This window comes from Periplaneta americana, chromosome 17 (genome assembly GCF_040183065.1).
Source record: "Periplaneta americana isolate PAMFEO1 chromosome 17, P.americana_PAMFEO1_priV1, whole genome shotgun sequence".
NCBI lineage: Eukaryota > Metazoa > Arthropoda > Insecta > Blattodea > Blattidae > Periplaneta > Periplaneta americana.
In genome coordinates, this window is record NC_091133.1 from 57,481,848 (window position 1) to 57,553,936 (window position 72,089).

A 72,089-nucleotide genomic window follows, 5' to 3' on the forward strand; every position below is an offset into this window, starting at 1 on the left:
CTGTTTTCACAAGTCAGGGTGGACCGTACCTAATGTAGTTAATTTCTGGAGGTTAATATTTTTAAATATCTCAAACAAAAAGTTAACACAATTTTACTCGTTCCTTTTCGAGATAAATTATTTCATATCGAACATCGCATAACGTATTTTGGGGAAGTCATTGACTTAATTCCCAATATGCTTAGTCAATTTATTTATTTTTTTACTTGGTTATTTAACGACGCTGTATCAACTAGAGGTTATTTAGCTTCGATGGGATTGGTGACAGCGAGATGATATTTGGCGAGATGAGGCCGAGGATTCGCCATAGATTACCTGACATTTGACTTATGTTTGGGGAAAACCTCGGAAAAAAACCAACCATGTAATCATCCCAAGCTGGAATCGAACCCGCGCCCGAACGCAACTCCGGATCGGCAGGCAAGCGCCTTAGTCGACTAAGCTACGCCGGTGACTCTCAGTCAATTTAAGAGAGTTGCGTATTGCGTATTATGATAAATTATTGAAAGAATTTTAGTTTTATTCTTTAAATGTGCAGAAATTTGATCCGAGCAAATGTAACTCTTCGTTTTACAAATTAATTTTGGGCAGCCCTATATTGCACACACGGAAAAAGGTCAGTAAAAAGGTATAGCCATATTACGCACACGTGAAATATTTGTACCTGTCACGACTTGAGTCACTAATTTACTAATAAAATTTATAGATTCATCCCTGTTATCAGTTATTAGACACGAAAAACAATTTTCACAAATACTATACGGCTTATTTTATTTTGAACAGAACTGATCCCAGCAAGTAGTAAACAGCTGATTGTTTACTCAAGTCAGTATTTCTATTTTAAGTTAAATTACAATTTACATACATCAATAGCTCCCTGAGGTACCAGTAGCAGAAACAATCTGACATTTTTTTCTAACCTTTGAGAGCAGTTACCTGCAGAACAACAAGGCATTCTTCAAGATAACAATGAAATATCACACTATAAACCTGTGTACCTATGCAAGTCTTGCGTTGTATTGAGCCTCCTCTGGAGTAAATATGGCCGCCTCGTCAGCATTTGTCAGATCAAAAGAATGCGGTACTCTCCAATATACACTGACTCTGGTCGGAGTGCGACAGGTATACTATCTAGTGACAGTGTGCTCAATATGACTATGCGACCGCGATGTTTAAAATAACCATGTGCGCAATGTGACAATTCGAAAGCGTAATTGTGCGCAATATGTCCCCTCTCAGAATTTTACCGAGTTACATTTGTGCTAGTGCCCATAATGAACCTCTTATTATTAATCTATATTCGCCAAAACTCTCTCTTCCGCGTATTTTTCTCTATAATATCGTTAAATTACTGTTTTAGACGCTGAGGCTTAGATTTTATTCAGAAACTCGGATAACTCATAGATAGTTTTACAAATTATTTGAAATTCCTTTATGGTAGTTTAATTAGGCTTGTAATTAATTACAAATGGCTTTTAGAGAAGCTGGAGGTTCATTGCCGTCATCGGTCTCTATCCTGGCAAGATTAATGCAGTCCCTACCTTCATATCCCACTTCCCTCAAATCCATTTTAATATTATCTTCCCATCTCCGCCTCAGCCTCTCCAAAGGTCTTTTTCCTTCCGGCCTCCCTCTATATGCATTTCTGGGTTTACTCATACGTACTACATACCCTGCTCATCTCAAACATCAGCATTTAATGTGCCTAATTGTGCTAGGTGAAGAATACAATGCATGCAGTTCTGCGTCATGTAACTTTCTCTATTCTCCTGTAACTTCATCCCTCTTGGCCCCAAATATTTTCCTAAGCGCCTTATTCTCAAACATCCTTAGCCTATGTTCTTCTCCCAAATTCAGAGGCCAAATTTCACAACCATACAGAACAACCGGTAATATAACTGTTTTATAAATTCTAACTTTCAGCTTTTTTGAGAGTAGACTGAATGGCAACAGCTTTACAATCGAATAATAACAGGCATTTTCCATATTTATTCAGCGTTTAATTTGCTGTTGCTCCAAGATATTTGAATTTTTCCATCATTTCAAACGATAAATTTCCAATTTTTATATTTCCATTTCGTACTATGTTCTGGTCACGGAGATATAATCATATACTTCGTCTTTTCGAGATTTACTTCCAAACCTATCTCTTTACTTGCTTCCCGTGTTTTCCCGAATCGTTTGTGAATTTTCTCGTAACATATTCACGTCATCCGCATAGACAAGCAGCTGACTTGTAACTTAATTAGTTCGACAAATTAGTTTACTTCAAGTATTTATGTTTACTTCACACAATAAACTTTTTCACTTATCTTATCGTTATTATTTTTCTTGCTTTATTATTCTCGTGTTGTATTATTGCTTCTGTTGTGAAAGTCTTTTGTACTATATATTATGTGATAATGTCCATATTTCTCTTCTCATAATATATACGAAATGCAGGAACTCTCTTCACAATCCTCTATGCAAAAAGGAAAAACCAGTGGAATAAGAGATAATTTACATTATTAATTAGTTAATGATTTTCATAAATATTCAGTCCGTCATAGTACCGATATATTCGCGCAGGTAATTTATTTCCTTGAAATATTATTAAAAAATTAATGATAACTGAAACATTTACTATGCACACAGTAGATAATATTTATCTCTTAGCACTGTACTAAACAGATATTTTTAAGCCCCAAAGGTAAGATATCTTAACTACAGTAATTTGTTTACTAATGGCGGGTACGCGACTATTCGTAATTCACCCATTTGAAGCCAGTTGTGTCCAGAGTGCGTCATAGTAGGCTGGTCTACCCTACGTCCGTAATGAGTTGAGAGGTTGATGGAGATTTGGTGGGGCACCACAGGGTAACTGGAGCTTTCAGTCCGCCAAGACGACATTCGCTGCTTTCGTAGCTAATATTAGCGCGCGTTATTCAAACCTACCTATAGCACATGGGACCACTGACCGATTGGGGATAATGCCATTTTTACCAGGAACTTTCTAGCTGAACTGTGAAATATATCCAAAGATACTTGACGTAGTTTAATCACGATTCTAACGCGTCTGTTTACAAAGAGAATGTCTTACGCAAGAGAACGTATTTGTCGTACTCCAGGGGCTCAAGGTTTCGGAGGCCTAAGCAGTTTGAACGAGTGCATCATCTCAACAGCGAAACTTGGCTAATTTCGTAACACGGATAATTTCGTGATATTTTTATTTTATCACGAAATTATACCAGGGACAAGTGTAATTATGTTAGTATAGCATAAATGGCAGAAGATATATTATAACATAGTTTTTATTCACAGCGCTCTGCAGTGCATGAGAGAATTTTTTTGAAAACTACTTGAAGCGTTGTGAGATCTATAGCTTTGACTTTGAGTGAATGCACTTTCCGACTTCCTTTGTTAAAAGAAGAGTTTTTTGCTGTGTTTTGTGGTCCAAATTGTTTTCGTTCGTGAGTACTAATATTGCATAAGCCTATTTCTTGGTGAAAAATATAAACTTATTAATGCAGTGATTATGAAACACATCCTTGACATTATTTTCTTAGCGTTTTTCTCATTCCACGAAGCCATTCTTTTCTCTTTAAATTTTCTATGGTATAACAACATTCTCTGGCGGAAGAAATATCAAATGCATGAAACATAAACTATTTGTGTGTATATATTCATAGCATTTCTGATAATATTGTGCATATTACTAATATCAGATAATCACAGAGTCAAATGTGAAAAGAAATGCAATACAAGTGATATGAAAGAGGCAATTGATTGTGTCTAAAATAAAGGAAAACTGTCGCAGAGAAATCTCGACCTTTTCCTTGGTAAGTTCAACGAGGACCAGAAGGGACCAAAACAGCTGTCAAGGAGAATGAAGTTTCCAGTCTCAAGTGAGTTAAAAGAGGTAGACAACGAAACAGCATCATCCTCAGGAGTCAAATAAAGAAGATCTGTACTTAAAGAGAAACATAATGCTAGTCTAAGCCTAATTATTTTTGTGCGAATCTTGCTCAGGAAATTTCGAGGATGACAAGCATGGTGAAAGATGCATTCAGTGTGTCACTTGTGATCAATGATTTCATGATACATATCAATAACTTTCAAAATGCGGAGAGAACTTGAACTGTTTGGGTTGTCGGTATGAATCTGGCAGAGGAATTTAAAATTTCACTGATTATGCTTAAATATTTTGAATTTAAGGACTATCACGAAAATATCCTTGTACTGTCACGAAATTATACAAATCCTTCTAGAGTGCTAATTTTTTTGTTTATTTGAATTGCTTGTTTGTAATTATTGTAGCTATAAATTTATTTGAGGTATAAATGCCGACATGTAATTTCCTGAAACCTAATAATGTACGTAGGCTTACATTAAATGCAAGTTCAGCACCATTGCACTATTATTTGATCCTTCCCGCTGGATCCAGAAGGGATACATTTATAACAGCAATAAAATCTTCAAAATGACTTCCAGCAGAATATAAATACAGGGTTCCGTACAGTAGATTTAAAGAACATGGCGAATCTCCATTCAATGAGAGAGCTTTACATAATTTCCTAGCTCCTCGTCCGACCTCCCTGTTTCGCGAGCAAATGTATCTGCAGATCCTTGAAATTGTAACATCCTCTGTTGCGCAAGTCAAGAAAATACAAATACGAGAGATTTCCGGAAAATAGGTTAGGACGATCATTAAACAGAAACAAATAGTGAAGCAAATGGTTTGTTATAACTCAATCTTAATTACTGTCTGTTTTTGAAATCGCAATGATCACGGATGGGCAACTCGTGCTCACAAAGTGCTAAAAACCCTTCAAAGAGAGAAAGACAGACGGAGCCAGCCGCAGCAGTTACAAGTTGTTTGTAGTTTCGCTGCATAAGCAGTGCACTGCCACCGTGCGCTTTGGCGGCTCATGCAGGTGGTCGTGATATCTAATAGTAATAGTTTTATTTTCCCAGGGAATTGAGATTTGAAAATGAAAAAATTCCTCCCTCATCCGGGATTTAACTTGGACCTTCCAGTATAGCCCCTAATAGTTCTTAAATTCATTTCTGTTAGTCATTTTGACTGATGTATTTACTGATTAACTGTTAAGTTATTTATTAATTGAAAGAATCAAGATGATTAATTCAATCATAATGTGGAATTATTCATACCTAAGACTGACAGAGAGCAAAAATTTCTTACTGGTAGAAGTGACAGAAATAAACAAACCGCCATAAAATAAGCATCCTTCTTATTAATGGATTCAAAACCACGATTCCCAGCAGCATACCACTGTAGCCTATTCTATTATACAAAATAAACAACTACTAAATTAGAGAATTTTTCTTTTGGCTTTTTCGACAGCATATTGGTTCTACGTACTCACGCTACGTCCAGGCACCGATCTTTGTAAACGGGAACGAAAGACGCACAGTCGAGCGATCATTCTTATCAGGCACATATTGGTGACGTCACACACCGGCGCATGCGAGATGTTTGCGCTGCGACTTTGTTTCAAAGAGTCATTCTTGCTTCAATTTTATTTCTATCTTGCATTCTTGGAGTTATCGAAGGTTCACGAAGTGCAACACTGAGGACAAGTAAAACAGATTTAGAAGAGGTTCTTCCTTTATTCTGTAGCTCTCCAAAGACAAGTTAATTACTCTTTTCATACGCTATTTTTCAGTAGTCTTCCTCGATCTCGTCTTCCTCTTGCAAATTTCAGATCCTCTTCGAAAGCATATAATCTGTCATTTGTCTAAGGGGATTTTTTTGTGCTTTCATTTGTATTGTATACTGTAAATGTCTTTAGTATCCTTAAAAGTTTTTTTTTCCTCTCCGTCCACCGATAAGAACCAAAGGATAGAGCATGCGCTTCCCATGGTTCGATTCCCGGGGTGGGCAGATATTTGCCTTCATTTCACGGAACTGGATATTTGTCTCTTGTCTATACTTGTCCTGTAGTGTCTTCGCGATGACCCTACATCATGCTAACTACAGAGCTACGGAAACCCGCCATATAAGAGCATCTAATATTAATTTGTCTTTGTCCTCTATCTTAATGATGATGTGCCTCAACAAGAGGAAGAAATGTCATTCTTGAGATGGTAAATTCCTCTTCTTCTCTTATTGTAGCTTAAATTTCTAGATTTTATAAAATAAATGAGAAACTGCAATATTTTTTTAAAATTGTACATTTTTTAATTCCTTTTTTTTTTTATAGTTTCATATGCATTATTATACAAATCAATCTAATAACCTACTCTGAATTTCTTATTCGTACCTAAGATAACTGAAATGGAAAATTTAAAATTGATAAATAATTGTAATTAGATACTTGTCAAAGAATACTACTTGTTTGCAATCTCGATATACAGATATACGTGTATAAAGGTCAGTCACTAAGGAATTCTGTGGGAATTGTGGAAGCAGCCTGAAGCGTTGATGACTACTTCTACTTACTAGTGCTGCGGGATGCATGTGAGTCAGGTGAAATAACTTCAAGAACTAATAAAGTCTCTGATCTATGTAAAGTAGTTGATAGTTTTTAAGTACTTTACATAGATCAGAGATTCACTACGTTTAATTTTGAAATCTTATATTCAACATAACATATAACAACGCATACTATATGTATTAAAATATGAATTTACATTCATACGCTTTGAGTTACGTACCTAATATATTTAAATACATAATTCATGATTCAAGTTGAATACAAACATGTACAAACATATTTTAAATTTCAATTCGCGTATGTGATATAGTAAAACAGGGCACATTACATCCAATAATTGCTAGAAATGTTCAAAAATGTTTAAGTATTTACACATGTATTCAATAGATTTAATTTGAAATTTTGCATTTAGTATAATAATAAAGTACACTACGTTAAAACAGTAACTGACAATTATATCATTCGAGTTACGCATACATTCAAACACATAATTTGTGATTCATTAAATTAATTCGCAATAAATAATAACACAATCAGTACACTTGAACAAACTTTAATCTATATGTATACAGTAGACACATCGTAGTTTAACGAAAGAGTTTGATATGTTAATTTAATTTTAATTTTTTTAACTTGTTTCTTGTAAGATATACATATCGTCGTCATTCCTGCAATAACTCCTATGTGCAAATTACAAATTTTTCAGTAGGAAGAAAAAACACATTTTTTCATTCTATGGCAGTGGTACATAGGAGATTGTGAATTCTTACATTTTCGAAAGACAGAAATATAATTACATATACGATATTTTATTATTTGCTGTATCACTATTTAAGTTATTTAATAGAGCAAAAATCTGAAAAACGATAAATATCTCAACAGGTTTAATGGAGCTCTGTACAATGATATTACTTTTGTTGACACTTTTAGGATCACGGAGAGGCAGACACCAATGTGTACCTAAACTTTATTGGAAGAAGAAACGCCGGAAGTTGTATGTCTGCAAATTGAAAGGTACTGTCTTTTCGCAGTGCTAATGGAGAGTCGAGTAAATTCACTTAAGTAACAGGGGTAATATCACCATTAAATAGAGAAAAATTCGTTCCGGCACCGGGAATCGAACCCGGGACCTCTCAGCTCTGCGAGCTGAGGGCTCTTTCCAACTGAGCTATGACGGGACACGATCCACGGTGCCGGTCGAACTCCTCTCATTGTACTGTTTTACGGCCTACTGCCTGCATTTAAACCTATGTAAGTCAATATGCAGGAGCGCATATTTAAATGACTTTTATGGCCATATTCAACAACAGTTTGTGATAACTGTAAACATTTAATACATCAAATATTCATTATATGAGGTCTCGCCATCCTCGTTGAATAGGTTTAAATGCAGGTAGTAGGCCGTAAAACAGTACAATGAGAGGAGTCCGACTGGCACCGTGGATCGTGTCCCGGCATAGCTCAGTTGGAAAGAGTCCTCAGCGCGCAGAGCTCAGAGGTCCCGGGTTCGATTCCCGGTGCCGGAACGAATTTTTCTCGATGTAATGGTGATAATACACATTGACTACTTCATAGTAGTCGTGTTAATATTCAATGAGGATGGCGAGACCTCATATAATGAATATTTGATGTAACAAGGGTAATATTTGAAAGCTAAGCTAAGACCGCCGGAAGTTGCACATTGAAAGGTACAGTGTCCTTTGGCACTGCAAGTGGGAGTCGAGTAAACTCGTTTCTGTAACAGAGTAATGTGCGAGAACTAAGACAGGGCACCTATGTCTAATATTTATGTTTAAAAAAACACCTGAATCTTTATGGGGAAAGGGATGTAGGTCCGTGGACCATTTCCTTTAGGAGCTAATCTTCATCCCATTTCCTTGCCTATATCCTACAATATTAATTTGGACATATATAGGAAGATTTTAATGTGATGCAAATTTTGGATATCCCGAGACCACAAAGTCTATTGTTTCTACAGAAGTTTGGCAATTGTCAAATACTGGTTACAATATGTATTATCATTAACATTACTAGTTATACCATTGAGTTGTAAACTATAAAAATACTCGCTATTCAGTTTGAAATGTACTTACAGACGATTTTTTCATAAAGTCCTAAATTGTTAATTTGGAAATATTTTTAAATACTATCTAATTCACTAGTGGAAGTCTGCTCAAATGTCTTTCCTCCTTGTTGAAGAGTCTTCATACGCTTTTTTATTTTTTTCTCTTCTGAAGCTTTATTACGATGACTAATTCTTGTTACAGAATGTCTTTCTTCCTATTAAGTTTGGTGATTATGATGTAGGCCTATAGGACATACAGGGTGATTCACGAGGATTTACCGTCCTTTACGGAGGTTATTTCCGAAGACATTCTGAGAAAAAAATGTCATATAAACATGGGTCTTATTCTCAATATTCACAGAGTTACGTTTCGTTATTGGAACGCATTGCTGTGAACGCGTGATCTTGGTCAGCGTGCAGTCAGCAGCCAGTGGGAGCGCTACGAAAGTCAAAGATAGCCGTATGCAGTTACGTAGAGCGTATTCCGAATCTCACCGGTGAGCAATCCGATGGCATCACGGTGTTCCTAATTCTACCGATGACGTCATTGATGCTCCACCGGTTTCGCACCGGTGCCATCTACTTGCAGAGGTAGTGGTAGTCTCCATCAGCCGCCATCAGTGAATCTGATTGGTTCTTGTATAGGGGGGGGGGGGAATTAGCAGACGAATAACATCGTGCACTGTTGTGTCGTGGCGGTGTGTTCTGCTTTAGTTCTGCTGTATTGTTTATAATGAGCACAACGTAAAAACAATATGTTAATGGCTTATGAGCGAACATGTCAACGGACCCGTTATTACTACCGGTTCAAGAAATAAATTGTTTATTCTATCTTTTCTTTGAACGAGATGGGAGTACGAAAATTTCGCAAAATTTTGCAAGCGTAGCACAGACAACAACTTGTACAGTCGCCATGACAGTCATCGATCCTTCCAACAGTTTTTTTCCTTATTTCGCTGCAACGTGACGTCATTGATGCCACCGGACCGGTGAGATTCGGAATACTCTGGTAGCGGTACGAGTGACGTTCATAAGCGTGCGGCCAAGTGTACTCAAGTGGACGGCGACATTTTTAAAATGTGTTGTAAACTCTCCAAGACTGTAAATTAGGATTCGAATTTCAACTGCAAATAATTAAGTCGGTGGAAGTGGTATGATTCGTAATAACTGTTGTGATAAGTGCGTAAGAATAATGTAAGTTTCTAGTTAAAAATAGAAAAAGATGTCTGTATGAAGCAACAAGGAGTTCACAGCACATTGTTAGCTTCATAATACTTGCCAATTAAAGGAATGACACTTCTGAATGGTTCATTCTCTATTTGTCTTATTCTTTCACCTTCGAACTAAAGAAAAAAACGTATTTTACAACTTTAAATTAGTGTAACTCTGAAAATATTGAGAATAGGAACTATGTTTATATGACAAAAGTCTTCAGAAATAAGCTCCGTAAAGGACGGTAAATCCTCGTGAATCGCCCTGTTTATTGCACAGTTATCATATATGTATTTTGTTTTTACATTTTAATCCAACACTTCGAGGAGAATATTTGGAGTCCTTCATGATTCAAAGACGTCAAAACATAAAATTCTGTTTTATTAAAGTAATCATATTTACTACGAAAAATGAGGGTTCTCTATTTTCAAGAGAGGATTGTCGTCATAGAAACAGAACGTTTTAATAAATTCATATTTAGTGCGGTCGTCATAGAAGAAATGTAATGGTAATACACGCATATTTAACATAAATCAGGCGTAATTATGCGTGTCGTTACAGAAACTAAGTCTAGAGGCGTACATGAATGCGGTGAACCGCAGGAATGATACGGAGTGACACCGCTTTGTGAGATGCGCGAGGAATTTGCATAGCAATAAGAACAGGAATCTGCCTTTCATCCTCAATTGTGAGCTGATAAATAATAACCAGGTGGGAACAGCTGCTGCAGCACGGATCAAAGGCCCGCATCACATAACACAGTCACGCAACTAGACTTCAATTCCGGCACACGGTTTAATATCATTATTTTTACCACCACTTCACTGCTACTGCCACTGCCACTGCCACCACCACCACCACCAAATTTCTCACAAGAAAACATTCTCATGGGGGAGATAAAGATTTAATTTTTTCTTCCACCATGTTAATAATGTCAAAACAATTAGTGCTTATACAAAATTTGGCCACTCGAGCGCAATTACGAAGGCCGTAAAAGTATTAGTTCGCCTGGGACCTTTTTACAGAAGGAAATACAATTTCATTGGAAACATTTATCGGAACAGATGGGCTACAACAACTGTTGAACTATGTTCCAACATATCCCCCACTGGAATTGAGGCATTTGATGTACCACGAGATCGACAGAGAATTGCAGTTGGCTGTCACACACTGGTTCCGATCCCAGGCGCTAGACTTCTACTACACAGGGATACAAAATTTGATCAATTTAGATAGGAAATATATTGAAAAAAATAGCTCAAAAATAGCTGTATCTGTTCAAATAAATTTTTTCATGAAATTGTATATTCTTTCTGTTAACGGTCCCAGAACAACTTACTTTTGTGCGAGATCGTGCGTATTTGCTTGGTTTCCGCACAAAACCAATCCGCGGAAAGTCTAAAATTCCACATTCAGTATTCCCAACCTAACATACATAACAATTTCCCTCTTCTTACCGCTTAAGTGACATATTATTGATTTTACTGCTTTAGGCTTTTAACGTATTATTTTTAGAGACGTTCAATATAGTAATAATTATAAATTGGAAACTTACCACTGCAATTTCACCTAAATTGCACTGTTAATTATTGTTTTTAAATATTTGCAAAAATTAAGTAAAATCTACAACTCCACTAAAGTTACTGCATTCGTGATGCAAGTAACATTAAGGAAGCCGTGAAAAAATCAACAAAATTCCAGACTCATCATAGACTGGAGGAAAAAAAAGACAGACGTATATCACGGCCTGCTGGAGTATAGTAAACACAGAAAACATTTTAAAGCAACACTGTTGAAGATAGATTTTTTTTGTTTTGCAAATTTGCCGTCATTGAACAGAAACCAAGATGGAGATTTCATTGCAACTAATTACAAATTCCTGTTTCAGGTATATAATAAACGATCTTCGCACAAAATAATGTACGATACACGAGCGGTATATTTTCTTTCAATTCTCGGAAATTTAAAAAGCTCAACTACGTTTCGCTTTTTCAAAATTTTCCTCGAACATGAAAACTTCAACATACCGCTCTTGTAACGCACATTACTATTTTATCTGTCACCCCTCCCACGAGAATGTTTGCTTGTCAGCATTATATTCAATCTACGCCATTGTATAACACACGTAAGTTTAAATTCATGTGTACAAAAATAATAATGAATTCAATTCGGGTTGTGTCTATTCCAATAGCTGAAGAATTTCCAGGACTACTTAGGCCTTAGACCGTTTTAAGAGAGATTTTCTCTGCCTCTATTGCTAACCCAGCTGTTTAAAACATCGATGAAGGACTTTAGGGAACGGAATCTGTTGCTGAAATAATCATGGTAATTATAGATGCATGATGTTGATTCCAAGGTAGTTCCACTGCGAATAAATAGCCTGTTTCATAATAATTCTGTATTCAGTAGTATTAGCGGCAATAATGGTGTTGATAGTGTTAGCGATGGCAGTGGCAGCAGCATTTTATTTGTCGACGTTTTAAACTACTGAGATTATTCAGCATCGAAGTGAGAGTACAAGTGTCCACCGCTGTGGTGTAACATTTAACTGAGAGGATTCAATCCGCATCGGCACTGGAATTCGGTGTGGCTTAGAGTCAGCACGTAGAGCTGAAAATCCGGGTTCGAATCCTGGTGCCGGAGAGAATTTTTCTCCGCCCCATCCATCCTCCATCTGTACTTTTGATTAAATATTAGGCCTATAATAATAATAATAATAATAATAATAATAATAATAATATAACAATATGGCACACATTACTTGTTCCAATACACCTACAGAGGAAACTTGCTTGTAATATAGGCTATGAATTGGTTTTTCTGGCATTGTATAATTTAGATATCAAATTGAATCTTACCTATTATTTAATCTTATATAATATCATAAATAAAATCCGTATTTTAACTTATCTTTGTGATTAAAATAATCTTCAGTGTTGTTTGCGATTTTACAGTAGTGCTCTCCACATTTCTGTAGCCAAATATCAGGTCGAACAAAACTCGTTAAGTAACACTAGCTCGCCTGCAATGCTATTTGAAGCATGTGCATCCAGTTTTTCTATTCACCTCTAAAACCAGGCCAATGCAGTGCTGCCAATTCACCGTAGTGAAATATGACCCGCATGTGCCCTTTAATTACACGGACGGGCGCGTCCCGACTGCGCGATGCACCCACCAATGGGCAATCGCTTCCATATGAATGTCATAGAAAATGCAGATAATCGCGTCACAATATCAAATGATCGATAGTTATTTACTTTAAAACTCGTACTACTCCTGCTACTACGAAAACGAATAACAATAAGAGTACTAGATTAACATTTTGATATTAGAACAAATAACGTGTTCTCAAAAATCAGTAGCTTATTAAAATAGCAAAAAAGAAAAAAACTAAAATTCCAAAATATTTATCTTTGTTACTATCAGAACATATATCAGTGTATTATTGTGAGCTGAAACATTATGAACACTCTATTCACAATTAGCCTAGGTCATATATACCCAGATTGCTCTGCGTTATAGGCTTTGACGGTAACAACTTTGTCAAGTTTACTATATTGCCATCTAGTTGTTACATAAGGAGTCACGTCATAACTCCCATTTGAATTGCATTAGCGATTGTAATGCCATCTCGTGTTCGTTTACGGCGGACGGGTGGCGATCCTGGCGGTTGTTCTCTTCAAAGTGCAACCGATTTTAACATAGAAATGATCAATCTATATGTGATCTGGGGAATTAGCTAATAGGGCTATTTTTAAAATAAGGAACGTTTTACAATAAAAAATGAACTGCAAAACATTTTGAGCACTTTATTTTTTCTCAGTTACTACATATACTTAACTAATTTCCTAAGTAATGGCCGTTGTTATTGAAGAATTTGTGGTAGCCAGGTCTGGACTGTCATCAAGTTGATAACTCCTATTCAATCCACACCTGTCGCCGACAGATTACCACGTCTTCCTCCATCTGAAGAGATTTCTCGCCGGCAACACTAACGATAAAGTGAAAACAGCGATCCAGGAATGCTTGCCGTCTCAGGTGGCGTACTTCTTTGAGGAGGATCTACAGAAATTTGTGTCACGCTACGACAAATGTATTAATAATAACGGCAACTACATAGAAAGGTATCTAAATATATGTAGCATCTGAGAAAAAATAAAGTACCCAAAATGTTTCGTAGTACAAGTTTCATTACAAAACGGTCCTTACATTAAAAACAGATCTCGTGCAAATATTGAGTACACTTACTTACATACAAATGGCTTTTAAGGAACCCTGAGGTTCATTGATGTCCCCACATAAGCTCACAATCCTGAGCAAGATTAATTCAGTCCCTACCATCATATCTCACCTCCCTCAAATCTATTTTAATATTATCCTCGCATCTACGTCTCTTATTGAATTTGGTATTCCCAAGAAACTAGTTCGATTATTTAAAATGTGTCTCAGTGAAACGTACAGCAGAGACCGTATAGATCAGTTTCTGTCAGATGCGTTTCCAATTTAGTGTGGGCTAAAGCAAGGAGATGCACTATCACTTTTACTTTTTAACTTTGCTCTAGAATATGCCATTAGGAAAGTCTAGGATTATAGAGAGGATTTGGAATTGAACGGGTTACATCAGCTGCTTGTCTATGCGGATGACGTGAATATGTTAGGAGAAAATCCACAGACGATTAGGGAAAATGCGGGAATTTTACTTGAAGTAAGTAAAGAGATAGGTTTGGAAGTAAATCCCGAAAAGACAAAGTATATGATTATGTCTCGTGACGAGAATATTGTACAAAATGGAAATAAAAAAATTGGAAATTTATCCTTTGAAGAGGTGGAAAAATTCAAATACTTGGGAGCAACAGTAACAAATATAAATGATACTCGGGAGGAAATTAAACATAGTCCTTGCGTTCACGTACACGTTCTCTTAAAGGAACAATATATCTATATTACAATTATATCTGCAAATTTATAAACTATGTCGGAAAATGTTTGCTTCCACGATGTGTGCCGAGAACAATTTCTGTAAAGTACCTTTCTTAGAAGATGAGTAATGGGAACGAAGGAAGGTTTTATGACATAAATCAAAGAAACAGTGATTTCTGTCCCACATCTCTTTGAAGTCGCTAAATTTACAAAGGGAATACGAACGTTGCCGCCCACATTAATATTAAAATTTCACTAAAGGCCTTCCTCCGAGGTATTTTGAGTTTCTATGAGTTCACTGAAGTTCTCTTCACTACTCTGTTAACCGAGGAACTGGAAACATATAAAATACCGACTGAGATTCTTCTTTCCTGAGTTCCACTTAGGTGAGGGCAAGAGAGGAGCCAATCTCAATTTCGCAGTTTTATAAAACATCAGCTTTCAGGACAAAGTATAAAATTTTAATAGCTTGTATGGAATCGTATATTAGCCTCACAGCTAGAGAATTATGCTTCCACAATGGAAATACGAGTTAAAATAGTTGTGAATCGAGGAGTTAACGAAAATAAGGACGTATGAACATCATACGCCCTCATAATGGACATCACTCCAAAAGAATATTTTGAAGTTATGTGACCTTACCTCAAGTTTCATTTCTTTTCATCAAATATTAATATTGCCAGGATGGTTGGAAATTTGTGATCCTAGATATTACTACCGGTCGTATGTATTTATCCTTCTTGGAGAAGACCTGAGCTGTTTACATAGTGTGACGTAGGTAATTCGTTTCTGAACTCGCCACCAGTGGCGGTATATCGGACAGGTGTACTATAGTAGTGGCAAAAAAACCAGACCGACCCTTGTAGCTGATTTCAGAGCCTTGTTTACTCCACAGCACGATAGACTGGTAACTAAGACTTTCGTGGTTCGAATCCTGCCTGGGAAGGAAACCTTTTTTTTGTTCCTTATTCAAATTTATTCTCAATACTTTTTGATTGTAGCGATATTTTACTACTTAATTAACTTATTATTCCTAGATCACGAATTTTACCAGCAATGGAAAAGTATTGGGAATAAATTTGAATAAGGAACAAAAAAAAAGTTTCCTTCTCAGGCAGGATTCGAACCACGAAAGTCTTAGTTATCAGTCTACCGTGCTCTGGAGTGAACAAGGCTCTGAAATCAGCTACAAGGGTCAGTCCGGTTTTTTTTTGCCACTACTGTATAACGAGAGAAACATACACTTTTCCGTCTGTATTCGTTTTCTCCCACCACTTTTCACCTTCCATTTTCAGCGAGTAAAACGAACTGAATAAGTAATGAATGATGAAAACTGAACAAAGGCTTTACTTCAAAAAGAGAAACAGTTTGGAAATACAGTTTTGATTAACATATACCTAAAGCCAAAGAGATGGATTATTTTACTTGACTATGTTTTATTTTTATTGGATTCTGTGTGAACGCTTAGTGTGTATTACTTTTCTTTCTTTAAGGCACAATACTTGAATACTTGTCTTACATTAGTTGTTATACGAAAGACAAATTAAAATTTAGCCAATTTTTCTTATAAAATATAATCCACTTTGCCTGAATTTTCTGTATTAGAAATACGTTATTTACTGTTTCCACATAATATATTATATTCCCCCCCTTTTGTACGGAGGAGGAATCCGAAGGCTTACACTGCAGCCTGAGGTTTATTGTGCTTACCATTCCTATTCTGTGAATGATTGCGTAGCCGAACGGTCGCGCTCTTGTACAAGTACAGCACGCCGCACCGTGAACTTAACCCGGGCTATGGTATAATGAAAAAAGAGAGAGAGAGAGAAAGTGAGTGAGTGTGTGTGTGTGTCTAATGCCTACTCACTTCACTTGCGTGATTCAGGTTCCGCATATTGAGGATAAATGGCAGGACTGTGACCCATTTTCACGTTGCACACCACTTCGGCGGGCCACGTTATGCATGTGTATCTGTGAAGAGTTATGTCGTGTACTGGGGTGAGTGTATGTGTAAGTGTTTTTGTAAGTGTAGTGTAGGGAATTGGTGAGGATGATTATGGAAGAGAAGGGAGAAGAAGAAACCCGGTGCCGGCACGTAGTCTACTCCCGTATAAGAGCACTAAGAGGTCCTCCAGGCTTAACGTCCCCATCCGACGGACGAATCACTATCAATAGTGACATATGCCTTCTCTTCATATGCACTGTGGAGAGATTTAGAATTTAACCCAGGCATATTGGTGCACAATTTAGTGATTAGAAGTTCTACACCGCCATCTGTCCCAGTCACGAGGTAGAAATTTTACATGGAAATGTGTGACCCCGCCGGGACTCGAACCCGGTTGGCTAGTCTGGAGGTAGACGTGATATCACAGAGCTAACACGGCGGACTGGTACGGATGATGATATGTGAATTAATGATGGCGAAATGAGTCCGTGGTCCAACGCCGAAAGTTACCCAGCAATATTGCTTCAGTTGGTTGAGGGAAAATCCCGGAACAAAGCCCAACCAGATAACTTGTCCCACCCATGATTCGAACCCGCTCAGATGCGCTGATCGTTACTCCACAGCGGTGTACCAGATATCCTTACCGGTTGTTCCAAATTTCTCAATAATATGGTTTTTGAAACCTTTAGATAAAAGAAGGGCGCATAACAGAGCAACAAATATGTTCATATATTAATTAGTAGTTACAGACATTTGTTGCAAAAAGAAATAGTATGTTACTTTAGCTTATTTTACGTACTTTACAATTACTTACTTACTTACAAATGGCTTTTAAGGAACCCGCAGGTTCATTGCCGCCCTCACATAAGCCCGCCATCGGTCCCTCTCTTGTGCAAGATTAATCCAGTCTCTATCATCATATCCCACCTCCCTCAAATCCATTTTAATATTACACGACTCGGCCTCCCCAAAAGTCTTTTTCCCTCCGGCCTCCCAACTAACACTCTATATGCATTTCTGGATTCGTTCATACCTGCTACATGCCTTGCCCATCTCAAAACGTCTGGATTTAATGTTCCTAATTATGTCAGGTGAAGAATACAATGTGTGCAGTTCTGCGTTGTGTAACTTTCTCCATTCTCCTGTAACTTCATCCTTTTCAGCTCCAAATATTTTCCTAAGAACCTTATTCTCAAACACCCTTAATCTCTGTTTCTCTCTCAAAGTGAGAGTCCAAGTTTCGCAACCATACAGAACAACCGATAATATAACTGTTTTATAAATTCTAACTTTGAGATTTGTTGACAGCAGACTAGATGACAAAAGCTTTTCAACCGAATAATAACAGGCATTTCCCATATTTATTCTGTGTTTAATTTCCTCCCGAGTGTCATTTATATTGTTACTGTTGCTCCAAGATATTTGAATTTTTCCACCTCATCGAAGAATAAATCTTCAATTTTTATATTTCCACCTCGTACAATAATCTGATCACGAGACATAATCATATACTTTGTCTTTTCGGGGTTCACTTCCAAGCCTATCGCTTTACTTGCTTCAAGTAAAATTTCCGTGACTTTACAATTGCACCTCTTCAAAACTTTAAAATTAAATTTCCCACAAACTGCATATTCTGGTATATGCCTCTTCTTAATTTATGATGGAAAAAATACGCAAATACGGATTTCTGCTTCTCCTGCAAGCATATTACTATTGTTAACAATTCAAAATCATCCTTGGGTCACTTGAAGAGAATGATAAAAACTACTGAACAGTATCATATTCACAGGAGGCAAATTCCGTGGGTTTCCATGGCAATCTATAGGATTAGCGTAGGCATCTGAGCATTAATTTAGACATTACACAATACTGAATATTCTGAAAATGTAAGACCTTTGGCAGTATCAGAAGTGACTATATTACTACTTCAACAGTGAAAAAGTGACATATCGGAGCATTCTAATAGAAGTTTTTTTCTCTCACTTCGCATGTAATATATGTAGCTCATCCACTCACTGAATCATTGCATTTTTCACGTTCTATAAATTTCGAAGGCTAATCCTGGGGTACATATTTATTTTTCCGCATGAAGAAAGATTTAACTGGGATAGACTCATCGCACACTGATTCTCTAATTTCAAGTCCATCTAGAGACACAGAGTACTAGAAGCAGAGAACGTGCAAATTCTCCGATGCCAGATGTTCGATTTCAGAGTAAAGCAGGATCAATTCTATCCTCTGAGGAGGAGCCGTCTCTCTCGAGAAGCAGCGAATCGATGACAAGCAATTCTACCAACTTCAACACAACTTGTTTCGTCTTTGCTAATAAAAGATTCCCCTCCCTCTCCCTTGCCTCGAAGAGTTGCCGGCTAGTATAGGAAAAGCAGAGAGAGGGATTTATGTTGGTGTGTTTGTACCAACATTCTCTTGCCATCTTTCAATGTGCTGATAACATGCCATGAAAATTCACACCAAGCTCATAGTTCACTCTGAATAAATTAAGTAGTACGCCAATACTATCTACTAGATTTAACGTTGTTGAATTCAAATTAATTTTTACTTGTCAGAAAGTAATTTAACAATAACAATAACAATAACAACAGCAATAAAAATAATACCGTTACTCTCATTATTCGCCAATGGAGATAAGTCGTAACGTAGTGGTTGTAGTGGAAGGGGTAGCTACGATAAAATTTATAATATAGATTAAATTTTTGTACTTAAGAATTTCATTTACACTGAAAAGTTTTCCGTGTTATTCGGTATAGTCTGAAATTATTATATAAATCATTCTCGTTTATTTATGTTATTATTTAAATTATATTAAAATTAATTTATTGTTTTTGTGTATGTAGCAGAATCATCAGTGTGGTTTTAGGCGTAATAGATCAACTATTCATCAGATAATGGAGAAAAAAGGGGATATAAGGATACAGTGCATCAGTTATTCATAGATTTCAAAAAGGTATATGACTCGGTTAAGAGAGAAGTTTTATATGATATTCTTATTGAATTTGGTATTCCCAAGAAACTAGTTCGATTAATTAAAATGTGTCTCAGTGAAACGTACAGCAGAGTCCGTATAGATCAGTTTCTGTCAGATGCGTTTCCAGTTCACTGTGGATTAAAGAAAGGAGATGCACTATCACCTTTACTTTTTAACTTTGCTCTAGAGTATGCCATTAGGAAAGTCCAGGATAACAGAGAGGGTTTGGAATTGAACGATTCACATCAGCTTCTTGTCTATGCGGATGACGTGAATATGTTAGGAGAAAATTCACAAACGATTAGGGAAAACACGGAAATTTTAATTGAAGCAAGTAAAGAGATAGGTTTGGAAGTAAATCCCGAAAAGACAAAGTATATGATTATATCTCGTGACGAGAATATTGTACGAAATGGGAATATAAAAATAGAAAATTTATCCTTTGAGGAGGTGGAAAAATTCAAATATCTGGGAGCAACAGTAACAAATATAAATGATACTCGGGAGAAAATTAAACACAGAATAAATATGGGAAATGCCTATTATTATTCGATGAGAAGCTTTTATAATCCAGTCTGCTGTCAAAAAATCAGAAAGTTAGGCTTTATAAAACAGTTATATTACCGGTTGTTCTGTATGGTTGTGAAACTTGGACTCTCACTTTGAGAGAGGAACATAGGTTAAGGGTGTTTGAGAATAAGGTGCTTATGAAAATATTGGGGCCAAGAGGGATGAAGTGACAGGGGAATGGAGAAAGTTACACAACACAGAACTGCACGTATTGTATTCTTCACCTGACATAATTAGGAACATTAAATCCAGACGTTTGAGATGGGCAGGGCATGTAGCGCATATGGGCGAATCTAGAAATGCATATAGAGTGTTAGTTGGGAGGCCGGAGGAAAAAAGATCTTTGGGGAGGCCGAGACGTAGATGGGAGGATAATATTAAAATGGATTTGAGGAAGATGGGATATGATGATAGAGACTGGATTAATCTTGCTCAGGACAGGGCAGCAATGAACCTCCGGGTTCCTTAAAAGCCAGTAAGTAAGTAAGTGTAGCCTATGTATCAGAAAGCAAGAATATATTTGCAATTATTGATTGTAAATTATGAATATAATGGCAATGTTAAGGTACCTGAGAGGCGAATAAACAAAGATCAAGACAAAAATTAAATAATAAATATAGCATCAAACGAGTATTATAAATTTAAAAGTGATTTTCATTAGAAGCAGAAATTAATTAAACTCCGTTATAAAACGAGGAAGTGGAGTGGGGCATGTTACTTGTGTGCAATTATTTATTCACTGCATTGTTTAGACAGCGACATAAAACGCTGACACATGTAAACAAGTCCGCGTTGTAATGAAATGGCCGCCATTTGTTTGCTGTGAGCAAACGCTTCACAAAATACACGACCTGTCCACAGCGCCAAATTACGAATAAGTTCACTCCACTCCATCAGCTATCATCGCCGCATCGCTGTTTATTATTATTATTATTATTATTATTATTATTATTATTATTATTATTATTATTATTATTATTATTATTCACACTCACATTATTCACTATATTGAAATGATATACAAGAACCTCCACAGTACACATTGCAGTACGCTTATTTTCTGTGTTTAAGAACTTGACACTATCTTGCATAGCCTACTACAGTATAATACAGTGTGATTCACGATGATTTACTGTCACTTACGGAGCTTATCTCCAAAGACATTCTGAGCAAAAAATCTCATAGACATGTGTCCTAATCTCAATGTTTTCCGAATTACACTAATTTGAATTTGTTTGTAAAATACTTTCATTCTTTAGTTTTAAGGGTAAAAGAATATTACAAATAGAGAATGAACTATTCAGGAGTATCATTCCTTTAATTAATAAGAATTGTGAAGCTAAAAAGGTGTTGCGAATTCCATAGTTGCTCCGCACATTTTTTTTTTTTCGATTTTTAACTATAAAATGACACAATTATTACAAATTATACCACTCAACATTCTTGTAAATTATGCAAGACTGTACATTAGGATACATAATTAAACTGTAAAGAATCAAGTTCCTAAAGTCGTATGATTTGTAACAATTATTGTGATAAGTGCGTAAGAATAATGTAATTTTTAGTTAAAAATTGAAAAACAAAATCTGTACAAAGCAATTAACAACACATTTTTAGCTTCAGAACACTAGCCAATTAAAGAAATTATACTTCTGAATCGATAATTCTCTATCAGTAATATTCTTTTACCCTTAAAACTAAAGAAAAAGGTATTTTACTAACAACTTCAAATTAGTGCAACTATGAAAATATTGAGATTAGTACACATGTTTATATGACATTTTTGCTCAGAATGTCTTCGGAAATAAGCTCCGTAAGTGACGGTAAATCCTCGTCAGTCACCTTGTATATACTATCTTGCACTATATACACACACACATAGAGTGATTCTAAGTAATGTCATTAATTTCACGGGTTTTATTCTTTGAGATATTTCAAACAAAAAAGTTTAATACAATTTTGTTCGTATTTGCTTCCTTCTCGAGATAAACACTGTTTTACATTAAACATTTCATTGCGTGTTTTTGGAAAGCCATTGATTGAATTCCCAACATGCTCACTCAGTCAATTTAAGAGATCAGTGTATTATGATAATAAATGATTGAAAGAATTGTAGTTCTATCCTTTAAATGTACAGAAAATTTATCCGAACAAATGTAACTTTTCGTTCGGAAAAGGAATTTTAAAATGTTACCTTTGTTCGGATCTACATATTTGAAGGATAAAACTAAAATTATTTAAATCATTTAGTAATAGTAATTTTTGTGATGTTATTTGTAATAAAATGATATACTCCATTCAATCAGCAAGGTAATATTAGTACTTCAAAGACTGACCATCGGTCGCTATAGGGGCCCGACAGCATAAACAATTTTACATTATATAATTTCAAGAAAAAAATTGTTCCGGGGCCGGGCATCGATCCCGGGACCCTTCGCTTAGCGCACGAATGCTCCACCGCCTGAGCTATCCCAGGAACTATACGCGACACCGTCACAATTCTTCCCTTTATATTCACACTACTCAAATGGTCTGACAAGACGCCAGAACCCAACTTTGAGTGCACACAATTCTGTGTGACTTAAATTATGACTTAAAAATGCTTCACAGGGAGCTTCTACCTGAAAACTAGATTTGCATAATTTTACATTAAGCTATATTCTTCCCAAAGATTATAATACTAAGTCAAAATCATCAAGATTAGTAATATAAGACGAATCAGAGGCAAAATAATTAAAAATCAACATAGAAACAAAGATATTATCTTATCTTTTTTGCATTATAACTTCCAGTTTGGAGCGATGAAGTATATAAATGGTTTGTCTTCGAATCTTCAATTAAACCATTAAATGTTTACTTTTAAATTTACACTTTACTCTAGCAGCGTCCTCAGACACTTCTGAAAGCCAGTTTTTGACAAAAGAGAGGACGACCAGACGTCCTGTTTTTAACGGGACTCCTTTTATGTGATATGTCCCGTTGTCCGGACAAATTTGTTAACGGGACCCCCAAATGTCTCGTTTTCTCCAGACTAGAAATAAGTCAACGATTTTATTTACGTAACTTCATTTTTAAGTTTCGTTTTGGCTCAGTGTTGTGATGTATTTTATGTAGTACTTTAAAATGTAGACATTGAGTGTAAAAATGTGGAGGTATTAGTGATCTTTGCATTGGTTGTACGACGCACAAATGCTGCTGTTGAACCAACCTTCTCAATAATACTGTAAGCACTCTTTATCGGTAAAGGAACCGTCTTATAATAGAAGCGATACAAACAATGTTGTGAAGACTTTATTCTCAGGATCTTAGCTGTAAACAATTTCATAATCTGTTGTTAAGTAATCCCAAACTCTTGAAAGAAATTCACTCATCAGAAAAATAGACTACAATGTTTCTCAGTCTGAAGCCGCAGCTCACATTCTGTAGATTGTTAAAATGTTCATGTGTGTTATTGATACTTTTCCTAGTAATTGTGGAATGATAAACATTGTTGTTCAGTCCGTAATCCTTCGTAATTTAAGCGTCTTGTTTTTTTTATTAAATCTGCTCACCCTAAAGTAACATCTCCCAACTACTCTTTTTCATATTTCTGAACGAACAGCACTTCATGTTCTATTGTTTCATGATTAAGGATACCTTAATCACCAAGAACCGTATTTTTTCCCAGAGCGTACGAAGATAAGGTTAGTTGTTCACAGACTACATTGGCGTGACGTCATATTCTAAGGCACAAGTACTCTCAGAAAGCATTTTCATCTTGTTTGTGCTCCAGTTGACGTTCTATTCATGATTCAAAACTAGATCTCAGAGACTGTTGAAAATGAATTCTAGTGATAAAGATTGTTACTACGATTGTTATTCGTTCATTTATTTATTTTATTTATTTTTCTGTTATTGGCACAGTTAAGACCATAAGCCATTCTCTTCTACTAAACCAGTATAAAAAATGCATACAAATATAAATAACATTAATACAGAAAACAATGTAATAATAAAAGTAGTAGTAGTAGTAGTAGTAGTAGTAGTAGTAGTAGTAGTAGCAGTAGCAGTAGCAGCAGCAGCATCAGCAGCAGCAGCATCAGCAGCAGCAGCAGTAGTAGTAGTAGCAAAATGTAGGCTAGACATGCAATTCTAAGAGTTAAACAATTACAATCTGGCTTAAATTTGACAATATGGATCGAAAGAATGATTAACATAATGAAGGAAAATTGATGATGTATTAAAAATAAATATTCTACAAAAGTAATATTTGAAGAAAGACCATATTCTGGAGACGAAAATCAGTCTTTCTGACAATCGGCTTTTGAAAGTAGTCAATGACTGAAGTTCTACAATATGTACACTAAAATACAATATTTTCACTATTACACTATTATAAAGAATGAAAGTTTACAATGTTGAAACATTATTTACACTATTATAAACATTTTTTTAAAGTAGGCTATAGTATTACGAAATAAAATACCTTGCATTACAATACACAACACTGTACATAAGCTTGATAGTGTAAATAACGTTTGATCAATGTAGGCCTACGATCTTTATTATAGTGTAAATAGTAAAAATAGTGTGTCCTAGTGTACATAGTTTAAATAATTTAAATTGTAAATCTCAGTGTAATTGTTAAAGTGGCCCATGTTTTTATTCTTCCTCATTTTACGAAACGAGAGTCAAATGAGCCGTCAGTCGAGTATAACTCATGCATTTTGTCAAGACACTCACGATGTGCAGTAAGGGAACAACGTTTCTGTGGAGGAGATAGGAGTAGAAGAGAAGATCGGGCGTGTGTCCACCGAGTTCAAGGCAATGGCTAACCCATTCCCCTATAATTCGTAAGTAGACTCATCCGATCTCGTGCGCAGCTCTGTAGGAAGAGTGGGGAAGTGTCTGGACATAATGCATGAGCTGTACTTCGCTTGCTAGATGGACGTGCGTCGTCTACTTAAAAACTCGCCAATACTTAATCTTATAGCTCCTGGTCCAAAGTACGGTCACTTCTAATCATGATACAGGCACTACCACAGCGACTAATAATCTTCAAAAGACAGATTATTATAATTAGATTTAGGCTTTTGTGTAATCCACCGTGTCCTGGAACTAAAAATTTCCAACGTTTCGGAACTACATACAGGTTCCAACATCAGGGTAAGACCAGAAAGCTTGCCTACTCTGTTGGGCTGGTTACACCAGGCTACGTCGTCCGGTTAACTGCAACTGTTAACAGGCCACCAACTTTTCAGACAATCACGGATTTATCAATCATAAATTTGTATATATATATATATATATATGATCTAGTACTTTACACTCGACAAAATATCGACAATTACTCATTAGTGGCCAATATACATGATCATGAAATTAGAAACGGTGAACAAATTAATATTCCATATTGTAGATTACACAAGAGCAGTACAAACTTTTTAATTATTGGGATGAAATTATATAATAAGCTCCCCAGTGAATATTATAAATTACCAATCAATAGCTTCAAAACTAGATTTTACAATTGGTTATTAAATAATCCTTTTTATTCTGTTGCTGAGTTTTTAACACAAATTTGTATGAAATTGTATTTTAATAAATAAGTTTAATTGCAATTTAGTTAGTTTTCTTTAATTTAAAAGTTTCAAATTATTTCATGTTTTCATTGCATTATTTAAATTTTACTGTTTCTTTTATTAGTGTTTTTAATGTAGGCTATTTATATGTTTTTCAATGTATTCTGACGAAGCCTAAAACTGTATGTCTAATGGCCAAATAAATTGAATTAAATTGAACTCAAAGCATTTCGTCGTTGTTCCTGCAATAACTCCTATGTGGAAAATATAACATTTTTCAGTAAGAGGAAAAAACACATTTGTTCATCGTATGGCAGCCGTACATAGAAGACTGTGAATTCTTACATGTTCGAAACAAAGAAATATAATTACATATGGAAGATTTTATTATTTATTTGCTGTATCACTATTTAAGTTATTTAATAGAGCAAAAATCTGAAAATGGATAAATATGTCACATAGGAGTTATTGCAGGAACAACGACGATTTTTGTTTCCTTTCTTGCAATTGAATAATTCAAGAGGATTGCATTTCATTTCATTCAGACGCTAAATAAACTAGATGTTGATACAGCGTCGTAAAACAACCCAATAAAAAAAAAGTTCCTCCAAAGTCGAGACCTACCCAAATCGCTTTCTTGCACCCGAAAATGGATGATTAACCTCATTTTTTTATCAAAATCCTTAGGCCAGTTTTTAATATCAATTTTACAAATATACAATAAATTAAGGGTTCAGAACCATAGCGGGCCAAGCGCTATATATTAAAAACGTAGAAAACAAGAGTTAAAACTAGGTTATTACCATAATTGAATGGAAACATATAGCAAGTAGTATGAAGTATGCATAATATAACTAAATGATATGTCAATATTCATTAAACTACGGTATTCACTTAACTTCAACCCTTGCTTTCCCCGTTTTTAATAAATGGCGCTTGGCCCACTATGATTCTGAACCCTTAAAATGCAGAAATATACAAGAACAGTTCGTTTAATAGTGTAGGTCAGGATATGGCAAAACATAAAACACTGAGCATCGATATACTCGTAGAAAACCTGCCCCCACTGTCATTCTGTCCTTCCCAATTCCTATAGGATCTGCCAGGAATAGAAGTCTTGTTCATTTGGTGAGAAGCCTACAGTTAACCAAGCTCCGTACTTAGAAATGTGTAGCATAGAGATTACGAAACCGATTAGAACTGCGGCTCAAGAGCCGTCACTTTATTAGTTGTACAGCAGTAACCAAAGTAGAGCAGATAGCAAACAAATTAATAATTAAGCCATCACAATCCCATCCAATCAACCGAAACTTCACCCGCCCCTCCTCAAGAGCGAAGACTGGACTGTTTGTTTAGAAGAGCGACACAAGAACCTCTCCTCAGGGGCAGAGAAACTCCTCTATCTGTCGGTACCGCTGAGAGCTCATTAATTCAGATGCAATACTGGCCAGAAGTCCATACTCTATTCTGCCCCCTGGCCTATGTAGTAGGAGAAAGCGACACAAGGGACACCAAACTTAAATAATACAGCAGCGCAACACGCTATTCCCTCTGTACGAAAGTTGTTCATCTCGGCCAAACAGCCACAGCGTCAGCTTTTCACGTTGAAGACGGGAGTTCAATTTTTTTTTATTTTATTGGGTTATTTTACGACGCTGTATCAACATCTAGGTTATTTAGCGTTTGAATGATATGAAGGTGATAAGGCCGGTGAAATGAGTCCGGGGTCCAGCACCGAAAGTTACCCAGCATTTGCTCATATTGGGTTGAGGGAAAACCCCGGAAAAAACCTCAACCAGGTAACTTGCCCCAACCGGGATTCGAACCCGGGCCACCTGGTTTCGCGGCCAGACGCGCTGGCCGTTACTCCACAGATGTGGACGAGTTCAAATTCAGACGAATTGAAATGAAATTTATGATTTACAAAGACGATTTTGTAACACATTTTGCCCAACTAACGTTTCTACAGACAACACTGACTATACAGTAAAACCCCGATTATCCGTCACCCTATTAACCGATTGCTGGATTACCCGACTGTCTTCCTCGCTCGCAGAAAAAAATATGAAGTACTGTACGTTATATTAGTATGAGTGTTTTTTTTATAAATCTTTACCCTTACGCATCATGGCCGTACTGTCTGACTTCTATGCAAAATATCTTCTACAAGCGCCAAAAGAAAACATGTTGCACTATGGCAAAAAGTGCAAGTAATTGAGTGGTTTGGGGAAAAGAGAGAATGTGGTTCATTTCACTTCACAATACGAGATAGGAACTACAACTGTACGCGATGTAGGCTAATGAAAAATAAAATACAAGCTGTATAAAATTTTTAAATCTACAACATGAGACCTCTACTATTCCTATGTTTCCAAAGTCGTCATAAGGAGTTTCCTTAGACTTTAAAAACCCGTCGTTGAAAACCAGACTTACGTACAATAAATAATGTTTTAATAACTGACTTATCGGAAAATCAAATATGAACTGTAAAAAAAAAGACTTAAATTATTGAACTTCTGATCCAATACCTAGCGTATTAAAAGAAAAGACAATTGAGGAAATTAGGAAAATATTATGTAGTTAGCTTATCGAAACTTTTTGTGCTCGACCATGCCGAAATGTAGTAATTATACACCTGGTAGCAGTCCTTTAATGCATGTCATTAAAGTACACCTACTCATTAAAGTACAGGTGTTCAGCCAATGACAAGTCAGCTTTGTACCGTTATAAAACCTCAGCCAATCACAAGTCAGCTTTGTACCGTTATAAAACCGCAATTATCGATTATTCTCGGATATGCAATCGAAAGGGAATTAGCGAAAAGTCACGGAGGCTGGAAATCCAATACTGTCGCAGAAGGTTATGTTCTGTTACTATAATAATTAGAGTTAATTGTAAATAATATTCAGATAAATTCAATTTGTCATTTCGTTTTTCAATTCTAAATCAATTTTCAGGTTATACCAGAGTAATGTTCATCTTATTCTGTGCCAAGGTCAATGAATTTCGGCCTCGGAAAAAATCAATACTTTCGCGTCTGCGCACATCTCACAATTCAGGTCAGTTCGCACATAACCATAATTTTGAATACTTTCAAGTTAGAAATATGGTCGAGCATAAAAAGTCGTATGAAACTTGGCTATAATGGTAATTAAGACGCTCGTATGAAAATTATGAAACTCGCTTGCGCTCGTTTCATAAACAATCATACTTGCGTCTTAATAACTACCATTATAGGCTCGTTGCATAATGTACTATTATGGTACGGATTATCCGATTTTTTCGATTAACCGTTCATTCCACCCCCTTCATTACCACGAATAATAGAGGTTCTACTGTATATGCATATTATTCGTTAACGTTATTAACACCAATGGCTTTCTGCACCTACTAGGACGAATGTTTCATGGAGCGATTAATCATAGGAATCTACACAGTTATCTCCCAAACCTGAGTCTTAAAGTATAATATAATGTAGCTGAGATTGAAATTGTGATGAAAAAATCGTCGGTAGCTTGCGTCGCGGACGCAGAAATATGTTTGAAGGTAGAATACATCTTTAGGTGAGGGATTGAGAAATGAATCAACGGTTAAATTCAGTGACTGCATTTATTTGTTGCCAAAGTTACAAAGTCAGCATAATTTTGTTGAGTACAGAGCTGTGATGTGAGAAGTATGATACCAAGGGCATACAACCTACGCTGAGATTTCTTACATAATACTGTCATGTGTAAAATATTCATGTTTTTCAGTCAAGGTACAAGCAAGCAAAAGTACTACGAGACACTTTACAACTGCACTATTTTGTTCCAGTATCAATATCGCAGGCAATAATTTGAAAAAAAAAAAAAAAACTTTTCATTTCAAAGCGAAGGGAGAGTGGTAGACATTTAAAATATGACTGATAAGCTTAACGGTAAGTAATTAATCTTCAAAGCAGGTGGCGTAAGAAGTAGCGACTGGTTTTATTAAAAGCTATACATTTTAACGAATGATTACCATGCTAATTAAATGTAAAGCGGCATGTTAAGTTCGTGTAAAATAAGGTGATGAATGAGGTAGACTGTAAAGTGTAAAGTGGTCGATGACTTATCTACCTATCCAGAACTTCGACGCCTCACCGCAACTCAGTGGTATTATTGTGAACTAGCCGGCCAATTCATGACGCAAGACTTAGTAACTTATTTAATTCAGTAGCAACACCATTTTGATTTTTTCTAGGATTGTATAAAAATCTTCGAGGTGGTCATGGAATTTTAAAACTAATTTCTGGCATTGAAAATAATGATCTTCAATCCCTGAAGAAGATGACAGAGCTAGTCATCTAAAGCTTGGAAGCATAGGCGGAGTTATGGGGGGGAGGGGCATGGGGGGCCTCTCAAACTTGTCTGAACTCTTTTTTTTTTCTATTAGCTTTATAAAATATTGAATTCAAAAGTTTTTCTTGCTTTTGTTTATTATTAAGTTTCTGTGCCTAAATTGACGAATTAATATCTTCATACATCTTGATTACACAACTTTTAACACTGTATCACTTCGGAATATGTATGATAAGACTTTCTTGTGTTAAATTCTAACGTACCTTGTTTACATGTTTCGACCTATTATGGGTCATCCTCAGAACTGGTCGTTGTTGGTCTTGGCACCTCTTGTTTTGTTTCCTGTGAGGATGTGTTCGTAGAGTCAAAGAGTGTGTGTGTGTTCTGAAATTGAGTTGTGTGTTGAGAATTTCTTTGGGGTGTTTTTTTGTGTGTCTGTATATTTCATATTGTTCTAGTGTGTTTAGTTTCTGGCTTTTTGGACATGGAAATACTACACATCCAACCAAAAAGCCAGAGACTTAACACACTTGTATTATAATATAGCTCAACTTATGAATGATCGTTTGCGTTTGTAAATTTAATAATCTGATTGGCTATGTATTGTATACTTTTAGTAGAGCCATCGATGTAGCTCAGTCGGCAGACTCGCTGGGCTGCTGATCCGGAGCTGCGTTCGGGCTCGGGTTGGATCCCCCTTTGGACTTTGGTTTCTTCGGAGGTTTTCCCCAGCCGTGGGACTGAAGCCGGATGGTCTATGGCGAGTCCTTGGCATCAACCCCTTTGATTTGATTACCTGGTTGGGTTTTTCCGAGGTTTTCCCCACCGAAAAGGCAAATGCCGGGTAATATTTTGGCGAATCCTCGGACCTCATCTCATCTCACTACATCTCGCCAAAATGTAAAAAAATTGTACAAAATTGTAAAAATTGTAGAAAATTACTAAATTTTAAAACTATAAAAATTTGTAAAAATTGTAATTGTAATATTGTAAAATGTTGACATGTTCCACATCTTAAAGCTTCATTGCTCATGTAAGATCTATGGAATAGAATGAATGAATGAATGAATGAATGAATGAATGAATGAATGAATGAATGAATGAATGAATGAATGAATGAACACTAGAACAATATGAAATATACTGACACACAAAAACACACCCCAAAGAAATTCTCAACACACAACTCAGTTTCAGAACACACACACACACACTCTTTCACTCCACTTTACACCACACGAATACACCCTCACAGGAAACAAAACAAGAGGCGCCAAGACCAGCGACGACCAGTTCTGAGGATGACCCATAATAGATCGAAACATGTAAACAAGGTACGTTAGAATTTAACGTAAGAAAGTCTTATCATACATATTCCGAAGTAATATCTTCAGATCATGTGTCTGGACAGTAATACTTATTTTAAATTTATGAATGAATGAGAATTTCTATACCTCATTTGAGGAATGAAAGCACTGTAATGTTTCTTTTGTAACAGTCTATACTCATGTGTTAGAAGTCTTCAGATGCTTTGCCGCCATTTGGAGAAATATGAATAACATACTGCAGAACAATCTAGAAAAAAGAAAAGTGAACCCAGTATAATGTGTAAACTTAAAGACGAGAGATTAAGTAAAATAATTCGAATTTACATTAGAATTTAGTTTCTGTTAGCACTGTTACACAGTGTTATTAATGTATACATGTGTTTGTGTATGACAGAGAAAAATAGGGAGATTGTTTTAAGTTATGCCCTACTGTAATTTGTAGTAGAAGTTCAGTTCAAGCCCTATACAACTCGGTCCGAAACATCGCGGAAATGAATGTAACACTGTAAGAAATATGCTACCCTTGAAAATACCTTTATTACATGATATTCCTATATACTGTATCACGGTCAAGCTATAACAGGAGGAGAAGGTAAATTATATCCCCCATAACTTTGTTATATGGAGATGCTATGGTTTTGCTTTGACCCCCCAAGGAAATTGCTCTCTCTCCGCCTATGCTTGGAAGCAACAATCTAATTCATCTGTCTGAGAACTCGAGAAGAATTTTATTATTTCATTGAAAATAATGTTTATAACATTGTTTTGTAAAAATTGTAAATATTTAAGGACTTGTTTTTTTTTTTGTCTTACGTGTGAACGGAGTACATATTTTAACCTTCAAAATGAGCCAAAGATCATATATCACAAGTACTCGGATTTAACCAGAACGATGCGCGCAATATTTCAGGAACATCAATGCTTTCTAGTTATCAAAATAATCAAAAGGGAGACTAATAATAAAACGCGTGTTTCATTTTTTTATTCATAGAATATGTAAACTTTATTTCAACGAAAATGGGCACATGGAGGTCAAATTTTCTTTAAGTTTGTGCGATTTGAGGTGGAATGACTCATATACCCTACTGTTAATTATGCTTTAATTATTCATTTCCACCGCAAATAATAATAAACAATAAGTTCGAATTGAGTTCAAGATTACAGAAATTAATGAATGTGTGCAGAGATCTGGAATTCATACCTGCACCGCAAAGAAACTGCTTACTCACTTTCAAATCCTTGCACTACTAAATTTTTAATGTAAACGCTAGCAGTCAATGTCTTTATCGTTCTTAATGTCTTAAGTTAAATTTTTAGTAAGCTTATGGAGCTCGTGTCATGGAGACATACCTGCAGTATATTATCAGTGACCACAGAAAATAATTCTAACAGAAATCTATTTTATTGCAATCTGAAAAGCTGACCCAAATTATCGTATATTAGGGAAGGCTTTTAATATCATAGTAGCATATACAGTGGAAGCTCTTAAGTTCGACAGAAAACAAGTTCGACATCATACAGGGTGTTTCAAAAATACGGGGCATAATTTCAGGTATGTATTTCCCACATGTAGACAACCAAAATAGTTCATTACAACATGTGTCCGGAAATGCTTTATTTCCGAGTTATGGCCTTCACGACATTGAAATTCACCGGAACGTTTTTCTTTCCGCAGGTCGTTGTCGTCAAAGGAGACATTAAGAGGGCACTCTGACAGCTCATTCCGAGGCAAAGGTTACATTCAGTGTTGTGTAGGCGTTAGACTGTGCGACATGTATTCAAATCAAGAGCTGGCAGAGATACACTTCATGTACGGTAAGGCGGACGGCAATGCTGCGCTGGCTCGTCGTTTGTACCAGGAGAGGTACCCACAGCGACAATGTTCAGATTACTTGTGGGGCCATTTAAAATCATTGGTTTATTCGTCTCCGGTGCCTGATTTGGAATCCCTTCGGTATCGAATTTTGGCATGTTCTGAGGACATACGCAATACTCCTGGAGTTTGGGATCGTGTTTGCAGGTCAATGAGACATCGATGTGAGGTCTGTATTCAAGCAGGAGGTGGACATTTTGAACATCTTCTGTAATGACAACGACCTGCGGAAAGAAAAACGTTCTGATGAATTTCAATGTTGTGAAAGCCATAACTCGGAAATGAAGCATTTCCGGACACATGTTGTAATGAACTATTTTGATTGTCTACATGTGGGAAATACATACCTGAAATTATGCCCCGTATTTTTAAACACCCTGTATAGTTTGACTGTTTACGTAGGAGAATTAGACACGCCCCCTATACGGGCACTAAGAAATGGGTTTGCCATTTGAATGGGAATTGGTTCTGTGTCTTGTAGTGATAGGCCTACTTTTGTTAAAGGAAAACAAAATATTTTATTGATTAGGATATACATATTTAATCACTGGTTTTAAATTAATGAACTCTTCTTTTTCTATTTGAGACAGGTCCACACCTGTGGAGTAACGGTCAGCCGTCTGGCCGCGAAACCAGGTGGCCCGGGTTCGAATCCCGGTCGGGGCAAGTTACCTGGTTGAGGCTTTTTCCGGGGTTTTCCCTCAACCCATTACGAGCAAATGCTGGGTAACTTTCGGTGCTGGACCCCGGACTCATTTCACCGGCATTATCACCTTCATATCATTCAGACGCTAAATAACCTAGATGTTGATACAGCGTCGTAAAATAACCCAATAAAATAAAATAAAAATAAAATAAAATAAATCTATTTGAGACAGAGATTCTTCACCTTCAACACGTTTTAAGATGTTTAATTTTTCCTTTAACGTACAATATTTATTCCTTCCCTACAGGAAGCAGACTACATTGTACCGTTTGTGAGACAGAACTGTCGAAACCCACTATGGCACTAGAAGCTTATACACTAGTGTCCTGCAATGCTCGAACATAAGAAAGGCAACCAAGACATTTCAAACTTCGTCTTACTTCAAATGAAAAACTAATGGTAAGATCTGTACTAAAATCTTTAAGTGGATAAATATTAAGGGGTGGGAGTGGAGGACGGCGAATATTTGTATAATAAGAAGAAACAAACACGACAGACCTCTGTTTGCAGAGCGAATATCGGCTAATATCGAACTTCGCCATAGGGTACGTACAAAACGGAGCCTGGTTGGTAGTTGGTAGCCTGACCGGCTACCTAGTCGGAAGAATGCCCGAACGTTAAGCGACGGAGACGTGCAAGACGAGGCCTATAGCAGTCTACCGACCAGGCCTCGTCTTGCACGTCTCCATTGCTTAACGTTCGGGCATTCTTCCGACTAGGTAGCCGGTCAGGCTACCAACTACCAACCAGGCTCCGTCTTGTACGTACCCATAGCCTACTCGACAAACTTGAACTGAACATAGCGCCTGTAATGCACGACGCTAGTATACAATAAATCTCGGGTAGGCAGGAAATGCAAGTAGCCTACAGTATAGTATTCGTTGATGGATAACCAATAAGAATTTGTATTCACCTGCCATACCCACTACATTTATTGGACTGAACTTTCAATTCTGTTCAGCCGAACTTCGGAAAGTCCACTGTAATTTGATGGAGTAACTTATAGTATCTTGCAATCTTGAGAAGAATTACAGAAAGATCCTAATTAAATATATTTGAAGGACTCGTCAACAATGTTCAAAATATTTCTAGGCCCTACTATTTGTTAATGGTCAATATGGTTCCTACCAGTGTGCTGCATTGGAGTTAAATCGCTCGCTTGAACTCGGTCGAGTGTCGCACCCTCGAGTGAGATACGATCGGTCGTGATACGCTCGTAATAAATAGAAGCATAGTACAAGGTCATCTCACCGACATGTCTTATCTTGTATGGAAGGCGACAGATAAGATACACATATGTTTTGCTCACACGGTAAAAATAAGGCTTTATTTTCTGCGTTTATAACAAAGGTTTAATGGAACAGTTAATGGAACGTACCAAAGCAGGAACATGAAGTTATAAATAAAATAGTATGAAAAACTTCGATATACAGTTATTATTGCTAATTAATAATTATTCAATATTTTATTTACCACATATATAATATGACAGGTCCATACATAGTGTTCCGCCTAAATCAGGGCCGGGCATGAGAGCGGCTCCATTTAGCCAGCCAGAGCTGCTCTCGCTCCGCAAGGCAAGCCGGAGCAGAACGCTCACGCAGTGGCGGACTCACATTACAGCTACCTTCCCTGCATTAATATAACAAGAGTCACGGTTGTTCTATTCATTCAGTCCGTCAGTACGTAATAGTTTATAAGGATATTACATTAATCCATTGTACAGTACAGACTTTATAACACTCATTAATTTAACGAAATAAACTTCGCTCTATGCAAACACACAAATCATTAGGCTTATTTACATAACCTATACGCACATACTGCAATCTCCTCACCACGGTTCTACGAGACAGGCGTATGGCTCCCTCATCCCCTACTTGCTGTGGACAGAATTCATCTGCCAGTATAATTAAACATTGCTTGATGAATTCACCTTCGTTGAATGTTTTCAATTCCTTTGCAATTTCGTGGCAAATTTTGTAGCTAATTCTCATAGCCGATTCACTAAGTGCATTGTTATTATCCTGTTAATACATAATATAATATAATATAATATAATATAATATAATATAATATAATATAATATAATATAATATAATGTAATGTAATGTAATGTAATGTATTATATTATATTATATTATATTATATTATATTATATTATATTATATTATATTATATTATATTATATTATATTATATTATATTATATTATGTTATATTATATATTACATATATGATATATGATATATCATGAACTGTAATATACTATACTATGATATAACATAATACTTGTATAATTTAAAATTATATATTACTAAATGTATAATAAACTTATAATGCAATATAAATATCAAATAGATTCTCTAATATAATGTACCTGAGAAACATTTTCTTTAAGTTGTTGCATTAATTTATGGCGTTCATTACCAATATATTTGTCATATTCAGTAGTATGTTGTAAAGAATAATGCCGTTGGATATTGAACTTCTTAATCAGTTGGAGTGTTTTATGACAAATTAAACACTTTGCAAATCCACTGCTCTCTACGAAAAAAGAACTCCTCCTCCCATGATACATTAAAAGCATTGGGAGTAGCGGGCCGCTTTAATATATGAGCGGAAGCTCCGTCTTCATAGTTCGCCATCATACTGCAGAGTCACCACTGCACCGACACTGAATGACGTACAGTATGCATACGTCACAGCGCCCGCAAGATCCGCTCTTTAAAGCACACAGAGCTCATTTATCAGAATCACGTAATGTGCCCAGCCCTGGCCTATATACTGCGACAATGTAGAAACGTTTTACAAAATGTTATTGATATAGCAGTAGATTAATAACAATATTAGTACAGAGATAACGTCACAGAAAATATAATAAAACGAATAATCATGGTGCACAACTGTTACAGACGCAAAGATTGATACACTAATTATTAATTATTATTATTATTATTATTATTATTATTATTATTATTATTATTATTAAAAATAATACTAAACTGCCCCCCATTGAGGGTAGTCCTTACGGACTCAGTATATTCTCAAAAAATTATATATATATATATATATATATATATATATATGTAAACATAGGTATTAAATTTAAAAAAAAAGGGAAACAAAGAAAAGGGCGTGAAACATTACAATTGCTATTAATGTGGCACCATGTGATTAATAAGGATTTGGCAGGATTTTTTAACACAATTATCACAATGTCATCCCTCAAAGATGTTAGAAAACTTGATACAGTTCTTGCATTATCGTGATTGTGTTCTCCGTTTATAATAATTACATTTACATCCAATAACATTTATCAGATGTGGCAAAAACAAAATCACTCCTGTGTGGAAAAAAAAAATTACCTACAATATTTATATTACATTTTAAAGCAAGTTTTGTAGTTGTACTATGGAGAGGTTAGTTAAACACTGCAATGTTTTGAAATGATAAATATCTATGATGTTACTACACAGTTCATCACTGTAACAAGAACGAATGTTTAACGCTCGGCTTATACCGTTCGAGGATTTATCGCTCGTGACAATTTTACCCATCATGCATGTGCGCTACCTATCGGATTATGCTATGAACTACTTGACGCTCGAGCGAGAACGTCCGATGCAGATCTCTGGTTCTCACAGTGTTTTAAAATATTTCAAATATTATACGTAATTTATTTATCTTAAAAATCTTTCTTACTACGTCAGTTTGAAAACATTATACATTGTAGTGTTGCTAAACTGTTGTATTAAGAAATATTAATATAAATAAATTATATTTTAATGTTCAAAACGTCATGCTCCACAGTTTGGCAACCTAAAAACAACGAGGCGAAGAGAGTAAACGAGTCATTACGTTCTTTAATCCAGATAAGGTATATGAGTTAGAGCAAGTAATCAACGCAACAAGGCGGCAGACAATGGAATTGTGTAAAATAAAGGAGCAGGTAATTAAACCGAACAAAAACGAGAGCGAAGATATTCAGAGAGATGACGGCACGAGAGAGGAAAGGAAGCACAAACAACGGCAAGAAGAAGCAGCCATAAACGAATTAAATGCACCGAACAAAAGCATAAATACTACATAATGCATATAACGTTCCAGAAAAGAGGTGGAAAATGAAACAATTGTAACAAAGAAACAGATTCGAACCCCAGCCCCGCGACGTCGGCTGCTCAGTATTCAGCAGGCCACCGCATGCTGCTCACGTGCGTGCAGGGTTGCCAACCCACTGCCTTTGTCACTAAATCACACCCAAACTTTTAACTGCCTTCGCATTGGCGAGATAGCGTTTTATAAACTTTGCTCGTTCGTTGCTCCGGCTGGGGCGTGGTGACCCCCGTCCGCACACAGGAGCCCCTGCTGTTCAGTGACGCCCCTCGTCTAGCTTGCTGAAAATTCAGTAATTACACAAAAACTTGAACACACATGAGTGTTGGTGGGCCAAAAGTGGAAGATAAATGTCCTTTCCCGATTATTTATACTTGCAAATGAGAACTATTTCACAACAGAAACTCTGCGCATTAGAAAATTAAATTAAATTAAATTATTTTCATGAAAAGTCTGCAATGAGATAGTATAATACTTTCTCAGTACATACAACTACAGCTTTAACACATTCAGTCTGTGAAGTTCATATATGTTATGATATGTATTAATTGATGTCAACATACACACCCATTTAATGTGGAACTCAGAATTTTGTATCCGGTGCCACAATTATTACATTCATTACAGATATACCTTTTGTAGACGCTCTTATAAATTTAACTTTCGACCCATTTAAATTGATCAGTATTCCCACCTTTAAAACTTAACAACTTAATTTAGAGCATTCAAAATTGACACTTTTACAAATCTGTTCTTGAGTTTCAATTCACTTACATCGAACACACAATGTTTTTAATAATACTAATACTAAAACATACTACACCTTTGTCCAATAAGCCTCTTTCTTGTGTACATTCCATTTTCAGATCTCACTAATTTTCTACATATTATACTTCGCTATCCCAGCTAGCCTCCCCCGCCATACTCCTCACCTATTTTCATTATCTTTATCGTTTTACTTAACTTCCTATTACACTCCTCTAATTCATTCAAAATTGACACTTTTATCACTCCGTTCTTGATTTTCAGTTCACTTACTCTATATCGAACACACACAGTTTCTAATAATACTTGTTACTAAAACATACTACACCATTGTCAAATATGTTCGTTATTATGTCTGTTTCTTGTGTACTTTCATTTTCAGATCTCACTCATTTTCTACATATTATACTTCACTATCCTAGCTAGCCTCCTCCACCATACTCCTCACCTATTTTCATTATCTCTATCGTTTTACTTAACTTCCTATTACACTCCTCTAATTCATTCAAAATTGACACTTTTACAAATCTGTTCTTGAGTTTCAATTCACTTATATCGAACACACACTGTTTTTAATAATACTAATACTAAAACATACTACACCATTGTCCAATATGTCTGTTTCTTGTGTACATTCCATTTTCAGATCTCACACATTTTCTACATATTATACTTCGCTATCCTAGCTAGCCTCCTCCACCATACTCCTCACCTATTTTCATTATCTCTATCGTTTTACTTAACTTCCTATTACACTCCTCTAATTCATTCAAAATTGACACTTTTATCACTCCGTTCTTGATTTTCAGTTCACTTAGTCGATATCGAACACACACTGTTTCTAATAATACTTGTTACTAAAACATACTGTGTACTTTCATCTTCAGAGCTCACTAATTTTCTACATATTATACTTCACTATCCCAGCTAACCTCCCCCGCCATACTCATTACCTATTTTCATTATCTCTATCGTCTTATTTAACTTCCTATTACACTCCTCTAATTCATATTTCAATTTATTTACTAAGTCCTTAGTCGTCTCTTCCTTAGCCGTCTCTGGACCAGAAACATCCACTTCACCCTTTTCTGTTATAAACTTATCATTCTTTTTCTTCACTTCACTTCTCACCATTTCAGCCCTTGCACTCACAGAAACAATTCCGTGAAGTTCATATATTTTTCGTAAGGCATAAAAAATGTCGGTGTTAGTCTCCGATTAAATGGGCAGCATATTTATGTGCTTTCTTCTCAGTCAACTGATTTTTTCTTCTTCTTCTTCTTCTTCTTCTTCTTCTTCTTCTTTTATTCACGTTCACTTCTTTTCGTTATCAGTGTCTTCTCTGCCTCTCTTTCTACTCAGCAACGAAAAACTTTGTTTAAAATTTTGTTTAAAATTCTTAAATATTATATTATAACAAGGCCGCCACGGTGGACTAGTGGCAAGACAGCTGGACTCATAGCTATTCCTGAGGACTCTGTGTGCCCTGGATTTATGACGTGTGTTGGGCAAGTCCGTGGTCCAGGTAACACAAGCATTTTCTCCGGTTCCCTTGTGGCATTCCAACAAATCTCCATCGTCAATTCATCTCAACGCGGTTGTAGCGTAGACCAGCCTCTTATGCCGCACCCTGGGCAACGACTCTCTCGGTAAATCGGACTACACAAAAGGCTTCATATGAATGAATGACGAACAGTCAAGTAATGGACTAATAGTATTAAAAACATTGCCAAACAAAAAGAATAAAGCCATCGGTATGGTATGGAGACAGTGAAAGAGTGTCATGGTATTCGTGAGGTCGTGCGTTCGAACACCAACGAGTGCTTTTTATGTTTCTTTTTTGTTTTGTTTTTAAGACAGAGAGAAAATATAATTGCTGCTGTCTATTTTATTACTGTTTTAGTAGGCATAATTAACATCAGGTCCATGAATGCATTATGCCATATAAACAAAACAATAATATTGGCATCTGCCTTATAAATTTAAAACAATTAAAAGTTAAAAAAGCAAACCAAAAGCCACAATTCAATATTTAGTCCATCTTCCTCCAATCTCGATCACATTTTGCAGTCGAGTGGACATGTCCTGGACGAGCTTCCACAAGTCCAATTTTTCCGCATATTATTATGTTTATTTACTTGTGTCCCCGTGGCTCAGTTAGAAGAACGTCTGAATTCAGATGTCAACGTCTCATACTCAAATCCTCGCCGTTCCTTTTCATTTTGTTGTGTTACAGGATAGTATAATGTAATACTATAAGTAGAAAAAACTAACACTGGTATTATGCAACTGTATTTTTCCAAATCTAACATTAAATGTATATTATTTATATCGTTAAAGAACATAACAGAATATAAATGATAACTGAATATTATTTATATAGCTAAATAACGATAATAGAATATAAATGATAACTTGAATGTTATTTATAACGCAAAGAACTATAACAGAATATAAATGATAACTTGAATATTATTTATATAACTAAAGAACGATAACAATGTAAATTATAACTTGAATATTATTTATATCGCTAAAGAAAGATAACAGAATACAAATTTAATGATAACTTGAATGTTATTTATATCTCTAAAGAATGATAACAAAATAAAATGATAACTTGAACAAGGCTCGAACTCACAATCTTCGAATCGTTAAACGAGCACTCTACCGCTACTCTACGATGCGCAGATGTCGAGTGACTACATTGTTCCGAAACTGCTTCTACAAGCGCGAGCATCGTGTAACATCACCGTGATCCGAAGTGGACTTAAAAAATATTCGCTGTTCACGAGTGCAGCCACTTTTTTTTTTTACAGCTACACGTACATTCTAGTGTAGGCTAACGTTTACACTTTAAACTCAAAATGCAAACCTCTAAAACAATAGCTGTTAATATATAATGCCTTTTAATTGCTCTAAAGAGCTTCATTATTATATTATTCATAAATCATTTTTATGAAAATAGAAAGTTATTAACAAAAAGAAAAGTACTCTGAAGCTCAAATGCGTGTACTTTAACGAAGCATATATTGACTTAATCTGTTTACTATGTATTGTATTTTTTGTTTAGCATAACTGATGAATTGTATGTACTGTAAATTGAATAGTATACTGTATAGGTCTACTGATGAATTGTTTAAGCTTATAAATTGAAATAATCTACTTCATATGAATTGTATAGCTTAACGAAAATACTAATTTGATTGTATATGTTTGTATAGTTTGGCTGATGAATTGTATATGTTCTTAAAATGATTACTAGTTTGTGTAGCTCTACTGATGTATTGTATATAAACCTACTGTAAATTGAATGGTAATATGTATAGCTCAACTGATGAATTGTTTATGATTATAAATTGAATTAATCTACTTGATATTAATTGCATAAATTTGTATAGCTTAATGAAAGTATGCTACTTTGTATTGTATATATTTGTATAGATTTGGCCGATGAATTGTATATGCTTTAAATTGAATAGTAATCTATATAGCTCTACTGATAAATTGTTTGTGTTTGTAATTTGAAGTAGTTTGCATGATATGTATTATCAATTTCTGTATATCACAACTGGTTGAATTGTTTATGCCTTAAATTTAATTAAATTGTTTTGTATTATAATATAGCTCAACTTATGAATGATCGTTTGCGTTTGTAAATTTAATAATCTGATTGGCTATGTATTGTATACTTTTAGTAGAGCCATCGATGTTGCTCAGTCGACAGACTCGCTGGGCTGCTGATCCGGAGCTGCGTTCGGGCTTGGGTTGGATCCCCCTTTGGACTTTGGTTTCTTCGGAGGTTTTCCCCAGCCGTGGGACTGAAGCCGGATGGTCTATGGCGAGTCCTTGGCATCAACCCCTTTGATTTGATTACCTGGTTGGGTTTTTCCGAGGTTTCCCCCACCGAAAAGGCAAATGCCGGGTAATATTTTGGCGAATCCTCGGACCTCATCTCATCTCACTACATCTCGCCAAAATGTAAAAAAAATGTAAAAAAATTGTACAAAATTGTAAAAATTGTAGAAAATTACTAAATTGTAAAACTATAAAAATTTGTAAAAATTGTAATTGTAATATTGTAAAATGTTGACGTGTTCCACATCTTAAAGCTTCATTGCTCATGTAAGATCTATGGAATAAAATAAATGAATAAAAAAAAAATGTTGCCCTTGAAGGTACCCAACTGTAATACCTGGACTGGATGAATGAATCAATAAATCTATGAATGAATCAGCTAATGAATCAATGAATTAATCAATCAATGAATCAATCAGTGAATTAATGAATGAATGAATCAATCAATATATTAATGAATCATTGAGTCGATGGCTGGATGAATGGATGATAGAAATATCACTGGATGAAAGAGTGAGTGATTAATTGATTTATTTATTTATTTACTTATTTATTTATTCATTTGTTGATTGATTGATTTGTTGATTGATTGAATTTACTGAGAAAGGAAGAATTATCAGTTAAATGGTAGGCCTACACGATGATAAATGCGTCCTTGCAAAGGGCTCTTGTAACTCCTGCATGGCTCAGTGTGGTCTGCCTTTGCCGTCCAACCACAAAGAGTAAAAAACAACTCGAATATTCGATAAACCGAACCTGAGACACTACGCGAGATGGGAGATCTTTGCATACTGACTATAGCGCCAGGCGTTCAATAACATTATATAATTTCTATTTTTCGTAACCGGTTGTGCACGATTCTAATCCCGACTAGGCCTATACATTTCATTCTAGATTTACGTAATCTAAAATAATAATAATAATAATAATAATAATAATAATAATTTCAAATATAACAAAAAATCTATTCATACTTAAACTTAGACAAAGGAGAATACCCAGATGATATGTACAGTTTCGATCCAATAAACATAAAATTTGACTTTTCCGTCTACGTAGATTGCATTGATGATTTTAAATTTTTTGCACTTCCATGACTCTATAACATATAACCTTTTTGCACACACCCGCCCGCACAAAATGTTTCTGTTTTTGTCAGTTTGACCACACCGACTTCTTCAAATCTCCGCTAATTCCACGTGACCAAGTTGCACATGCGCAGACTGTAAACAAAAACATAACGATGAAGAGGTTGACGTAGATCGCCCCCTCCTCATATTAGTTACTGTCCATTAAGGTCGGCCATGTTTGTGAGAGTTCGTCTGGAGTTGTCATGGCGATCAATCAATTGTTACGTCAGAGCAGAGAGACTAATTGGATTTCTGTGATCGGGGTTGAGCAAAATGAAGGCAGCGATGCCAAGACGGCGCGAAAGAGAATTGCTCTTACTTTCAACTGCACGTCATCATGATTTCGTATGTTTTAATCCCGCACTACATTTATACAGTAGGTATATTCATATTTCAAGATATAACGTTAATCTATACGACGTTAATGAGGTATAGAATTATACAAGAAACCTGACAACCTTTACCTATCACTTAGACCTTTAAACTTCAATACGCCTATTTATGTTTATGGTGTCGATCGCTCGACAAACAACTTTGCGAACTATCTACGTAATTATAGTCGCCTTGATTACTTGGCATTGCGCTGCCATACAACGACCAAAATTCAAATTCAGGCGATGCACACTGACCCGGAAGTGAAAAATCTTTGTCATAACAAATTAATTGTAATAACTTTCACAAAATAATCAATTACACCATTATTTAATATTCCTGAAAGTTTCATCAAGGTCGTAAGCAAGTTACCCTGGGACTACTGCGTGGTTTATCAACTACTTAACCTTGCTCTTGAATTTTTTTTTAATTGTGTTAGTCACACAAGTTTTATTAAAACTTAAAGCTACAGAAATGTCTCCGTAAGACTTACGACACCTGTGCATATCAATTATCTATCATTTCAAAGCCTCGGTCACAGATTTTCTCCCCATTGTCACTTAGCTTTGTAATGAAAACAACCTGCTTCTCACAGAGTGTCAAGGAAACTGGTTACAAGTCAAAACATTTTGTTCTTAGAGTAGGTTTTATGCGCAGTCTCTTAAGTGAATTGTGAACTATCGAATGGTGCAAGTCGGGTAAGCTCAATCGCTTTGGAAGATATTATTGAAGACCTCTCACTTTTAGCTACAATTTAATTTACTTTGCAAAAGTATAAAAAATGTAAAATAACAAGTAAATTCTTGTGATTGTTTTCCCTTGCACCAAAACGTTCCTTCACCTTCTGCAACACTGGAAAAAAAATCAATACTAACATTACACATTTCGTTTACTGTCCACAGATGCATCTGTAATTTAAAAGTATGCGTTTTTTTAATTAAACAGTTTTATTTAAAAATCATATCTCACAAACTTACATGTCTTATCTCAATATTGTTTACACAAATAGATGTCTAAGATACTATGTTAGTTAAATAAAATTCCAGAAACATTTGTAACAAAAACCTAAGACCAGGAATCTGTTCGATGAAATAAACTGGTGGTCTTAAACTTTTGGTAGGCACTGTAATATAATTCTAATTCTAATATGCTTTTCTAATCCTAAGATGTCTTATTAGTATTATTCGTTAACTAAATTTACTTAATAAATCGATTATATTAGGCTATGTTTATACAGACTCTAACAAAATTTGGGTCACCTGAATTTTTTAAGTTCCAGTTATAACATACTGCGCATGTGCAACGCCTATATGTATGCTACTTGCGGACAGTCTTGCGAGCTTGTTGTCTACATACAGGAGGAGGACTAATACCAGGACTCGGCCCATTTTTTTTTCTGGCTCTGTACACGTATTTATGAAATTAACTAAATTAGGCCTACATGAAATTACCTTTCCCTTTCACTGCAAGCTATGATAAATTCAAAGGCACTTCTTCAAATTACATTATACTATTAATGAGAAAATATGTCCGCTATGTATTGTATCGTTTATTAATAACTATTTATGATGCAAGTTCGCAAAGGTTCGCTTTTTGCAACGAGTATAATGTTTGTGAAACGAAGCGAAGCCGAGCCACCCGTCCGCTGTAAACGAACAAGAGATGGCAGTACAGTCGCAAATGTAATTCAAATAGGAGTTATGACATGACTCCTTATATAACAGCTAGATGGCAGCATAATAAACCTGACAAAAGTTGTCACCCTCAAACCCTTTAAGGTCGAGCAATCTGGGTATATATGATTTAGGGCCAAAGATATATATATCATTAACAAACAGAAAATTTCGTCCACTCTCAAGTGAATTTGAGTAACACTGAATAGTGGTCTATTTAAATGGGGCTAAACAAGTAAGTATTTTCAGTTACAGTGCATTCGAGTTGCCAACTGTAGTTGTCAACAAAACGAAATTATAAATTCACTAACAAAATTGTATAACCAACCAACAAATTTAATTACAATTATACTTGCTTCTTATTTATTTTTAACACTAATTGTAGTAGTAAAAATTACAAATATTTCAAAAGGACCACTACAACAAATAAATTAATGAATAAACCCATACGAATTAGACATCCTTTATTAAAAATATAATTTATTTGTTATGTTTAGTTTGTATTAAAATGGAATAAAGTTCCCCTGTTAAAAAAAATAATAAGAGTTTATTTTGTAATCCCTGTTTCTCCCCCCCCCCCATGAAATATGGACAGAAATTGGGATTGATTAAAAATAATGAATTTCGCTCTCACGCAACAGCAAATACGTGATAAAGATGCAACTAGTTTTGCTTGTAGAACAGAGGGATGGGGAAACTTACTTCCACTCTCGGCTTCTTAGTTCCCAGGGATAATGTAAGGCAATACATCAGGCATCTTGTGTTCAAAAATAATTCACAGACACTTTCGAATGAAAAAAAGTCAACATCTACCATTTTAGCTGTTGTTTAGCTGTTTAGTTCGCTGTCTCAAATTTGTAGCTTGTCTGTATAGTGAGGGTAAATCCGACGGAGCATCTCGCCGTTATTGATCGTTCGGTCGCGACATTGCGGTGTGAATTATGATGCTCAGTCAATACAGCAACTACACGCGCGGGTTTTGAATATTAATGCGTTGTGATCCCCGGCACTTAGAAGCGCTGGAAGAGCAAGGATTGCAATCCTTCCAGCTGCACTGCCACCCGGGCTACACGTCTCCAACCCTTCATTTTTAGAAAATGACTACTAATGTGTAACAACAGGCATTGATTTCATCTCCATATTCATGAGCATATTAACGTCACTTTTATGGTTCTATACTTTATTAATTCCGATTTATTTCCTCAGTATTACAAGCTCTTCTGATTCTTCGAATGTGCTGTATCTCACCATTTTCCAGTCGATATTTTCTTTGAAACTTTAGCACCGACAAAAAAAAAAACTGTTAAAAACAACAGCGAAATAAGATTGTGAGCGAATGTGGAATTATAACTAGAATTAAGTAAGAAGATTCTATTAAATTCATTGTCTTTAAGGGGTTAGGTACAGCTTACAGCAGCAGTAAATTTTTTGGAGATATTCAACATTTTTTTTCCTCCATTACTGTTTCTTGTACAATAATGAAAATTGGTATGTGTAAAACACTGTCCTTCTGCTATATGAAAAAATATTTTTACGATTTAAAAAAAATATTTTTTTTTTCAAAATTAAAAATGGTGGCATTTCACTGCGCAGTGATGAAGCGTTTCCCTCATATCTCATAAACTTGTTAACTTTTTCACGTTCTCTCTCTTTTGTTTTATTGCTGAAACTCATATTTACAATATCATGCTCTTTCAACTACATTCCTTAATACTTTTTTTTAATTTTGTGTTAGAAGAAAATATTGATATTTAACCATTTTAAATGAATTTATTTTCTATAAGATAATCTATCAAAGGTAGAGAAGTGATCTTGCATCATAGTGTAGTGTAAATAATTTTTTTAAATCGTAAAAATATTGTTTTCATATAGCAGAAGGACAGTGTTTTAAACATACCAATTTTCATTATTGTACAAGACAAGTAATGAAGAAAAAAAATGTTGAATATTTCCAAAATTTTACTCCTGTAAGCTGTACCAAACCTATTAATTGAATGTCACAAAAGATGTAAAAGTTTGTGCACTATGTTTACTTGGTAATGTAACGACTCTGTATCAACTACTAGGTTATTTAGCGTCCATGAAATTGATGCTAGCGAGGTTGTATTGGTTAAATGAGGCTGAGGATTCGGCACAGATTCTTGACATTCTCCTTATGGTTTGGAAAACCTCGTAAAAGGCCCAATCAGGTAATCAGCTTAAGCGGGAACCAACCCTGACATACGAAGGTGGCATTACAATCATTATTTTTTTATTAGAAACACAGTCTTAAAGCTGGCTAAGGGAATACTCAACGGAGTTGTTCCGTGTGATATTGATACACTGGCTTTCGATACTTGACTCCTGCTAATCGATAGTATTCGATAATTTGTTCGTGTAAGTGTAGTTTCTTTAGTAATAATACTTCTATGAATAGCTGGCGAAGATAACATTCAGTGTCGCCAATCGGACATAAATATATCCGCATTATACAATGTTCTCATTTTACGAGGAAACTTGATGTCATTCCGCCGTCGGCCGACTTCCTGCTCTTCCGAGGACACAGCGTGATAAGTCAGTTCTACAAAACATTCTTGACCTTTGTCAAGGTGAGAGGTGAGGTGAAATGGATATCAATAATAAGTAAATTTCTAAGTGAAAAATTGATGTTTTATAGAAAGTGACGATTTTAGAAACTTGAAATAATTATCGGCACTGACCTGGCAATTAATACATATTATTTGAAGGGTTCAGAACCATAGTGGGCCAAGCGCCATTTACTAAAACCGTAGAAAAAAGGGTTAAAATGAAGTTATCACCATAATTCAATGGAAACATATAGCAAGTAATATATTTTATTTATTTATTTTATTCGGTTATTTTAGGACGCTGTATCAAAATCTAGGTTATTTAGCGTCTGAATGATATGAAGGTGATAATGCCGGTGAAATGAGTCCGGGGTCCAGCACCGAAAGTTACCCAGCATTTGCTCGTATTGGGCTGAGGGAAAACCCCGGAAAAACCTCAACCAGGTAACTTGCCCCCACCGGGATTCGAACCGGGCCACCTGGTTTCGCAGCCAGACGCGCTGACCGTTACTCCACAGGTGTGGACAGCAAGTAATATAAAGTATACACATTCAAACCAAACGATATGTCAATCTTCATTAAACTATGGTATTCACTTAACTTTAACTCTTGCTTTCTCCGTTTTTTAATAAATGGCGCTTGGCCCACTATGGCTCTGAACCCTTCATTTTATCAATGTTCTATTTGCATTAGAATATACTATATAAATTTAATAAAAGAGTTTTATTATGACAGAAGACGCTTTCCAGAACTGTGGAATTATCTACGTGGTCATTTCCACACTGAAAGTGCAAAATATCTTTAAAAATCAATATTCTGTAACCGTGAAGCCCGAAACCTCGTTTCAGCGGTCATTGGCTTTACGAGATTTTGAAATAACAGCTACGATATGGTAGAAACGAAATTCTCTTTTTTTATTGTACGCAATGAGACACATTGTACGGGCCGGAGGTGGCGCTCTTGCCACTGATTGCCACTTCCACTACCCTCTCACAGCGTCTTCTGCCTCGGTCATCCCGTGTCCACTATATTCCGTTTTCTTCAAGTGGTCGGTTCTCCTCGAAATTGCTTCCTTTATTCTATATTCCTCTCTCTTGGAGACATTTCCGGTATCCAATTTGGAGGCACACAGACATGAATGTACGCATGCACGCAGAAACTTACAATAATCAAAGAAATGTAATATCTCCACTCACCCAGGCAGCTACACGAAGCAGTAGCTCGGCAGGAGTGACAATTCAGGCGCATTCGTACTCCAGTCTGCAATGACATACAACATAAAGTTATAATATAAGGTGAGCCACGGGAATCTGAAGGTTTTCAAGTGCAATAACTTGATAACAATAACATATAAGTGAGTACGTGAGTTAAGCGCACACGCAATGTACTGTATGCCATTGTTGTAAAACTGACGCTATGGAATGCTGAACATCGTGCTTTTGCGGTGGAAACATTGTTTTTTAAATACTGACTCAGTTGTCATTACACGACGATTATTTCATTGGCATTTTAATGTTCTACGTCATGATGCCGTTCCTAGCAGGAACACTATGAAGTTGTGGATATATAACTTCAGATCAACTGATTCTGCAACGAAGAAGATAGAGTAGTATCTTGTAAATCTGATATAACGTTAATGCAAATTGACTTTATTTCCTAGAATATATCTATCTATAAAATACAGTAATAAATAAATAAATAAATAAATAAATAAATAAATAAATAAATACATAAGTAAATAAGTGAATGAATGAATGAATGATGAATAAATGAATGAATGAATGATGAATGAATGAATGAATGATGAATGAATGAATAACTGCATAAGTACATGAGTAAATAAATAAGTAAATAAATGAGTGAATAAATCAATAAATAGATAAACGGATAAATAAATAAGTAAATAACTAAATAAATACATAAATATATAAGTGAGTGAGTTAATATATAAATGAATAGATAGATAAATAAGTCAATGAATGAATGAATAACTGCATAAGTACATGAGTAAATAAATAAGTAAATAAATGAGTGAATAAATCAATAAATAGATAAACGGATAAATAAATAAGTAAATAACTAAATAAATACATAAATATATAAGTGAGTGAGTTAATATATAAATGAATAGATAGATAAATAAGTCAATAAATACACAAGTAAATAAATACCTAAATAAACGAGTGAGTGAATGAATTAATAAATAGATAAATTAATAAATATATAAATACGTAAATAAATTTTCTGTGTAAACAGAGTTTTGTTCCCCAGGTGAATACACAAGTTAAATCCTAAAAGTGGGTGTGCGAAAAACAAATTAATACCAGCATTTGATGTGTTTTATTTGTGTAAGAAATTATTTGCAATAAGGGTCCGAAGTTTAATTTTCATCTCATCTTTTGACTTATTTTCCTTTATCCAAACACCGTCTAAATATTATCTTAAACCCTCCAGCAATATCCTCAGGCCTAATATTTTCGCCGTTTTCCAGGCGTTGAATAATATTTACATTGTCAAAAAATACTTAGGCTTGAACGTTTTGTGACATGATGCCTTACCGGCATCTACTGTTTTCTGCTTTCTTTAGACTCAAATCAGCGGAGCAGTGTACTGTGTTATATTGTAACAGTAACATTCACCCTTCACATAGTATCTACTGAAAGTGTTGCCTATCTTGTGTGATACTTAATTTATTCACATTACATCATTCACAGAATCAACTTCATTCAACCTACTTATTAGAAGTAATATTGTTTTTCTACACGGAACTGAGCGGCCAGAAAATTTATGTCTAAAATTTCCCCTTGTTCTGCCACACGATTTCTCTTTCCGTATTTAACTTTTGAAAATGACTACACTTTCACACATTAAATATGTAACCATTGAAAAACACAACACAACATAAACTGCACTTAATCCTTAGCTGAGTCACTACGTTCGTTTATTTTCGCTTGTCAAGAAAAGACAACAGACTGACAGAGTTAAGGCTGATTCACAATAAACCGGGAACGGAAACGACAACGAGAACTAAAACGGAAATATTTTTAAATACATTTATTTTAACACTATTTCCGTTCTCGTTCTCGTTGTCGTTTCCGTTCTCGGTTTATTGTGAATCAGCCTTTAATTTTAAAGGATGGAATTCACCAAGCAGCTTTCATATGGCGATCTCTATCATTCCCTCTCTCCTAGCACGTAAATAATAAAGCTGATACTTCAATGATAACTTAAACACCAGTCAGGAGTGATTAAATAAGTTACGTATTAGAGAATTCACCAATCATAAGGAGAGAAGAACTTGTGAGAATAGTCAAATCAGCATCTTTAGTTGTTAATTATAAAACAAAGATGTTCAATTTTGAAAAGTATTGTCTTTTTAATACAATATAGTACGTTATGGTTTCAACAATTTATTAACCATCATGGATTCAAGTTCTGACCAGAATATATATATATATATATATATATATATATATATATATATATATATATTACATATTAAGCATGGTGATTATTACTCAAATCCTACAGAAGTAGAAGTTATTAAATAAAGAACCTCCAGTTTCTCTGCTCGTCCTGAATCTCGGAGGACAATTTTATCTCTACAATAATAACAATTCCAGTTGATCTTGCCTCACTTTAGACCCAAGCCGATAACCTGGATGGCAGTCAGATGGCTGATAACTGAGCAGTGATTGACGACTCAGACTCGCGGGCCGCTAGGTGATAAATCTTCTGAGAACGAACAAACAAGAGAGAAGGATGTCAAGAGAGTCCGCAGTGACGTGGGTAAACATACTACGATAATATTCTTCGCGGGATCCCGTCAAAATATCTTTCACAAATAATTTTTCTTTTAATATTATGTAGGAGCACGTTTCACGCTCATTTCTAGGAAATTATTCATGAAGAAGAATATAATTTCATTTCCTTTGCATTTGACATGACAAAAACGTCTTCCAACTAATTGAGTGTACCACCCCTCCTTAAGAGACGGCGCACTTAATTGTCTTATTTCTGATACATCATATTCAGGAAGACAGGTAGATGCCATAATCATAATTAGAGGGCGCAAGTTGATGGAAAGTCATCTCATTTTTCAAGTTAGGACGATGCCTATTAATATAGAAAATCTTTCTATGTTAATATCAACGTAAAAAGTAATTTACTATATTGCATTTTTGACGTTTTTTGAACTAATACATCATTTTTATTTTTTTTCGGCATTTTTCGGTCATTTTTAATACTTTGAAGAACTTTTAGATCATTTGGAATGCATTTTACTTTCTTCTTTACAGATAGACCTGTTAAATCATTTTCTAAGCAAATAGCTCAGTAGTAATTACCTACTGAACAAATGAATAACAGTGAAATTTGAGTTTTATCGTTTGGAACAGACTCTAAAGTCCATTCCTCATTCCACTGAAAGCTTGAAAGCAGCTTAGTTTAAGTGAGAACTTTGACCGCTACTATTCTTTTGTCGGTACGAGGGTGTCTTTAGAATTTATGTTTGAAAGGGAGGAAATTTTCACCATGTTCAGGACAGGTCATTGTGTCCTCAACATGGTTCGGAAGGGATGTCTACTGTAATAGACAGTATTTTTAGCACAAAGATTACAAGAATGCACGCTACGCCCACAATTTGTTTTGTCATTCACATTCATCTGGAAGATCTGGTAACAAAAGTGAAGCCTGTAAGGAGGAGAAGACGGAGAATGAAGGCACTGACATGGACCACCCCTGATTGAAACACATTGTAAACCCTCATTAAAATCTATAGTTTTCCCTTAAAACCTTAATTTTGTTGCTTGTTCTTTTCCTTTATCTTAGCCAAATTACAGGAAGTTGCCTCCTCTCTCCGAGATTTGCAGGGCAGTCATTGAAACAAGGTGACTAATTTTTAAGAAGTTGTGGTGCGAGTACGGTGAATAATAATTAAATTTCTTTTTAATCTTATGTCATTTTTCCATTAGTTTAAGGGCATTTTAATGATCATTTTAAGTAGATTTCTAGGTCATCAACATCTGCCTCTTACTCGTAATGAGTATGGAAATTCTGAACAAAAGTCAGATATGCAGAATAATGAGTGTCATTTCTGACTAAGAACTCGAACGACCAGGGTTCGATTCCTAGCAAATGAACATGACTTCCCGTATTCTAAAACTGCGAACGCTTTCTGCTGCATAGGAACCATTTTGAAAACTATGCTTGTGCTTCCGTCTGTCTTCAAGCGCCAGAGTTACAACAATAGAAAAGTAAACCTTCAGAGTTTTTCTTTCGATTCATGATTAGCACAAACATATTGCAGCCATACTTTTTGCAAATATTCGACTCAAAACCTAATGAATCATTTGTAATTTCCCTTCATTTAATGCGCATACTTCACGGATGAATTGATTCGTATATAATGAACAGAGATCGGAATCTTAGCCATTACTCTTTGAAGTCAAGTGAGTACGGAGTTTGTGCAATGAGCGAAATTACTTGACCAAGAGTAATGGCGCATGGTACTTTACGATTAAAACAGACTACTTCCGCATCAAATACGGGGCTGTGTTATGTATTGCAAAAGAATAAACACAGCCTTTTCTGTAAACGTTTAACTTAAAATGTTATTGTTTCATAGGCACTACTCTTAATGAAAAGTTTAAGCCTATATTAGAACAATCTTTGATGTAAAATTTTACATTAAAGTGTTACTGCTTCATAGGTATCGCTCTCAATCCAATGTTTAAGCCCATATTACAATATTATGTTGTAAAACTTAAACTTAAAATACTGCAATGGCTGTAACAAGTATTACCCTGAATGAAATGTTTAAACCTATATTACAATAATCTTTGCTGTAAAATTTAACTTCATAAACATTCCTAAACTGAAGCTTACTATACTTGTTTAGGAGTAAGGAATCTGTTATAGAGTGACCCTGTAGTGCGCGTTACTTGTGTTTGTGAGCAGGATGTCTATTGAAGGATACATAATGTAATGTATACCCCGTGCACACACATACTCACTCCAATGTTGTGGGAGAAAGAATAATGAGCATGGACAAAATTCACCCAATAGTTAAGGAGAAAATTTTGTGCATGAACAGAGACAGAAACAGAAGACATTTCATAAACCAGTCTTTCAATACATCCACGAATATCCAAATATATTCTTGGAGCACAATACTTTCTCTATATACTATGTAAAATAAGCTAGTAAAAGTCAGAAGGATACGATTGTACTATGGACACTCCGTGGAGAAGGCAATGTTATCGTGCAAGAGAGTACAGAGCCGTTTTCTACGTAGGACGTACTTGTGCTGCCAGCCATTGTGACCGTAAGGACATCCAATTCCAAAGCGAACGTCTTTCTTTTTATCGATAATTGGTATTCGAGTAGCGGCACAATGCATTCTGAATAGCCTCCTCAGTGTGGGCATGAGCTCGTATTTACGTAAACAGCAATCCTGCAGATAAAGGGGACTCCCTAACCTTCTGCCACACATTTTGATGTTCAATGTTTCACTTCCAAATTAGACAAGGCTATTCGGTAAGCATACCAACGAACATAAGCTCTCCTCAATGTCTTGTCTGTTAATTACATCAATGCTAACTATTTGAAGGTTCGGTGTACGATTACACCGTTGCCTATCTTCTCTGAGGATCTTCGTTATTTTCTTAATGCTCAGGAAAAATAAAGAATATAAGGTTTAGGCCTACTTCAAAACATCAGTAGCTTGATAATGGAAATAATCAGTCTTGAGGTACGAAATTGCTACAAACGTTCCACGAGAGTCATGGTCACGATTTCGAATAACTGGAACAAGGAAATTTGTTCATAGTTGGATTGAATTGAACTGAATTCATTACGACTTTTCAAGATCTACTGCTCTAAGCCTCAAGCTAGGCGCATTCCCAAACCCACACAGATTTACTACAATAAGGTTCGCTACGTACCCAGGTTCCTAGCAGGTAACTTCATTTTTTTAACTTTACTGGCTACAGACCATTTTCTTGAAGTTGTCTTTGTTTTCCTTTTTTCGTAAACTAATACGAACACAAGACTCATATCCGAGGCGGGATTCGAACCCTTCGGACTAAGCTATAGACACATTCCGTGCTTCTACCGCTTGCGCCACCCAGGCTGGAACCTCATACTTAGGATTGCGTCGCCTGTCGGAGTTCGGGGAATGCTATGTAATGATGATAGAAAGGAGAAATGTCGACTGAATGTTGGTAGATGCCTACTATGAGGAAACGAGAGATCCCCGAGATAAACTACAACTGCGACCTTGTTCGCCACTAATGCCAATGAAAAACCTCAGACCTGACAGGTACTCGAACCCATGCCCGCCTGCGTGACAGTCTGAAGATTTGTTCATAGTTACTCGTAACGTGATGGCCTTTGTTTCATCAGTTAGAGTCAGTCAGAGCATCGCCATTTGCTATTCTTATATAAGAAATAGCAGACGGCTTGGTGTAGTGCTGAAGTGTAACTTGTCTCTCGATATTAGGCAAAAATGATTAAAAATGGGTTTAGAGCGAACACCACTAAATGCTATGAAAAACACTCGACAACGACATAATAATAAAATTATACAGTATGAAAGCATTGCTATAGTTTGTTGTTGTTGTTTAGCCAACTGTCCGAAGACAGGTCTGACCCTCACAAGTTGTTATTGAATGAGAAGGTGACATTGTGATACATTTTTGAACTCGTCTTAATGTGTGTAATCAATGTAACATGATTAAAGTACGTAGTGCTATTTGAAAAATTGATGACGTCACGTGTATCTTGTACCATAATGTAGTTACATGCACCAAATCTCTGCACTCATGTTAGCCCCTCGTTCTAACATAACTCTCAAAAACAAAAATTCCAATACCTACCCAAAAAAAAAGTTATAATAAAGTGCACAAGATAAATGGGACACTCTGTATATATGTATATATATATATATATATATATATATATACTTACTTACAAATGGCTTTTAAGGAACCCGAAGGTTCATTGCCGCCCTCACATAAGCCCGCCATCGGTCCCTATCCTGTGCAAGATTAAGCCAGTCTCTATCATCATACCCCACCTCCCTCAAATCCATTTTATATTATCCTCCCATCTACGTCTCGGCCTCCCTAAAGGTCTTTTTCCCTCCGGTCTCCCAACTAACACTCTATATGCATTTCTGGATTCGCCCATACGTGCTACATGCCCTGCCCATCTCAAACGTCTGGATTTAATGTTCCTAATTATGTCAGGTGAAGAATACAATGCGTGAACGTCTGTGTTGTGTAACTTTCTCCATTCTCCTGTAACTTCATCCCGCTTAGCCCCAAATATTTTCCTAAGCACCTTATTCTCAAACACCCTTAACCTATGTTCCTCTCTCAGAGTGAGAGTCCAAGTTTCACAGCCATATAGAAGAACCGGTAATATAACTGTTTTATAAATTCTAACTTTCAGATTTTTGGAGAGCAGACTGGATGATAAGAGCTTCTCAACCGAATAATAACACGCATTTCCCATATTTATTCTGCGTTTAATTTCCTCCCGAGTGTCATTTATATTTGTTACTGTTGCTCCAAGATATTTGAATTTTTCCACCTCTTCGAAGGATAAATCTCCAATATTTATATTTCCATTTCGTACAATATTCCCGTCACGAGACATAATCATATACTTTATCTTTTCGGGATTTACTTCCAAACCGATCGCTCTACTTGCTTCAAGTAAAATTTCCGTGTTTTCCCTAACCGTTTGTGTATTTTCTCCTAACATATTCACGTCATCTGCATAGACAAGAAGCTGATGTAGCCCGTTCAATTCCAAACCCTGCCTGTTATCCTGAACTTTCCTAATGGCATATTCTAAAGCGAAGTTAAAAAGTAAAGGTGATAGTGCATCTCCCTTCTTTAGCCCGCAGTGAAATGGAAAAGGATCAGATAGAAACTGACCTATACGGACTCTGCTGTATGTTTCACTGAGACACATTTTAATTAATCGAACTAGTTTCTTGGGAATACCAAATTCAATAAGAATATCATATAATACTTCCCTCTTAACCGAGTCATATGCCTTTTTGAAATCTATGAATAACTGATGTACTGTACCCTTATACTCCCATTTTTTCTCCATTATCTGGCGAATACAAAAAATCTGATCAATAGTCGATCTATTACGCCGAAAACCGCACTGATGATCCCCAATAATTTCATCTACGTACGGAGTTAATCTCCTCAAAAGAATATTGGACAAAATTTTGTACGACGTCAACAAAAGTGATATTCCTCGAAAGTTACCACAGTTGGTTTTGTCCCCCTTTTTAAAAATAGGTACTTCCATTGATCTGGTACAATTTCCTTTTCCCAAATAGCAAGTACAAGTTTATAAATTTCGCTATATAATGCACTTCCACCCTCTTGTATTAATTCTGCTGGAATTTGATCAATACCTGGAGACTTGTACTTTTTCAGATTTTCTATCGCAATTTCGACTTCTGAAAGCGTGGGTTCGGGTATAAATGGCTCAGCAGTTTGTATTTCAATATCGTCCCGATCATTTCTATTTGGCCTATGTACATTTAGTAGTTGCGCAAAATAGTTTTTCCATCTGTTTAGGATTGATGGAGAGTCTGCAAGCAAGTCACCATTCTCATCCTTGATCACGTTTACCCTTGGCTGATATCCGTTCTTAAATTCCTTTATACCCTTATATAAATCTCGAATGTTTTTATTCTTACTATTTGTTTCTACCTCATTCAGTTTTTCCTTCAAGTAACCTCTCTTTTTATTCCTAAGTGTACGACTTGCTTCCCGTCTTTCATTGAAATAATTATCTCTCTTCTCCTCAACTGGATCCTGTAAGAATTTCAATTTTGCCTGTTTCCTTCTTTCTACTACCATGCAACAATCTTCATCAAACCACGGTTTCTTTTTCTTAGTTTCGTAATAACCTATGCTCTGCTCAGCTGCAATTTTGATACTATCTCTGATATTTTCCCACACGCTATTAACATGTAATTCTTTCTCAACTTCGTCGGAACTTTCTAAAGTGGCAAACCTATTCGAAATTTCGACCTGATAATTTTGCTTAGCTTCCTCGTCCTTTAATTTCAAAATATTGAATTTAGTAATATTAACTTGTTGCTCTACTCGCTTGGCTACTGATAATCTTTCTCTTAATTCTCCAATCACCAAATAATGGTCAGAATTACAGTCTGCACCCCTGAAAGTTCGAATATCTACTATACTAGTATGTCTCCGTTTATCTATCAAGATGTGATCTATTTGGTTGTGTGTCAATCCATCTGGAGAAGTCCAAGTATATTTATGTATATCCTTATGGAGGAATGTTGTACTTTTGACAATTAAATTTTTCGATGTGGCAAAGTTGACTAATCTAACTCCATTGTCACTACTAATTGCGTGTAGGCTCTCTTTTCCAATAGTTGGTCTAAAAATATCCTCCCGTCCTACTTTAGCGTTGAAATCCCCCAATAAAATTTTCATGTGATATCTAGGGAACTGATCAAAAGTATGTTCCAATTCCTCATAGAAGCTATCCTTTATATAGTCGTCTTTCTCTTCTGTAGGGGCGTGAGCATTTATAACTATGATGTCGCACCATCTACCCTTAAGTACTAAATATGATAACCTGTCACATAAATTCGACCTTTTTTACTGCTGATTTTATTCTTTTATGTACAAAGAATCCTGTTCCTAATTGGTGATTATTGTTTCCTTCCCCATAATACAACAAGTAATCTCCTATTTGTGATATGCCATTCCCATCTAACCTAACCTCTTGTACTCCCACAAAGTCTATTCTATATCTAGCTAGTTCTTTTGCTACTAATGTTACCCCTCCTGTTCTATAAAGACTAGTTACGTTCCAAGTGCCAAATCTCAAAACCTTATTCCTTTGCTGTGGTAGTGCCAGAGAATCAGTCCTATTCCGAGGCTTACTGTAGGAATTCGTAACAAGCTGTTTTTTACGGTGATGGGTTGTTAGCCCTTCGCCCAACCCCCAAGCTGGAGGACCACCCCTTATCGGCTGTCCACGACTGCTTATTCAATATATTCGCAGCTACCCTCCATATCTGGAGGCCGTCTCCTCTATCCGCAACCTGAAGACGCGCCATGCCGTGGTGATAGGGACCCACCATACATGGATATATATATATATATATATATATTCTTGATCACAAGCCAGTAGTAGATTTTGTATTGTCTGTGGTACAGTAAAACTGTATCTTCAGGAAAGTTCTGTGCAGATCGGCAGTTATCATGTTTTGTTATTTGTACTCAGTCTTCTTAATTATAATTTGTCTAATTATTAGCATTACATTATTATATGTATATTACATTTATACTTGTTTGTATTTTCTATTTAATTATATTTTATTATGTACTAATAACATCTAGTCTTAGTTTATTTCTGCTCGCTTCCATTGCGCTATATTGATCAAATCCCTGTTCACCTTCTACATCTGACTCAGTAGATGTACGCAATATAATATGTTGTGTGAGAACGTGTCAGATCTTACCGTTAGTATGAGTCTCTATTTTTTTAATATATTTGTGTATATGTGATATAGATCTATAATGTGTGCTCAGTTTGGGGAGAAGTTTCGATATGAACTCAATAGCAATTTTCTTTTGTAAGTTTAACTGACATGCCAGAACTTAAATCGACGAAAGACTCGCTGAATCGACAAGCATTGAGAAATGTTTGCATTTCACAACAAATACGGTAGTTTTTCAAAGCATATAACCTAGTTAATAATTAGGCCTACGTGATCTGAAATATCAGTCTATAAGTCAATTTCAGTGACAAGGTCGCATTTCTTTAGACGAAAACTTGGAAAAAGTTCTAATAATTTATTGTAAGTAGGCCAGATATGGAATACCGGTTAATGATAATTATGGCTGAAACTTGCACTAAAGGACGACTAGGCTATATCATGTTACTTTTGCAACTCTTACAGCGCTTGTGACTGTTCGTCAGGGCTAAATTTGCGACTTCCTTCAATGTTCTACGTCTTTAATTTTATTTCATACGACTTTTTGGAGACGTACTGAGCATAATTAGCAATCTCAAAGAGCCAGTTTTAGGCACATAAATTACAACTTTTTGGAAGAGTATACTATCTAGGCTAGTTACTTTGCATTTTATCTTTCGAATGTCAGGATAATTTATTTCAATTGTATTTTCACGAACTTACATTTCATATTACTAATCCATGTAATATTACTTCTCGATTGCCTGCGCAAGCAGTAGAAGCACGAAATGTCTCTATCGCTTGGCCTGAGGGTTGTCGGTTCGAGTCCCGCCTCGGGCATGACTATTGTTTCATATTTAGCGTCTGAATGAGATGAAGGTGATAATGCCGGTGAAATGAGTCCGGGGTGCAGCACCGAAAGTTACCCAGCTTTTGCTCATATTGGGTTGAGGGAAAACCCCAGAAAAAACCTCAACCAGGTAAATTTGACCGACCGGGAATTGAACTCGGGCCACCTGGTTTCGCGGCCAGACGCGCTAACCGTTACTCCACAGGTGTGGACTATAGTTTCGTAGTAGTTTAAAAAAACGGAAAACAGAAAAAGGAAAAAAAAAAAAACAAAACAAAAGATTGCCTGATCTTTGTTGATAAACATTGTTTCACCCAACCAGTCTTAAAATAGTGTTTTTTTTCGTAGTCCACACCTGTGGAGTAACGGTCAGAGCGTCTGGCTGCGAAACCAGGTGGCTCGGGTTCGAATCCCGGTCGGAGCAAGTTACCTCGTTGAGATTTTTTTCCGGGGTTTTCCCTCAACCCAATACGAACAAATGCTGGGTAACTTTCGGTGCTGGACCCCGTACTCATTTCACTAGCATTATCACCTCCATATCATTCAGACGCTAAATAACCTAGATGTTGATACAGCGTCGTAAAATAACCCAATAAAATAGAATAAAATAAAATAAATTTTTCGGATATAAATATATGTAGGCCTAGGCCTACTATACCCAATCTGACTGCTACCCCTCCTTTCATCTATCATCTCATCGTGCTTGGACAATGCCCTAAAGGCGAGCTGCTGATCAATGCTAGACATCATCGTGTACGACATGCTTTGGCGACATCTTTAAAAACTTTAAATTGGGAGATTCATGAGGAAGTACATTGTGTATCATCAGATGGTTCTTTTAGACAGGCAGACATTATTGCTATTAACGGACGCTTAAAACGGGCTCTTGTTTTTGACCCTACTATCCATTTCGAAAGAAACCTAAATCAGGCCACCGAAGTTGATATGGAGAAGAAGTCTATATATGAACCTTGTCTGCCTTATCTTTCTCAAAAGTACAACGTCCTTCTTAAACAATGGTCTATCGTTGGTTTGCTGTTTGGCAGTAAAGGTTCTATTTCCAAATTCACATGGAATTATCTTAAGGAACTTCACATTCCTTTTGATTATGTAATGTCTATTCTTATAAATATTATCAAGGATTCTCTTCAAATATTACATCATCATCTCTATTTCAATTAATCCATTTATATATTTCCCTTCAACAATTAACTTTCTTTTTTCTTTAATGTTTCAAATCACATTATATTGTACATGTTTATTGTTTTCAGGACCCTTGTGGTCACTCATATTCTTTGAGCTGATGTCTTTAATGAATAAATAAAAGATTGTGCTGATGTCAGGGGGTAGCATGCCATCGGACTTACAATTAGGCCTACTTACCTATACACCGTACAATGGTCCTATGTAAACTATCTAAGTTCAAGACTTCTTTCCGGTTCCAGCCCTCGTAAAATCAATGAATGAATGAATGAATGAATGAATGAATGAATGAATGAATGAATCAATCAATCAATCAATCAATCAATCCTGGGATCAGGGCCTTAGACCAAGTTCTTAGTACATCACTTACATCCTTCTAAATAATAGGATAAAATTATGACTTTGATACACACAGCAAAAAAACAAGGAAATATTAATGTCTACAAGCTTCTAGTTTCTTCTTGTTCTTCTGTAAATTTGAAACATGCGAAGTTTTTACTTCCATTTACTTTCGTCTGCCCTAGTTGTCTCCTGCTAACACAATAATTAATCACTTTTAGAGAAGTTCATTTCTTTTATATACGTGTTACGCAGTTCAAGTCTCCTAATTCCAGAAATAAAAAAACGTTTCACTTATATGATAGCTCGCTGCTAGAAGACTGAAACAAATTCCGCACAACAAACAAAATGGCGTGTTGTCAGGAAATGGAAGTGTATCACAGGCGGACAGATGATAGTTATTTGTTACGGAAGCTGATAGGTTTTTGTTCCCTCGCAGGTAGCGCCGTAATGGATGCCCGGGATGAGCTCTCATTGCTGCCCTGTTTTAGGACCTTGTTTATAGCCGGACGTCGTAATGATGCAGTGGCGGCACGTAATGGTGCAGGTGGTATCTTCGTAATGGGGCAGACGGAATGCGGAAGAAAAAAAAAGGAAGAAACTTGTAGCAGTTTCACATGAAATAGTGTGAGTTCCTCAGTAATGAACACGATAGAACACATCAGTGGCGACTTGTATAAATTGTCTTTGAAAACTAAAGGGAAGAAAATCGCTTAGTTAGTGTTGTCGAATGATTGAATTGGTATTACATTCGAATAATAGTGGGCGACCTAATTGAAATGGCTAATTACTCGGCTGTTTTTTTTCTGAAATGTTTAACGAAAACGTGAAATGACAGATCAGTGTCATTGTCATTATTAGATGTCGAATTTAATTACCATACGCGCTACTGTTAACTGTTACTGTTTAAACTGAAATATAAACAGAACACATTTTCAGCAAGTTTCTGAGTCACTGTTCGCATCCATACACGTAGGCCTGCAGTCTGGCAAGTACCTTTTAAGGCATTCAAACACATTTTTTGTAATAAATTTAACAGTATCCTGCAGAACTTTCATGAAACTTGAAACATAAAACTTAATACTTTAATAAAACTACCAACTAGTTTACTGGCTTTAAAAATACAAAAAACATACATTAAATACGCATGTGAGCCGTTCAGAGCAGAAGTGGGGTAAGTCAAAATTGGGTAATGAGGTTTGAAGTAAAAATTCGGTAAAATACAGCGCAAAGTAGCAATTAATATGTCCTTCGTGCTATCCACTGACTACTAATAGTTTAAATAAATTCAGTATTAATTGCTACTTTACGCTGTATTTTACAGAATGTTTACTTTAACCCTCATTACCTATTTTTTTACTTACACCACTTCTGCTCTGAACGGCTCACATATTTCTATGAATAACGAAACCGGTCATTAGTTCACTGATTAAAAAGAAAACAAAATAAATACACAAGTCAAATACACGTCTACATTATAACAAAAGAGTTAATTGGTTCACCGATTTAAAAAAATTACAAAATAAATACCGGGTACATACATTAAACACACTTGTATATACAAAGTATTAATTAACAACTCCAAAAATATTTTCAGTGAGTATAGGGAGATCGTTAAATTCACAGCCTATGATTGTAATAGATATTCACAAACAACTGCAAGCTTTTGTCATTCAGTCTGCTTTCAAAAAAGTTGAAAGTTAGAATTTATAAAACATATTACCGGTTGCTTTATATGGTTGTGAAACTCTGACTCTCACTTCGAGAAAGGAAAAGAGGTTAAGAATATTTGAGAATAAGGTCCTTAGGAAAATATGTGGGGCTAAAAGATATGAAGTTACAGGAGAATGGAAAAAGTTACACAACGCAGAATTGCACGCATTGTATTCTTCACCTAACATAATTAAGAACATTAAATCCAGATGTTTGAGATGGGAGGATATGTAGCACGTATGGGCGAGTTCAGAAATGCATAAAGAGTGTTAGTTGGGAGGTCAAAACGTAGATGGGAGGATAATATTAAAATGAATTTGAGGGAGGTGGGATATGATGGTAGAGACTGGATTAACCTTGCTCAGGACAGCGACCGATGGCTGTCTTATGTGAGGGCAACAATGAACTTCCGGGTTCCTTAAAAGCCATAAGTAAATAGGCGGATCCTAGACTAGCAAAATGACCTATCGTTTCAAATTTCGATGTAATTGCATAACATCTCCAAAGGATATGCACGCCACTGACTACTACCATTTGAAATTATATGAAACAATAAAGGCAAGAAACTTAAAACGAAACACACTGAAATTGCATAAACAAAAGTACAATGAAAGGAAAATTAAATTGAAGTGTACAGTTTTTATAGAAATTGCTGGAACCGGCGACTGTTTCTATTACCTCTGATTGAGGTTCTGCCTGATACATGCATCTATTACTATCAGGCAGAAGGTGTATACCTCACTTGGCGGTTTGTGTCGGAGGAAGAACAATTGAAGAATGTGATCCCAAAACGCGTGCAGTCTATTTTTATGAAAGGACTGGGATAGTTTTTCTTTATACACCAGTCTACGGACTGAGTGAGTTTTTAAGTGACATGCATAATAACACAATCTTTCAGACAAGGAATGGCGTTGTTTTAGAAGAAAACAAGCTTAAATTATAATGCTAGAGATCTGAAACATAAATAATAAACATGGCCAAATGCACTGAGCGAGTTTTGGGCCCACACTCTTCGATTATTTGCATACATCTGAAGTCTAATTACTCCTTAGCGCAGCGGTGGTGAAAATGTCATCGTGCACCGAGCCACTGTGTAACCTGCAACGTGCATAGCACCTATGGCGGGAGGCGGACACCCGAAGGGGAAGTGAAGCAACTGTCTGACTTATTAACGGATTTTCATTTTCCTTACGTCAAGCACTTAAATATAATTTTATACAGTACAAGGCTACAAACTAATGTTTAATACGTGCAACGAAGAAAGAAATGAACAATAAATGAACAATATCACAACCTAAAATTAACTGTCTTCAGAATGTCTCTGCGATAAAGTTTCAAAATCAGGAATTATGTCACTTACTGCCGGTCGTAGTTGATCACGAAGGTATTTATCTGTCAGTCGTGATCTAAATTTGGTTTTTACTATTTTAATTGTTTAAAATAATTTTTCACAAACGTAAGTTTTAGCGAACATGGCTTCAACAGAGCAAGCGAAAGAACGAAGCTTCGGATATTTATCTTTTGGAAAAGATTTGAAAGTTCAACATTTGTCAAGTCCTTACATTTAGCTTTCATTTGATATCACATAGTAAATCAATGAGTTCAAATTGAAGAGCTAACCGCATTATTCGTACATCTGCTGAAAAAGGGTCGACGTACAGAGATGATGATGATGATGATGATGATGATGATGATGATGATGATGATGATGATGATGATGATAGCAACAACAACAATAACACTTAACCTTTTAATGTTTCATCAGTAACATGTAGTATAATGCCGTTTTATGTTATACAACCGTTTTCCTCGTAATACTTGTGAACAAATCATACATTTAATATTCTCATCATATTGACAGCAAAAAAAATGCGTCCTCCCATCCCACTTGGAACTTTCGTACATGGTTTCAAGAGAGACATATGCCACTCGCAGGTCAGAGACAAATACAAATGGAACGGAGTTTGACTCCAGTGAGTGAGAGGGTGGGGGTTGGCGGAGGTTAGAAGCAAGCGAAATGCACAGCTATCACTGCGAGCGATAATGGGACATATTAATAAAACTGAGAAACTCCTAGTGAGTAAGACCTGATGAGCACGAGCACAGCGTCGCTAGTTTGTATTAATAAAAACATCTTCAAATGGCGGAGCAAAAGATCAGCGACATGAGCATTTGCTCTGTATTCGTTCAACTTTTGTTTTTTTCTTTATTTATATCCTTCCGCACTTCCGACTCTATTTCATATCAGAGGGTTGCCAATAGCAGATAGGCTATCTTAACAAACACAACGTGTTCGGTCTGAGGAGTGGCTTAAAAATTTAGTTTACGTTCCACAATGGAGGAAAGCACAAAAACGTTTTGTACAAATTATTGGAGTCCATAAAAAAGTGCTTCAGAAATCACAACTCCCTGACAGCAAGGGCAAAAAACATGTAGGAAACGTTCATGCAATTTAGATCACTTGACTTAAATCGTTTATTACTTCATCCACTTCAATGAAATCTCTATAAATTTTATAAACAAAATTTAGTATAGTGCAGTGAATGCTTTGGTGAAACTAAACATTAATACCGGTATAGGTAAAGGTATCCCCGTAACATGCCATGAAGGCACTTGGGGGTATGGAGGTAGAGTCCCATGCTTTCCATGACCTCGGCACTAGAATGAGGTGGTGTGGTCGGCACCACGCTCTGACCGCCTTTTACCCCTGGGAAAGACCGAGTGTTTATAGGAGGCTGAGTGAACCTCGGGGCCGTTCTGAAAGTTTGGCAACGAGAAAAAAATCCTGTCACCACCTGGAATCGAACCCCGGACCTTCCAGTCCGTAGCCAGCTGCTCTACCGGCCGCCTTAATACCGGTATAATTGTCATAAATTGTTTAAAAACAATATTTATAATAAAATGTGTTTCCATGTAATTTCGACCCGGAAATCGTGTAATTTGGACTGGTATATATAAACTGCCGTAATGAAATTTAATTTACTTAAGTAATTCTAAACAATAAAATGGAACATTATGATACATTGTACGTACCTTTGCACACGTGGTATAATAATAATAATAATAATAATAATAATAATAATAATAATAATAATAATAATAATAATAATAATAATAATAGTCGGCTTCGGTAACGTAGTCGGTACAGTGCTGGGCTTCTGTGCTCGAGATTGCGGGTTCGGTCGGAGGCATTTAAGTGTGCATAAATGTGACAGGCTTATGTCAGTAGATTTACTGACATGTAAAAGAACTCCTGCACACCGTCGACGCTGGTATAACCTCTGCAGTTGCGAGCGTCGTTAAATAAATCATATTAAAATATTTTAATAATAATAATAATAATAATAATAATAATAATAATAATAATATAGTTCATCTCGAGTTTCGGCACAGTCTTCATGGGCTCGGTTTTTACAACTATTGCACTGCGAGGTCCACAGCCAGACTTCCAGAACAAATTAAAAATGGGCGAAAGTTTTTTACATTCGTGTTCATTAGAGACTATTTCAATATAAGAAACTTACTGTATCTAAGTTTGTGAATATAAAGCAGAATTATGGGGTTATTGTATATGTCTTTATATAATATTTATCTCTCTGTCAAATATTAAAAGCTTTTATTCAATATCGTCCTCAGAATCACAGGTAAAACCATCCACTAGCGCAAAAATTAAAATATTGCTTCAATGGTCCAAATTACACACTCGTGGCCGGTTCAAATTACACACTGTGCAAATATTCCATTTATAAACAAATATTACAGAAATATTGTAAATAGACGAATGCAGCTATGGTATAAGTTATCTCTATATTTTTGCAATACTTGAACAAGCAAAACATCTAAATAGTAACTACACAGCACTCAATCTCGACAGAGTGTAAGGTTTTAAGGATTGTGATTAATAAACTTATTTTCTTCTCACTCCTCACCTTTGAATGTAACAGCACAATAACTTGCAGGCAGAAAGTTACTCTCAACGGTCTTGCTATTCCTACCTGAGACAGGAGTTGACCAAACTTGCAAATACTAAAGTCCAAATCAATTCAAATTACACGCCGGTCCAAATTACATGGACTTCCCCTAGCTGTCGAATCCATCAGGGAAGTAATAAAGCAGGCATTTGGCATGGAAATGATAGAAAACCAGATTATGAAAAATATTAATAGGCCTAATATGAGAAGCCGATTGAAATTGAAAACAGACCTAAAAAGGACTGGAAACAAGAAAAACCTTTTTAAAGAATTTCTCCATATACGGGAATCATGCACGGATCCAGGCCACCTGACGTTAACGCTGGTGAATCTCTCATTTCCATTGCACGTAGCTTGCACGTTAATACTGGGGACTCCTTTTCTATATATATATATATATATATATATATATATATATATATATATATCCCCATGTATAGTTTTTTTATTAACACGTAGGTACAGTCCACTGCCCCTATAACATCGGGAATGTGTCGACTTCGGTAGCGCAGTGGGTATAATGCTGACCTTCTGCGCTCGAGGTTGCGGGTTCGATCCCGACCCAGGTCGATGACATTTAAGTGTGCATAAATGTGACAGGTTCATGTCAGTACCCGTAGATTTACTAGCACGTAAAAGAACTCCTGCGGGACAAAATTCCGGCACACCGGCGACGCTGATGCAACCTCTGCAGTTGCGAGCGTCGTTAAATAAACCTTAATTTAAAAATTTATCAGGGAATGTACACTTGTTTGACCATTGAATTTTGGCTGCCTCAAGAACAGCATTGGTAATTGTATCCAATTGTCTACTTTTTCCTTAATTGCACAGATAATTTCCCAGAATTCTAAGGACACAGTCCCTTGTGAAATACCAATATCTTCTACTACACCAACCTGAAAACCAGGGTCTCCTACGCACCTTAGAAATATTCTCTTTTTCCCTGCATTCCTTAGTGTTCCACCCCTTGTTTCGTTCGATTCGGGTAAGAAATGTTCCGTAAGCCACTATACATCATTTTCCCGTTCAAATCTGTACAAATCTTAGTAACTATGCATATCAGAGTCCTTCGTCTTTTATAAATCTTTCTTCTTCGATCAGGAATCACATTCATGAATGTTGCCATCACGTTTATAAACGTCTCTCGAGTACGTTGAGTCTGCTAATAAGCTACCTCAGGATATCGTAAGCATTTGCTCGTAACAATGAGCATGACCTCTGCTTTATTAATATCAAAACATGAGCACTTGCTCTGCGGCCGAGTTGATTGAGCACGACCTCGGCGAGTAACATGAGCAAGATCTTATTGTTAATATCAAACAGCGACAATGCTCAGATTCTTGAGTAACTTCCTTTTATTAATATCTCCCTATGTCTCGCGAGTCACGTTCTCGCCACGGCTGCCGTAGTGTAATATGTAGACCTATGTAGTCAACGACGTATGTAATAGAGGAGGAAAAGAACTGGCCAACCTAACCCATTATCTCTTGGCTTAGTTGTCTCATGAGTGATGTCTTATTGGTGTCTCTTATGAGGCTCAAACCTGTCTTCGAACAGCTGACTAAACAACAAACAACAACTGTTTCTATTTTTATTTTAGTGTTGGGCGTAGGAAATGAGTCGAGGTTCGAAATGGAGAAGATGAGAGTAATGATGATAAAGTGGGACTACGACGATGACGACAGTAAAGATGGACTGGGACTAGAAACACAGTTGCAATGTCCCCATCCGGCCGCTTTCACCCTCTCATTGAGTTAGAACAAGAATGGGGTTGTTTGAAGTATCGCTAATGCTCGCGGCAGGCAGCCACTCAGCCAGCACCGTCTTCGCGGAGTGGGACAAATAAGAGCAGAGCCCGCAGTAATAGAGAGAAATGCGACTGTGGTGACGGCACCAGTGACCTGCAGTGCTGCCATCCTCTTCAATGCAAACCAAAAAAACTTTGCAAGAACAGAAACAATACATCGTTCATATACAATTTCAGATCACTTATCTATTATTTTTTTAATAACGTGTTGCAAAAAGGATAATGTTCAAAACATATAAAATATGATTTTACATTATAACAAAGCATTTAATGAAAAAAAAGTCTTTACTAAAAAGCCACTCGTTATTCGTCTCAAGTCAAGCATTCAAGATCTAGGACGAGTGGGTTTTCAACCTCGTTGTAATTGCTAGAACAGATTTTACTATGACCATTACACTTTTACTACGTGATACTACTTTTGACCAATAAAACGGTACGGAAAAATGTGTTCAACCAATCACGGATGCTTATCTACTAATTTCATCTTCTCCCTATCATTTAGACCCTAGCATTTAAGAGTCTGTTACTGGAAGTAATTGAAGAAAAAAGTACTACATCAAAGAAATTGATGGGGGACTTGTATGAACCTGATTTATCGTATGAAGAACTCCTTCCATTTATTTGTGATGAGGAAAACCCGTCACAAGTACAGCATCATAGTTTTGCGTACAATAAATCGTAGTAGCGGTGATACGAACTTTTCACTTTGTGATAAGCGCCCACTTACTATAGAGACATAATTGGTATGATTGAAATTGATATGATTGCAATTAATGTTTAGAGTGTCATTAATAATACTGTAAATCTAAAATGTGTTCCATCCTCATAACTCGTGCAGACTTGACCTAAAATTTATAATTTGGTCATGTATTACTGGGGTTAATGACTAAAGGATTACCTGTTCAAAGTCCAAAGGCAGACGTAAGTGCCACGGCATGGGTACGCCATCGAGTAGACGCGAATCACGCGGACTTCAAAGGTCACCGTAGCGTCACTGGCGCGAGCCGATAAAGCGGCGCGGCGATCGTTGGAGAAGCATCATTGTTATTATAATAGCTCTGCAGTCAGCAGAAGTGCTGGGAGGGCGACGAGTGGCCCACGTGGCTACGAGTAATCATCATCATCATCATCATCATCATCATCATCATCTTCTTCTTCTTCATTTCATCACTTGTACTACGCCTTATATTTCAAGATTGATTCATTAACTTAAGTATAGGCAGCCCTCGGTTGTTTAAAGGACTTAGGTCTTTTACTGACCCACCTACAACGCACTCCAATAGAAGTTATTCAAACAAACTTCATCACACTTTGCTGGTTTCGTACTCATAAATAATAGGAATGAGGGACTCTTTAACACACTGCAATGATTTTTATTCACTTACGTCTGTGCAAGCACAACAAAGGCCAACCACTGTGGAGTAACGGTTATTATGTCAGACAAAGAAACGAGCGGACTTTCGATGTTGGATCTCTGATTCACTTCGTCATCATAATTACGCTTCCTCTTTTCTCTTTCACCATCATCTTCGTTTCTTTCCCATATTTCTAATCTGCTCCGATGTAAATTTTGCTACGGACAGCCACCGAACTTGAACCCCGTGGTATGTGGTCATTAGTTGCTGATGGTAGTGCTATGTGCCGTGGGTTTTCCTCTGGGCTCACGGTAGTTCGTGGGATCGGGGTTGAGGGACCGCGCTGATGTCTACGCGGAAAAGTAAAGGGATTCTGTAGGCTGTATGGGGAGTTCGGAGGCGGCCCGCAGAGGAATCTGTAGGGCGGAGAGCCTTAGGATATACACACCATTCCATTCCGGGTAATACAATGGATCCACCCAAGCGGACTACGTGCTTTGGTAGTCTCCTGGCCGTGCCTCTTCAAGGTGGACTAAGACAAAGAAACAAAACAAAGGAGAAAGACACACAAGTTATTCCTAGGGAAGATAAAGCTCAACATTTCTTAACATTCCTATCGAACCCGAGTCCTCTGTAATTGTAGTTATATACGTATATACGTAGTTATATAGTCAAACGCAGCTGAAACGTCGACTATTCAAGTTTTGTGCTAAGAAGCCATCTGCTGACTGAGATAGGGCAATCGCGATTCCGTGAAATGTGAATTTACTCAAACAGCATTTCGTATCTTTACTTGTAATCTCTTACATTTTCACTTGTTTCCTGGCATCAGGATTGTTCAAGTCTTTGTTATAATACGTCAACTTCTCACAACTGAGCAAGCCGGAGGGGGAGGAGGTGGAATATCCAGCCAGCCCCAGAGTTACCGGAGCGAGACGCGCCAGGAAATGGATTCGCG